At 42.3% G+C, this 60,948-nt stretch overlaps 3 protein-coding genes, 1 long non-coding RNA gene and 1 other non-coding gene across 8 annotated transcripts; 2 read left to right on the top strand and 3 right to left on the bottom strand.

The window, feature by feature from the left end:
* Positions 1-1,213: 1,213 nt before the first annotated feature.
* LOC115184372 (cytoplasmic dynein 1 light intermediate chain 1-like) lies at positions 1,214-18,753 on the bottom strand. 2 transcript variants are annotated; one of them, XM_029745334.1, is made up of 13 exons: positions 18,571-18,753; positions 16,723-16,796; positions 10,454-10,570; positions 10,041-10,271; positions 9,662-9,831; positions 9,315-9,408; positions 8,941-9,076; positions 8,737-8,848; positions 8,211-8,270; positions 7,982-8,026; positions 7,691-7,781; positions 4,338-4,448; positions 1,214-2,091 (listed from the first exon to the last, which is right to left on the bottom strand). In XM_029745334.1, exons 1-13 carry the CDS (start codon positions 18,723-18,725, stop codon positions 2,015-2,017), a joined length of 1,473 nt encoding a protein of 490 aa, XP_029601194.1. In that variant the 5' UTR covers positions 18,726-18,753; the 3' UTR covers positions 1,214-2,014. The 2 variants fall into 2 exon arrangements, with proteins under 2 accessions (XP_029601194.1, XP_029601197.1); XM_029745337.1 differs by lacking the exon at positions 18,571-18,753 and adding an exon at positions 16,972-17,178.
* A 125-nt stretch (positions 18,754-18,878) lies between these two features.
* Positions 18,879-25,963, bottom strand: LOC115184394 (HLA class II histocompatibility antigen, DRB1-12 beta chain). 3 transcript variants are annotated; one of them, XM_029745355.1, is made up of 7 exons: positions 25,641-25,929; positions 25,300-25,563; positions 24,874-25,155; positions 19,707-19,979; positions 19,299-19,580; positions 19,072-19,185; positions 18,879-18,968 (listed from the first exon to the last, which is right to left on the bottom strand). In XM_029745355.1, exons 1-7 carry the CDS (start codon positions 25,696-25,698, stop codon positions 18,913-18,915), a joined length of 1,329 nt encoding a protein of 442 aa, XP_029601215.1. In that variant the 5' UTR covers positions 25,699-25,929; the 3' UTR covers positions 18,879-18,912. The 3 variants fall into 3 exon arrangements, with proteins under 3 accessions (XP_029601215.1, XP_029601218.1, XP_029601208.1); XM_029745358.1 differs by having other exon boundaries at positions 18,913-18,965; positions 25,641-25,963; XM_029745348.1 differs by lacking the exon at positions 18,879-18,968 and having other exon boundaries at positions 18,991-19,185; positions 25,641-25,963.
* A 3,154-nt stretch (positions 25,964-29,117) lies between these two features.
* Positions 29,118-29,190, top strand: trnat-ugu (transfer RNA threonine (anticodon UGU)). The gene has a single exon. It is a non-coding gene; the product is annotated as a tRNA-Thr (tRNA).
* A 189-nt stretch (positions 29,191-29,379) lies between these two features.
* LOC115184356 (INO80 complex subunit C-like) lies at positions 29,380-32,444 on the bottom strand. Its single transcript, XM_029745333.1, has 5 exons — positions 32,093-32,444; positions 30,994-31,110; positions 30,770-30,881; positions 30,489-30,556; positions 29,380-30,369 (listed from the first exon to the last, which is right to left on the bottom strand). The coding sequence occupies exons 1-5, from the start codon at positions 32,309-32,311 to the stop codon at positions 30,238-30,240; spliced, it is 648 nt and encodes a 215-aa protein (XP_029601193.1). The 5' UTR covers positions 32,312-32,444; the 3' UTR covers positions 29,380-30,237.
* Positions 32,445-52,726: 20,282 nt separating this feature from the next.
* LOC115184344 (uncharacterized) lies at positions 52,727-54,873 on the top strand. Its single transcript, XR_003874309.1, has 2 exons — positions 52,727-53,411; positions 54,587-54,873. It is a non-coding gene; the product is annotated as an uncharacterized LOC115184344 (long non-coding RNA).
* The last annotated feature ends 6,075 nt before the right edge of the window (positions 54,874-60,948 follow it).

The following is a 60,948-nucleotide window of genomic DNA, read 5'->3' as shown; positions in this document are numbered from 1 at the left end:
CTGGACTGATTCTCAATCTTATTGAGGTCATCCTGTACATTTTCCCCTGTCAGTCCTGTGATCCCAAGATGCCTCACTGCCTGCTCCACTATGATCTGTATCGGCTTAGTCATGGATTGTCATTTTTCTGTGCAATTGAGTGCTGCTGTCACAACTGTAACAACCTTCCTCATGTCTCCTACCAGTCTTGTGTTCTCCCCCATTCTGCTCTCTACATCAGGCCCAACCTACATCCCAATCTGCTCTGGAATACCTGCTCTCTACATCAGGCCCAACCTGCATCCTAATCTGCCCTGGAATACCTGCTCTCATCAGTGCCTCAATTGTTTCTGCGTGAACTACCTTCACTGCTTCTGCATACGAGATGTTACGCTCACACTTCCACCTGTCTTTACACCACTGAACAACCCCCATACGCCACAATATGGGCCCCCACCCCACCACCCCCCACCCCCCACAGTTACAGCACTTTAACTGGACCCCGTCTCCACATACAGTATGTATGTTCTCCCCCACACCTTGCACATCTCCTTTTGTCTTTACACACCACAGCCACATGCCCAAACCTTTGGCAGTTACAGCAACGCAATGGTGTCGGAACATATGTTACACATAGTAACTCATATACCCAACCCTAACTGTCCCTGGCAATACCAATAGTAGCACTGACAAGCTATCCACCATGTTCCATCTCATGTTCCATCTCATCTGGAGGTGCTTTGCCTCAATAAGAGAGCCTACCTTCAAGTGGTCCTTTATTTCTTGCATGTTAACACTTTCTGGAACTCCTGTAATAACTCCCTTCACCCACTGCCGTCCAGTTTGATCCAGCATGCTACTATCAACCACACGTTTACATACCTGCTCATACTGTTTAACATTGAAACACACCACCACCAAACTTCCATCACAAAGAACTTTAGCAGACACAACCTCTCCTACTTCCTCACTCAATCCTAACCTCCAATCACAGCCCAGTGTTGCTCTACCACCTCCACTGGATTTCATCAAGATCTTCTCCCTATTTGAAACTGAACGACGATGATTTTCTTAGCACCCCGTTCTGCGACCTCCTTGTCTCCTTTTCGTCTTTCAGACTTCCCGGCCAGCACCAGGATACGACTCAATAATAGTGGTGGAAGTCATACAATTCCATTGGCTATTGCACCATGCAAGAGGTACCGTAGGCATAAAGAAACAGAACAAAGCAGAGTTCTGATTAGTAATACAGCTTTATTGAATGATGGCAGATTTAACAGTTGAATAGTTAATGACAACTTGACTACTTTAAGATTGTGATAGATGATTCCCCTATGCCAATAAAACACTCCTGTGGTCTGCCTATTACCTAATCCAAACCAAGCAAATGAACACACAAGTAAAAAGAAAATACCAATTCATTTCCCTGGTTTTAGAGCATCATCCTTGACTCTGGAGTTCTAACAGAACCCTTGATTATGACCATTATAAGCATTAAAACACTATTTCAATCATTCTGCCTGATTGTACAGCAGTCTTCATCCATCAGCGTTCCAGTGCATTATGACATCATGTAACAATGGAACTGGTGTCTACCAAAGACCCATCTCCACAAATGGAAAACATCAATCTCCTCCACTTTGAAAACATCCTCGCAGACAGCCAGTGTTCAGAGTGACATCAAGGATGTGCACTTGCCACAGTGGCTTCAAGACCACACGCAAGACATCCGGTTCCTCTCATTTTAATGTTGCTCTAAAAGAAAGCAACAACGAGTCAGACTTACTCCATTTCCCTCCAATATCCTGTGAGCTTATCTTCTATGTATTGATGGTTTTCAGTAAGTCCGTGTCATTTTGCTTTGGTGGTGTTTCAACGGGTTGGCATGCAAGGCTCGGTCTCACAGCAACCGCTCCAAGACCGCTCTGTTCTGTTTCCAGTCCAGCTTCTGATCCATCTGACAGTCGAGGGTCTAAAGAGGGAGAGGACCCAGCGAGTGTGTGTGCGTGTTGGGTGGCAGGGAGGGTTAGGGGGTTCAGGACTCCTCCATGTCGGCTGGGGGTGAGGTTGGGGAGGATGCCTCTGGCTCACCGTCTAGTCCCACCTTTGACGCTGGAAGAGTTTACAAAATAGGTGTAGGTGTTAAAAATACACTTTCACCCAATTACTAGTATTGGGACAAAGATCAGTCTGCAGTTGTACTCTCTTTGTGGCAGCATTTGAATATGACAAATAAAACACATTTGAAACAAACTATACATCAAATTCTGAAAACAAAGAAATGAGTTGTAACCAACTACTAAGGCCTTGAAGACCCAGATACATGTCTACAACCAGAGAGGATATGGAGGATATGAGCTCTGTGCTGTCCGTTAGTGGCAGACCTGTCTGACGGCTGGGGAGCCGATGGAGCACCCAGACACTCATTTGGGCCAGGCAGGCTCTGTGTGCTCAGGCATTCAAATAAGGCAACACGAGGGCAGGGAAACAGGCCGTTCGGTCTAATTGACCAAGTACAACATAAAATAAGGGTTTGTTCAATGGTAATATGGCAGAGTGAGCATGCTCCGTGAATATGAACGCATGCAGGAGAGTTACATGATACACCGACCTTAGCGGGGCCAGCATCCACTAACACACACACACACACACACACGACAGGCAAGGGGCTCTAAAATACAATCCATATTGAGAACTCAGTTATGATCAGTTGATCTACCATCCACATCATTAGAAAATTCTAGATTACGTCATGATTATTAAAAGAAGGTGGACTGAAAACCAGCATAAACAAAAAAGGATAATTTAGGACAGAACTATTAACTACTTTAAAAAAAAGGGGCCAATCTATACTGAACAAAAATATAAACACAACATGTAAAGAGTTGGAATGTCCACCAGAGCTGTTTCCAGAGAATTTAACCTCATTTTAGAAAATGTGTGTATGTCCAACCAGCCTCACAACCGCAGCCCACGTGTAACCACGCCAGCCCACGTGTAACCACGCCAGCCCACGTGTAACCACGCCAGCCCACGTGTAACCACGCCAGCCCACGTGTAACCACGCCAGCCCACGTGTAACCACGCCAGCCCACGTGTAACCACGCCAGCCCAGGACCTGCACATGTGAGGCTGGTTGGACGTACAGACACATTGGCCTGCGTACTCACCAGACATGTCACCCATTGAGCATGTTTGGGATGCTCTGAATCAACATGTACAACACCGTGTTCCAGTTCACACAGCCATTGAAGAGGAGTGGGACAACATTCCACAATCAACACCCTGATCAACTCTATGCGAATGAGATGTGTCACGTTGCATGAGGCAAATGGTGGTCACACCAGATACTGACTGGTTCTGATCCACACCACTACTTAAAAAAAAAAAAAGGTATCTGTGAACAACAGAAGTATATCTGTATCCCCAGTTGTGAAATCCATAGATTTGGGGATAATTAGTTTTTCAATTGCCTGATTTCCTTTTATGAACTGTAACTCTGTAAAATCTTTTAAATTGTTGCATGTTGTTTTTTATATTTTGCTCCGTGTAAGATTGGTACATCCATCCATCTCTGAACTTGTGTTGATATGTAGCCATTTGTAATGGGAATATTTCAGATGAATAAAGTTCATATTACCACAATACTTATTTATATGTTCTCCCTTCATGTAATACACATGATTTAGAGTGTTTTATTTGGGACACATTGTGTATGGGTTGCTGGTCACTAGACTTGATACTGAATGTTATGGATTGTGCTCATATCTGTTGATAGTGATTGATGCCAGACTGGAGGTACAAGGACACTGATTGTTATTGTATTCTGTGATTCTGTAGCACTAGCAGATGATGCGGTGACTTCCTACAAGACTCTCGGCGGGTGTTCACAGAACACTGGTGTTGTGAGATTAGAACATAGGGCCTGCTTAGAGAAGGCCAGTTGGAAATGTTCCATGCTGGAGGTTGTCTCCCTGTTGCAACTTGTATTAAATCGGATTGATTTCTGATTGATTTGATCAATGACTTCTGGTTCCCATGGAAATTCTCTATTACACCAACAACTCTTGAAGAATATAACTTGTAAATGCCTCATGAGCTTAGTTACTGAGGTTTAGAACCGCTGGTAAAGACAACGGAAGGAGTGAGAGAGTCTAATAAAGGAGAGATCAGGGGGACAGGACACACGTGCACAGTGCACCTAAACAACCAGTGAGATGACAGAATGGATGTTTTATATTTCAAGTCCTGTCTTTCTGTGGAAATTTGGGGAAGAATACCTGTCACTGTGCTCCTTAGAACTTTACTAGAAGGTGTATGACAAAAGAGTTCCAGATCTTCCATGTGTGGAGCAGTACCTGACTTCCGGACTGTTCTGGGCGTGTTGTTGGCCCCACCCCCTTCCCCGGTCTTCTTGCTCAACAGACTGTTGAAGAAGTTAGCCAGCACGCCCTCGCTGGTCTGCCCGCCTAATGGCACAGCGATAACAAAGAGACAAAACATCACAGTTACTCAGCGAACTTGCACAGGCAAGGTTGGCAGGTATTGTTTAAAAAACTAACAGTTAGGCTAATGGTATATTCCCTATGTACAAAATATACAGCGCATTCAGAAAGTATTCAGACCCCTTTTCCACATTTTGTTTCGTTACAGCCTTATTTTAAATGGGCTTGAATAAAACAAATCCTCATCAAGCTACACACAACATCCCATAATAACAAAGTGAAAACTGGTTTTTAGAATTTTTCACAAATGTAATCAACATTAAAAACAGAAATACCTTATTTACATAGGTATTCAGACCCTTTGCTATGAGACTCGAAATTGAGCTCGGGTGCATCTTGTTTTCATTGATCATCCTTGAGATGTTTCTACAACTTGATTGGAGTCCACCTGTGGTAAATTAAATTGATGATTGGACATGATTTGGAAAGGCAGACACCCGTCTATATAAAGCTCCCACAGTTGACATTGCATGTCAGAGAAAAAAAAAATCAAGCCATGAGGTCGAAGGAATTGTCCGTAGAGCTCCGAGACAGGATTGTGTTGAGGCACAGATCTGGGGAAGTTTACCAAAACATTTCTGCAGCATTGAAGGTCCCCAAGAACACAGTGGCATCTATCATTCTTAAACGGAAGAAGTTTGGAACCACCAAGACTCTTCCTAGAGCTGACCGCCAGGCCAAACTGAACAATCGGGTGAGAAGGGCCTTGTTCAGGGAGGTGACCAAGAACCCGATGGTGACTGACAGAGCTCTAGAGTTCCTCTGTGGAGATGGGAGAACCTTTCAGAAGAACAACCATCTCTGCAGCACTCCACCAATCAGGCCTTTATGGTAGAGTGGCCAGACGGAAGCCACTCAGTAAAAGGCACATGACAGCCCACTTGGAGTTTACCAAAAGGCACCTAAAGGACTCTCAGACCATGAGGAACAAGATTCTCTGGTCTGATGAAACTAAGATTGAATTCTTTGGCCTGAATGCCAAGCATCACATCTGGAAGAATCCTGGTACCATACCTACAGTGAAGCATGGCGGTGGCAGTATCATGCTGTGGGGTTGTTTTTCAGCAGCAGGGACGGAGAGACTAGTCAGGATCGAGGGAAAGATGAACGGAGCAAAGTACAGAGAGATCCTTGATGAAAACCTGCTCCAGAGCGCTCAGGACCTCAGACTGGGGCGAAGGTTCACCTTCCAACAGGACAACAACCCTAAGCACACAGCCAAGACAAATGCAGGAGTGGTTTGGGTACAAGTCTCTGGTTCCACTCAAGGACACTCTACATGTCCTTGAGTGGCCCAGCCAGAGCCCGGACATGAACCCTATCGAACATCTCTGAAGATACCTAAAAATAGCTGTGCAGCAACGCTCCCCATCCAACCTGACAGAACTTGAGAGGATCTGCAGAGAAGAATGGGAGAAACTCCCCAAATACAGGTGTGCCAAGCTTGAAGCGTCATACTCAAGAAGACTCGAGGCTGTAATCGCTGCCAAAGGTGCTTCAACAAAGTACTGAGAAAAGGATCTGAATACTTATGTAAATGTGATAATTCCGTTTTATTTATATATGTCATGACGTTGGCCTGTGGGTAAGGTTTATGACCCCCCATAAATACCTTTCCCCCTTCCCCTCTCTCTCTGACCCTACTGAAGGACTTGAATAGCCTGTGTTAAATATAGAGAGTCTGGGAACATCAAACAAATGGGGAAAAGGAACCATCTTTTGATAATAAAACCAGTTGGAAATATGCTTGATAACGTAATGAGTAGGTATGTCAGTTCATTGTTATCTGAGACATTATGATTGATGACAGGACGACATAAACTGCACCTCAGAAAGTATACACCCTCTAGTTATCACAGTCACATGGAATTGTTATGCAATTGAAATGTTTGGTATTGAAATTGTTTGTTAGGAGATTAAATGTAATTTTAGCTTCCAAATGAGAGAATTGGGTTTTCATAAGGAAAGGGCCCTGCCCGATCAGTGGCCAACAGTGTGAAGAGACATGGGGTTATAAACGATGAAACACCTCCTTCCCTCCTCTCCACTATATAAGTCTTTGACGAAAATACATTCAGGGGTTCCAGTACGTGAGGACTGCAGCCTCTACGTTAGAAGGACAGACACATATCAAGAACAGAACTAAGCCAACCTCGGCGTGAGCTATGGTATGAACTGGTATGAACTTTGAGCTTATTCACTACAGAAGTGATACTTCCTAGCCGTTGAGTTAGCCCTGCTAACGTGGGCTGGGAAAGGACGGACGACGGATCCAGTCTAACAACCAGACGAAGATACCACCACCATTGACATTCTTCCACACTACAGGAAGATCTGTTGGCCAACCCGGCCAGCATCTACGACCAATCTACCGAAGCGCAGCTCAGAGTAAATATTTATTGCATTTTCCTTTTCCAAATGGGCGGTAATTTAGAATGCATAAGATAATGTATTTACGATAGCATAGCTGCTGTTTCTGTGTTCCTAAATCTTCCCGCTCTTTCATTCAAGCCCAACCCCCTTTTCCTTTGTGTAACCAGCCATGATACAGGCTCCGTTCACCAGGACGTTTTCTGTACGACATCATTGTATTCTGTGTATTTGTAATTCTGTGTGATTAGTTAGGTATTTAGTAAATAAATAATTAAACCCAATTTTGTATTGCTGATTCAACTTGTTAGCCAGGGTTTGTGAAGATAACCAAGAATTTACAACTTTCATGATGAGACTGAAAATAAGATAAGGGTTAATATTGACTGCTATCGATGTAAAATATTACTAAGTATTTTAAGAGTTTATTCAGAAGATAACAGCTCTATAAACGTTCTTCTGTGGTGCCCCGACTTTCTAGTTAATTACATTTACATGATTAGCTTAATCAGGTAATATTAATTACAGAGAAATAATTTTATAAGTTAGCATGTCATATCACTTAATCCGGCATAGCCAAAGACACGACATATACATTGGCAAAAACTTCTACAAACATGTTTTTGCTGTCATTATGGGGTATTGTGTGTAGATTAATTATGATTACATGTTTTTTAATCCATTTTAGAATTAGGCTGCAATGTAACAAAATGTGTAAAAAGTCAAGGGTCTGAAGACTTTCCAAATGCACAGTAGGTGCAAACTTTATACTGGTGCCAAAGCTAATCTTTGTCATTTTAGTAGAATGAGTTATCGGGGATCTATGGTCTCAGTACCTGGTTGCATGGGCATCACATTGGCCACGTTTGCTGTTGCCGAGCGGTTTGACACCCGAGGAGAGCCAGTGGGTGCTCTGTTTGTGGTGTCCTGAGATGAAAAGGAGGAGGAATGAAGGAGGGATGATACAGGAACAGTAGAGAGAAGAAGAGAGAGGATGAGAAAGGAGGGGAGAGAAAGAGAAGAGACAGGAACAGAAGAAGGAGTAGAGGATCATTAATTGCATATATCAGAAGATTTACATGAACTCTTTAGGTCCTTTACAGTAGCATGTGTCCCCAGACACTTACCACTGGTCTGCCTGCTGCCGCTGGGGGCTGCTTAGACAACAGGGTCTGTTAATAGACAACACAGAGCATGTCAGTGAGAGTCCAGATAGAGTCTGAAGCCCTTAATACGACTAACCTAATTCATATGGCAACTGGCAGAAATAAACTTATCACAGCTGATGTCAGATTAGCATTATGCAATATTATCAAAGTAAGTTTTGGGTCATACCAGCTGTACATTCTCACTTACCTGAAGCTTTAGGAGAAACACTTGGTCATCCTCCACACCTAGTTCCTTTTCATGTACAAACTGCACAAAAAACTAAACATTATAAACAAACACATACCTATATACCTTTCTCCACAAAATGACATGCAAGTCTTCCTAATGTGTTAGTTTAGTGTCCATCCGATTAAGTACATATTTGCCTGGCCTTGGCACTGTAATCTGAGTGCAGGCAGGCTCATCCTGGTAATCTGATGTTCTTTGAGATTATGGTACTCATCCCGGGGCCCATTAAAGACCAGAGGAGAGGACTGGAGAGAGAGCAAACACCCAGAATCCCCCAGTCCACCCAGGCACAGCACCAACCCTGCATGCCAGTAGTAACCTTTGACCCTGATCAGGGCTAAGGATTTTGGATTCAGTCACAATTTCAATCAACTCCAAGATACTACCCCTAGAGTGTAGGTCAGTTAAAAGGTCTGTTCAATTACACTTGTTTCTAATACTTCATATCTGTGCCAAAAACAAGAAGATCTGGGAGTGATATTACCTTTCTAACAGGAGGCTGGACGATAACCTCCTCAAACTTGTCTTCCCTTTTCAACGACTGAAAGTTTTCATATAAAATGGAAACCTTTTTTTCATTATCCCATCCTGATGGGCTGGAAGACAATGAACCACAAAAGCACATTGTCAACAGCACATGAGAAAAGGGCTAAATGTTTCATTAGTGAGAACACTGAGTCACACTTACATGAATACTGAGTCTTTGTCCACCACCTGGGCCGGCAGGTCAAAGGGAAACCCGTATAATCTATGGACCAGGTATTTATACAATAGGTCTATGTTTTTGTTTTCCTTCATTGACGTGTATAGCAGCGCTGCGCCATCTGAGAGGCCACTACTTGTCAAGGATAGTATTATTGCTAGAATGGCCAACGATATCTTAAAAACCCCTTTACTAGCTAGCTAAGAAAAACCATGCTCACTTCACACAAGAAAGAAAAACCTGAAACTGGTGCCTGCACATTGTTGGTACATCTAAGAAAATATGAAAATATATTAGTTTGAAAGAATAACGCCAGTGGAATGCCAACTCTTAGATCAGTCGGTGAGGCAGAAGGATACACTGCAAGCAGAAGTGTCGGATGTGAGACTGGATGAAGTCAAAGTGTTCTTCCCGGTAGTCATGCTCTTTCTCTAGACTGAGAAACGTGTCACACTGCAAAGGAGGGAAGTGAAGAGAGGGAAAGAGAATACTGAGAGAGAGAAGGTAAGTCACACAAGACAAGAATGAAAAAGAAATTGAAAGCGGAGGAAATGAGAAAGTGTAAAACAAAATGACAGATTTTCCATCCTTTATACACATGTATGAATAAAGTAACCATACCAACGCCACAAAGTATCCTTTGATATGTTGAGTTAACAAGGCAACTTCATTTATTTCCCTAATGCCAGAGGTTTGCCCACCTTACCTTTGTACACACCACCATAACAGGCACGCCCAGGTTGTGTGTGAGTGTGTTCTCTCCCAAGGGGAGCACCACACACTCCTCCTCAGCCTCCCCAGCCACGGGGTTCCTCCTCTTGGGAGAGGCGCTGTGGTCGCCCCCTGGCTCTGTGTACTCCTGGAACTGTCGGACCACTAGCGGTAGGGGAGAGGGTGGAAGAGATTCCGTTTTAGAGTGCTATTTTGCCCTTTATAATTCAAACTCAGAACAATTCATCATCTCGATTAACTTTATAGTTTACATCTCATGGCTAATCAAAGTTAAAGAAATACTGTTGAAGTAGTTATTTCAGTCTTTAATGTTATAAAGTAAGAACGTCTCTCTCTCAGATTCATAGGCATACATCTCTGTTCCATGTCCCTCAGTGTCTCTGGGTTGACTCTGAGCTTGTCGATGTGTTCTCGTAGCACACTGGCCCACTTCTGCAGAGAGTCCAGCACCGTCCACGGCCTGGACATGTCCACTACCAGCAGGGCCATAGTGTCGGCCAGGTTCTCCCCACACACAGCAAACTGCTGGAGGCCTTTGTGGTACAGGTCACCGTCCAGAATCCATGCATTACACATAGCATGATCTGCACAGACACACACACACAGTTTGGGGTCAAATCACACCAAAAAGGAGAAATTGTACCAGGCTATCCTATTGATCGCTACTGACCCATCATACACTGAAGCCAGAGTTATATTATAAACTAAAACAAATCATCAAACGTGATCATCTTTGTATTCTCATTATGTCCAAAAAGACACTTACCATCGATGTCATCATCGTGAACGTTAAAGTACAGGTACTCCAGTCCTCTGCCTTTCATGTATTCTTCAACTCCCTGCAGTTTGGCTATGAGAGTGGTCTTACCTGCCCCCGTCTCACCTGTAGCATACATGAAACACATACGTGCAGGTAAACTGCATGCTAAGCAAAATCATTCAAATCTGTTATAGCCTACTGTAGCCTACATTAGGCCTGTAGGTCAGTTGCCTGCTGTGGCCACTGCTCTAGGCCTATATGCAGGGCCAATACAATACCTTCAGAAAATATTCATACCCCTTCACCTTTTTCCACATTTTGTTGTCACAAAGTGGGATTAAAATGGATGTAATTGACATTTTTTTGTAAACAATCTACACAAAATATTCTGTAATGTCAAAGTGGAAAATTCTAACATTTGTCAAATAAAATATATATAAATAAATGAAACTCTTGATTAGATGACTCAGCGGGTTGAATATATGTTAGAATCACCTTTGGCAGCGATTACAGCAGTGAGCGAATCTTTCACACCTGGATTGCATAGATTTTTTCTGTCAAGTTGATTGTTGATCATTTCTAGACAGCCATTTTCAAGTCTTGCCATAGATGTTTTTAAGTCAATACTGTAACTATGCCACTCAGGAACATTCAATGTCATCTTGGTAAGCAACTCCAGTGTATATTTGGCCTTGTGTTTTAGGTTATTGTCCTGCTGAAAGGTGACCATCTTCCAGTGTCTGCTGGAAAGGAGACTGAACCAGGTTTTCCTCCAGGATTTTGCCACTGCTTAGCTCTATTACATTTATCTTTATCATAAAGAAAACTCCCTAGTCCTTGCCAATGACAAGCATACCCATAACATGATGCAGCCACTGCTATGCTTGAAAATATGAAGAGTGGTACTCAGTGTTGTGTTGGATTTGCCCCAAACAGTGCATTATTGCAAACATAATGCATGTTTTGGAATATTGTTATTATGTACAGGCTCCCTTTTTTCACTCTGTCAATTAGGTTAGTATAATGGAGTAACTTCAATGTTGTTGATGCCATTAAACTCTAACTGTTTTAAAGTCAACATTGGCCTCATGGTGAAATCCCTGACCGGTTTCCTTCTAATGATGTGCAGTTTGCAAACAATCTGTTATTTTTGAACAACTCTTTTTACTGACTCGAGAGTCATGATATGTTTTCTGAGTGACTCGTTCATTTAAAAAGGCATAAATTGGCTCCTAGTTGTTCGTTTGACCTTCTAGTGCTGGCCGCAATTAGTCAGTCCAACAGCAGGATTAACCTGTTTGGGATAGGGGGCAGTATTTTCACGGCAGGATAAAAAAACGTACCCGATTTAATCTGGTTACTACTCCTGCCCAGAAACTAGAATATGCATATACATTTGTCGATTTGGATAGAAAACTCTAAAGTTTCTAAAACTGTTTGAATGGTGTCTGTGAGTATAACAGAACTCATATGGCAGGCCAAAACATGAGAAGATTCCATACAGGAAGTGCCCTGTCTGACAATTTGTTCTCCTTCTAGGGCATCACTATCAAAAAAACAGCATCTCTGCTGTAACGTGACATTTTCTAAGGCTTCCATTGGCTCTCAGAAGGCGCCAGAAAGCAGAATGACGTCTCTGCAGTCTCTGGGCGAAAAACAGCAGGAGTTTTTGTGAGTGGTCAGGCAGGGAACAATGACAGTGGAGTGCGCTTGCACGAGATGACTCCATGTTTTTCTTTCATTCTATGAATGAATATAACGTCGCCGGTTGGAATATTATCGTTATTTTACGAGAAAAATAGCATAAAAATGTATTTTAAACAGCGTTTGACATGCTTCGAAGTACGGTAATGGAATATTTCGAAATTTGTCACGAAATGCGCCCGCGCGTCACCCTTCGGATACTGACATGAACGCACGAACAAAACGGAGCTATTTGGATATAACTATGGATTATTTGGAACCAAAACAACATTTGTTGTTGAAGTAGAAGTCCTGGGAGTGCATTCTGACGAAGAACAACAAAGGTAATCCAATTTTTCTTATAGTAAATCTGAGTTTGGTGAGCACCAAACTTGGTGGGTGTCAAATTAGCTAGCCTGTGATGGCCGAGCTATCTACTAAGAATATTGCAAAATGTGCTTTCGCCGAAAAGCTATTTTAAAATCTGACACCGCGATTGCATAAAGGAGTTCTGTATCTATAATTCTTAAAATAATTGTTAGGTATTTTGTGAACATTAATCGTGAGTAATTTAGTAAATTCACCGGAAGTTTGCAGTGGGTATGCTAGTTCTGAACATTACATGCTAATGTAAAAATGTTTTTTATATAAATATGAACTTGATTGAACAAAACATGCATGTATTGTATAACAATGTCCTAGGAGTGTCATCTGATGAAGATCATCAAAGGTTAGTGCTGCATTTAGCTGTGGTTTTGGTTTTTGTGACATATATGCTTGCTTTGAAAATGGCTGTGTGATTTATTTTGGCAGGGTACTCTCCTGACATAATCTAATGTTTTGCTTTCGCTGTAAAGCCTTTTTGAAATCGGACAATGTGGTTAGATTAACGAGAGTCTTGTCTTCAAAATGGTGTAAAATAGTCATATGTTGAGAAATTGAAGTTATAGCATTTAAGGCATTTGTATTTCGCGCCACGCTCTACCATTGGATATTGGTGAGGCGTTCCGCTCTAACAGGTTTTAAGAGCCAATTCATGCTTGATCCAAAATGTGGTTGGAGGCGCTGTATGGATGGTTTGACACAATTGCGGAGCCTTCGGAGGCACACAGAGACCAAATTGAGCTCCATACCGCGTCGCTGTGCGCCTCCCAAATTTTTCCAACAATTGTTTACAGACAGATTATTTCACTGTATCACAATTCCAGTGGGTAAGAAGTTTACATACACTAAATTGACTGTGCCTTTAAACAGCTTGAAAAATTCCAGAAAAGTATGTCATGGCTTTAGAAGCTTCTGATAGGCTAATTGACAACATTTGAGTCAATTGGAGGTGTACCTGTGGATGTATTTCAAGGCCTACCTTCAAACTCATTGTCTCTTTGCTTGACATCATGGGAAAATCAAAAGAAATCAGCCAAGACCTCAGAAAACAAATTGTAGACCTCCACAAGTGTGGTTCATCCTTGGGAGCAATTTCCAAATGCCTGAAAGTACCACGTTCATCTGTGCAAACAATAGTATGCAAGTATAAACACCATGGGACCACGCAGCCGTCATACCGCTCAGGAAGGAGACACATTCTGTATCCTAGAGATGAACGTACTTTGGTGCGAAAAGTGCAAATCAATCCCAGAACAACAGCAAAGGATCTTGTGAAGATGCTGGAGAAAACAGGTACAAAAGTATCTATATTCATAGTAAAACGAGTCCTATATCAACATAACCTGAAAAGGCCACTCAGCAAAGAAGAAGCCACTGCTCCAAAACTGCCATAAAAAAGCGAGACTACGGTTTGCAACTGCACATGGGGACAAAGATTGTACTTTTTGGAGAAATGTCCTCTGGTCTGATGAAACAAAAATACAACTGTTTGGCCAAAATGACCATCATTATGTTTGGAGGAAAAAGGGGGAGGCTTGGAAGCCGAAGAACACCATCCCAACCATGAAGCACAGGGGTGGCAGCATCATGTTGTGGGGGTGCTTTGCTGCAGGAGAGACAGGTGCACTTCACCAAATAGATGACATCATGAGGAAGGAAAATTATGTGGACATATTGAAGCAACATTTCAAGACATCAGTCAGGAAGTTAAAGCTTGGTCGCAAATGGGTCTTCCAAATGGACAATGACCCCAAGCATACTTCCAAAGTTGTGGCAAATTGGCTTAAGGACAACAAAGTCAAGGTATTGGGGTGGCCATCACAAAGCCCTGACCTCAATCCCATAGAAAATCTGTGGGCAGAACTGAAAAAGCGTGTGCGAACAAGGAGGCCTACAAACCTGACTCAGTTATACCAGCTCTGTCAGGAGGAATGGGCCAAAATTCACCCAAGTTATTGTGGGAAGCTTGTGGAAGGCTACCCGAAACGTTTGACCCAAGTAAAAACAATTAAAAGGCAATGCTACCAAATACTAATTGAGTATGTAAACTTCTGACCCACTGGGAATGTTATGAAAGAAATAAAAGCTGAAATAAATAATTCTCTCTACTGTTATTCTGACATTTCACATTCTTAAAATAAAGTGGTGATCCTAACTGACCTAAACAGGGAATTTTTACTTGGATTAAAATGTCAGGAATTGTGAAAAACTGCGTTTAAATGTCTTTGGCTAAGGTGTATGTAAACTTCCGACTTCAACTGTAGCTCCGCATTGACATGATTGTTTGACGATAGGCGAGGGTGGGAGGTCCTGTATAAACACAAACTCACTTCCTTGACAACTTCCTTCACAACAGCTCTGTGCTGCTCGGCGAAGCTCAAGAAGTATGAACGCCCTGACTTCTGCAGAGGCCGTGTCATCGTAAATGCTGCATGGCCAATGCAGACGTCGGAATGACCAAGCAGCGCCTTTCATACACACTCCTCCGGCTCAGCAGCTCCAGAGACGTGCCCCGAGCCCCAACTGTCCGTGATATTTGCACAGGGAAATACATCATGAGCATAGAGAAGACAGACATGTCTAGAACTGATCATTGGTCGTATGGTGCATGAATGACTGCATTTAATTGATTTAATGTTAAAATGGACACAGCTTAGTAGAACCAAACCATACACAGCCTCTGCTCAGCAAACTCCAACTTGAGAACGAATCGTTTGGTCGGCTGCAGTTCGTGAACGACTGAACTCTCACGGCAGTCAAGCAATGCATTCCGCCAAGAGACGTTCACAATCTAGTCCGGTAGCAGCCACAGCTAGATGGACCTCGTTTCAAATGTATCCAGAAATAATGTCATTTGTATGCCTACCAATTAACAAAATGTACATTGTTTAAAAGCACACATTTACAAGTCTCAGTCACAAATGACAGCTCCAATAAGCCCCCTACTGTGAATGACAGTCTTCAGTTCATCGTTTGCCGCAGAGCTGTTGTTATGGATGTGAGTTTGTGTATACACAGGACTTATCGCCCTCACCTACCGTCGGCCAATCACGTCAATGCGGAGCCATCCACATTATTACAAAATCTGAGAGGAGCACGGCGATGCGGTACCGAGCTCACCCTCCAGAATTTCCGTATTTGAGTCACACCATCCATTGGGCTCCTCCGACCATATTTTGGATCAAGCATAAATTGGATCTTACTGACTCAAATGAACAAAATGAGTCAAAAGATTCATTCATTTGACTGAACAAATGAAAGATCTGAGTGAGTAAAAAGAGCCGAATTTACCATCACTGAGTTAGGAAGGACGCCTGTATCTTTGTAGTGACTGGGTGTATCATCCATCATCCAGTAATAAAGAACTTCACCATGTTTCAAGGGGATATTCAATGTCTGCTTTCGGAATAGGAAAACCTCCATGGTCTTTGTGTTTGAATCTGTGTTTGAAATTCGCTGCTCGACTGAGGGATAATTGTAGGTGTGGGTTGGAGATTCAAAAATCATGTTAAACACTTTGCACACAGAGTGACTACATGCAACTTATTATGTGACTTGTTAAGCAAATTTTTACACCAAAACTTATTGACTCAAGACATTTCAGCTTTTCATTTTTGATACATTTCAAAAAACATAATTCCACTGTTACATTATGGGGTATTGTGTTTAGGCCAGTGACCAACACATTTCAATTTAATCCATTTTAAATTCAGGCTGTAACAACAAAATGTGGAAAAAGTCAAGGGGTGTGAATACTTTCTGAAGGCCCTGTATACCACTACTCGACCAGATAAATATATGTAATCTCATTTGCTTGTTGAGGGATTTCTCTTACAGATTAAACTAGCAGGTGTTGAATATAAATCACTCTTTCAATGTGATCTGATTAGATCTGACCTTCTGCAGAAATTGCCATTTTCAGTCGTCTATGAAACACTGTCCATATTTTGTTGGACAATTATAGGCCGCGCTGTTATAAATGCATTCATTCAACAATAGACTGCCATAATTCGGTTAATAATCAATTGGTTCTCAAACCTCGCAACAATGGTCCAATAATGTCTGTTATTGACATTGTAATGGAATACAGAACGCGTGGTGAGGCACTCCTTGTCTAGCATCCAGCACACTCTGGAGGAGCGGAGAGAGAAGGTGGTCCATCCCGTGCCAATATTACACAATGAAAGCTGAAAATTAAATAGGCTTACCCATAATAAGAACATTTTTCCCAGACGGCAATTTTGACCGTGAACGCGTCGATACCTCACTCAAAATAGAGGACCTGCAAGAGAGACAATGACATCAGACAAATACCAAGCACCCGTGTCCCTGCCATTCAGATGCGCTACTCCCTAGAACCAGATCTTTCAAACCCTAAAACCATTCAAAGTGGCTCTGACAGGCGAGCCAAGTCTTTCTTAAGCCATATTATTGTACAGTTCAGGATCAATATTCACCATAAATTATGGCCATCCTCGTCGCTGGTTTGATTTTCTATAGAATTTAGTGTATTTGCAGTTGACGTAATTCTCACTGTCGAAGCCATCTTCTATCAACCTTGAATGGATTAAGTGCCCGGATGTTTGAATTGGCGTAATAAAGGGCGCGTTCCAGATCCCCTCATTTATAAGCGCTGCGGTCATGGCAAGTTCAAATTTGAAACAAGGAAGCCACGCAGAATCACTGATCTAAAAATAATCAACTTGCAGCAAACCTGTGCAGCACCATGCACAGAGTGAAAGAGACATTTTAAACACGGGTATGTGCAAAATGATAAATGATTAAATGATGCAGTCATACAATCTGTGTCTGCTCAGAATGGGAAAAGTTGCATTGATATATTTTTGGAAATATACATCTTACTTTCAAGTTGTCTTCCAACTTGTATGTCATCTTTTTTGCAGATGAGCATACTCACAACGTCTGGACTGTAGAAAGGATCAGGAACCACATGATAATAAGATACATCAATCTTATGGGAGCAAACTGTGACTGCAAAAAAAGATGACCTGGAACGCAAACCAATCCTCTGGCACGGAGTGTCTGCTGGTGCTAGACCTCTGTGTCCTAGCCTCCTTTCCTGTGACCTAGCCTAACCTCTTTTCCTATGTCCTAGCCTAGCCTCCTTTCCGGTGTCCTAGCCTAGCCTCCTTTCCTGTGTCTTAGCCTCCTTTCCTTGATTTGCACTGATCTGAAAGCAAAGGATGAGCGAAAACAATATGGAGGATGTTTACTTTCAAATGGCTTTCATTACATTGTAATTTTTTTTGCACAAGTGTCCATGAAGGAAGAGAAAGCATGAGAGGAAGTAATTTGACTTATAGCCTTATATAGCCTTTCACTAATATAGACATTTATAAACTGGGTAGTTTGGATTCTGGATGCTGATTGGCTGAAAGCCGTGGAATATCAGACAGTATGATTGCTTTCCACTGCTTAGACGTTGCATGCAACAACCAATGGTTGCATGCCACGTCATCGACTGTCGACTGTGTCCATCGACTTGTGTCATCGACTGACAGATTGCTATAACATATGTGGTTAGCTGAAAGGTAAAATACCTATCTAGGTGTTGTAAGATCTGGCAGCATCTAAGCAGTGGAACGTGACCTGATCTACGGGTATGATGCAACATTTCTTATTTACAGTAATATTTATGTTGGTAACTGGTTTATAATAACAATAAGGCACCTTGGAGGTTTGTGGTATATGGCCAATATGTCACTGCTAAGGGCTGTATCCAGGCACTCAGCGTTGTGTCGTACAAAAGAACAGCCCTTTGGCATGGTATATTGGCTGTATACCACACCTCCTTGGACCTTATTGGTTAAATATAGCCTACCCCTTGCGAATCTACCAACAAATGCCCAAACAAATGAAAACTGCAAAATAAGACTATTTTAATAAAAGACAAAGCCAAGTTAACAATAACATCAGTTGCTAATTGAAACAAGAATTAGAATCGAAACCTAAGGACGAACATTTCCATAAACCAATCTTGTTTGTCACATCTGAAAATACCTTACAAAATCATATATCTAACGTCTCAGACGCACAGGATGTGGACATAGATTTGATCACGTTGGCCACTTGGTGGTAAACTCTTGATCTGAATGTCGTGATTGTGATCCCTATAGAATGGCCTTGGGAGTTTCTGGCTGCAACCTCTCCTCTCCTCCAATGCAAAAGGCCTGGGAGACAGAGAAGACATTATGCTTGGAATGATTAAGTGGTAGTCTGGGTACCAGTCTTTTTAGCTGACATTCCACTACTTGACCTCCTTGGCATATGTCACGGAAAAGGCTACGAGGAGTGGAATGTTAGCTAAAAAGACTGGTACCCAGACTAATTAAGTGGGTTCAGATCACAACCTTCAGAAGGCAGACTGGTGTGAACTACTAGATGGTGCCATAACTTTCTGGCAGCGCCATGGTCGGCACCAACACCTGTCCTTCTGAGAGAGAATGAAACAGATAAAGTTACATTTCAAATTTGGACTTGAAAAGTATTTGGTTGTTTTGACATAGAATATGCTGCTGCTGGGGGTGTCTCCTCACCAGTAGATTTCTTCCTGTAGTAGATCAGTCCAGCTGCTATAAAGACCACCCCCAGCAGCAGCCCACAGGCCCCGATCACCATCTTATTCCTCTCAGGCCCAGGCAGGGAGGGGTCTGTAATTACACAAACAATTAAGACATACATCTTATAATAAATAGACTTATAAAGCCTCCCTCCCAAACACTCGTATCTCATTCAGACATTCCAAGTCCACACACCCACTTACCCCAGTCATGCAGTTTGGGCTCAGTGAGGCTGAAGTGCTCCACCATACAGGGGATTCTCTCTCCAGGTGTGGGAGTGTACTCCAGGTGTGAGTGGATCTGGTAGGTCCAGTCCCCATTGACCAGCTCCTCTGTGGAAGTCACATTTGAGGTCACTTCCTGTCCGTCCCTCAGCCACGTCACTCTGATGGGTTTGGGGTAGAAGTCGTAGGCACTGCACACGAGCATGGCCGGGTGTCTGGTACTGAACGGCTCCACTGGCCTCAGCCTGATGTAGGGCTCAACTGGAGAGGGAAGAACATACTGGGTTCTTCAGGGCTTGCCTCGTGCTCTTTTCATGATGTTCATCTATCTCATCTAGTATGTACTCCTCCTTATCACTACCATTGAGTATGTACTCATACACTTACCTGCCTTATCTAGTAAGTACCCATACACCACAGGAACGTTGCTGCTGCAGTATTTCTTCATTTCTTCTCTCCTGTCGGCCAGAAAAGCACGGCCTTTGCAGGCCGTTTCAGTGAAGTTCTTCATCCACTGTGTGTAGACCGTACATTTCTCTGTTGTGCTGTTGTATTGTCCCATTAACTTCTTGTTGCCGTAGACCTGCAGCAGATACTCAATATCTCGGGGATCCTCGGAGCTGAACCAACACCTCATCTCAAAGTGTCCAAAATAGCCATCTGTCAAATAAACAGTTACAAACAAGATGATATCTGGAGGTCTCATTTCTCTTCTTTCATAATATCATCTGATCAACAGACCAGAGAAAACAAATAAATTCTGTGGATTCACGCTTTACGCATCTTTGACTATAGAAATATTATAATTCTTTATTAAAATACAAACATGTTTAGTGCACAATTTCATCAGTGCACGATTACAAGAACGCAGAGGATGACACACTTTGGCCACTAAATACTTAAATCAAGGGTGAAATTGTAGTGTAGATATTGGAGGGGGTGACGGGGGGGTCATCCCCTGCAATGTCTTTGGACATTTTAAAATGCATTTCCTGCGATTCTACACAGCTTGACATGACTTATTATGCCTCTCTTGAGGGTTATTTTGAGGGATATATAGAGGGGTATTTTGAAAACACAGTATAAGTGGAAAGTTGAAGGCCCCTCCCCCAAAATAAAAAATAAATATAATTTTTAGGGAAAACAATTTTGGGGGGGGGAAACAGCTAAGAGAAAAATGTGCAGGTTTATACTGCTATTCTACACATTTTGTCATGAATCAGAGACGATTTTGAAGTTTGAAAGGTAATTTCTTGCAATTCTACAAATTTTGACATGGGGCAGAGAAAAATATATGCTCTTTTATAGCTCATCTCATGCTATTCTTCAGATTTTTCCCTTCAGTTTTAAAGCAGGTTTCCTGCTACTCTACACATTTTGACACGATGCTGAGAGAAAATGTTGCCATTTTAAAGTAACTGTCCAGTGAAAATCTCACTTTTAAAAGTGAATATTCTGTTAACTCATACTGTTAACTCGTATTTGTGGCCAAAGCATAAATTGGAGGGGAAAAAAACAAAAACCACCTCAAACAGACGGTTCAAAAATGCTTGCCATTTCCTCATAGACGATGTCATCCTCCTGGGGTACTGTATGGAAAACGATTTCACAATTATTGTAATTAATTGTATATCATATTTCATAGAAATCTGGAAACACTGGACAGTTATTTTAAAAGTAAAATTTGGGCATAAACCCCAGCAAAAACAACAGCTTTAAACTGTATAACTGATCAACCCACCATCATACCAGGTCATTTTTAATGCTTAAAAACCCCAAAAATGGATGAATAAGATATTTGGCTACAGAAGTGCCATTTCTTACCAATCTCTACAGCTTCCGCCCAAAAACAAATCCTGTGAAATTATATCAATACATACTGGAGTTACTGGCTAGCTACAAGTGGCTAGCTTAGCTAACGGACTAGCTAAGTCGGTCACGGCACACATGACCACAATGACAGCGATAAACCAGCGAAGGCACACCCCATTTCTGTTGGACCATTTTCCGTGCCCAAAGTTGACCTTTAAAGCCAGTTTCCTGCAATTCTGCACATTTTGCCATTGTTTATGACGTGTTCATCTTTTTTTATTTTAAAGAAATGACATGTCCCCCCCCATCCCCCATGGCAATTTTGTCTATTACTTCAACAGTGGTGTAAAGTACTTAAGTAAAAATAATTAAAAGTACTACTTAAGTAGTTTGGGGGGGGTACCTGTACTTTACTATTATTTTTTTTGACAACTTTTACTTTCACTTCAATACATTCCTAAAGAAAATAATGTACTTTTCACCCCATACATTTTCCCTGACACCCAAAATGATTTGTTACATTTTGAATGCTTAGCAGGACAGGAAAATGGTCCAATTCACGCACTTGTCAAGAGAACACATGGTCATCTACTGCCTCTGATCTGGCAGACTCACTAAACACAAATGCGTAATTTGTAAATGATGTCTGAGTGTTGGAGTGCACCCCTGGATATCTGTACATTTTTAAAAAAGGAAAATGATGCCGTCTGCTTTGCATAATATAAGGAATTTGAAACAATTTATACTTTTACTTTGATATTTAAGCATATTTTAGAAATTACATTTACTTTGATACTTAAGTATATTTAGAACCAAATAGTTTGACTTTTACTGAAGTAGTATTTTACTAGGTGACTTTTACTTGAGTAACTTTCTATTAAAAAGGCATCTATATTTTTACTCATGTATCACAATTGGGTACTTTTTCCACCACTGGACTTCAATCACTTCAGTCTCTCTGTACAGAGACCATAAACAACAGGATTAATGTTGATTATCTCACCACTACAAGTGTATATAATGGCAGTCATTCTGCAAAGCTCAAGATGATAACAGACTTTGAACATCTTGATCAATTCAAAGTCATTCTGTGGTTCCTGTCAAACCTGATCACATCTATAGGACAGGAGCAGATTTTTATTCACATACTCCAGACAGAGAGGAGAAGAGAAGCAGTAGGTGGATGGACGAGATATTCAGCACAGACATGTTTACTTCTCAGAGCGAGAACAGAGTTAGATACCTCCTGTCTCTATGTGGTTAATGTTGGCCTGTGTCTATAATGGAACAGAATGAGGAATCAGATTGGATGGACCAATGTCAGTCTAGTAGCGAAACAGCTCAAGTCTTTCAGGAAGTAATTTGTTATATCGCGATACTCTCTCTCTAAGCATATCACAAAGCACTGTAATTCATGACTGATGTGTAACTACATTACCAGCTAAAATATTGTATTCAGATTAGATTCTTTAGAAAAACTAGATTACTTCTTGAATTACTTTTGAATTCAGAAAGGATGTTTGTGAAAAAATACATTGACACTTTGTTTTCTCAATGACATTCAATTCAGCGTTGAACAATTGCACAAGTTTAAGTTTGTCCGCCTGAGCGAGTCTGACCACAAGTCAGAGACCACTATGACACACCAAATGTGTTGGATGGATCCTTTGTCTTTTTCCTAACGTCTCTTTAAAGGGAAAGTAATGCAAAAGTAACTGAACGTAATCCGTTAGTTTGGGTAATTCAAAAGTTGCGCTACGGATTACAAATTGACACTTGACTAGTAACGGATTACATTTAGAAAGTAACCTACCCAACCCTGTTTATGATTATTGATTTAACACCAGGCAAAGTCCCACACCAATTATTGCATACAATAAAACTCTAATTCCAGTCACTGTGTAAATATTAACCAACCTACTACTTTAGTCTTGTTTGGGTTTCTATGGTATTGGTCCCACAATAGCTCAGACATGCTCTCCCATTCTCACTCACAGTTTCAGTACATTGTATAAATACTTCCTGTTTACCACACAACTGATAGTTAGTAAATGGTGAAATGACATTCAAGTTTGTGATCATGTAAGTATTGATGACGGAGGGGGAATTACCCACTTGCAGTGCTCAATGTAAGATGGGAACAATTAATGAATGCGATCCATTCATGTGTCTATTGTTGAACGTCTCAGGTTGGGTGCATATTTATGATACCTTTGTTCCAAAAAATATTTAATATTTTATTGACAGGAAAACATTTGAACAGTTAGAGTAGTTAATATTATTTGCACTGGTGTACCACACACCCCCTGCACCCCTCCAAAAGAAAAGGTGGTCAGGCCCCCCCTACCCAGATAACATATGAACATGTCATAAGCCATGGCAAAAATGTTTAAAATGACAGGAAATTAGCTGCTAAACTTCAAGATTTTCTCTCAGCCTCATGGCAAAAGGTGTAAAATAGCATGAGATTAGTTATAAAACTGCATATTTCTCTTTGCACCATGGCAAAATGTGTAAAATTGTACAAAGTTAGCAGTTTCCCCCCCTCAAACAAAAATATGAAACTGCGGTTCGCCACTAATTCTTTGTCCCATTGTTTACCTAAAACTGCAAGAGGATTTTTTACATTTATGTCACAATTCAGTTGAACTGTTGTCCTTTGACGTACAGGAATGTTCCTATAGCCACTCCCAACAGTCCCAGAGTCAGGCCCACTCCACAGAATACAGCAGGACCAGCACTGGACCCACTCACCTCACGTACCTCATACTCTGGAGGACAAGAGGAGAGCGGTGCCATCAAAACATTGAAGAAATACATCTTTCAACTATTATATATTGCAGTGGTAATAGTTCTATTATATATTGCAGTGGTAATAGTTCTATTATATATTGCAGTGGTAATAGTTCTATTATATATTGCAGTGGTAATAGTTCTATTATATATTGCAGTGGTAATAGTTCTATTATATATTGCAGTGGTAATAGTTCTATTATATATTGCAGTGGTAATAGTTCTATTATATATTGCAGTGGTAATAGTTCTATTATATATTGCAGTGGTAATAGTTCTATTATATATTGCAGTGGTAATAGTTCTATTATATATTGCAGTGGTAATAGTTCTATTATATATTGCAGTGGTAATAGTTCTATTATATATTGCAGTGGTAATAGTTCTATTATATATTGCAGTGGTAATAGTTCTATTATATATTGCAGTGGTAATAGTTCTATTATATATTGCAGTGGTAATAGTTCTATTATATATTGCAGTGGTAATAGTTCTATTATATATTGCAGTGGTAATAGTTCTATTATATATTGCAGTGGTAATAGTTCTATTATATATTGCAGTGGTAATAGTTCTATTATATATTGCAGTGGTAATAGTTCTATTATATATTGCAGTGGTAATAGTTCTATTATATATTGCAGTGGTAATAGTTCTATTATATATTGCAGTGGTAATAGTTCTATTATATATTGCAGTGGTAATAGTTCTATTATATATTGCAGTGGTAATAGTTCTATTATATATTGCAGTGGTAATAGTTCTATTATATATTGCAGTGGTAATAGTTCTATTATATATTGCAGTGGTAATAGTTCTATTATATATTGCAGTGGTAATAGTTCATGAGGAAACATTACCCTGAGTTTCAGATTTTCTTATATCTGAGAGGTTTCTAAAGACCCAAGATCATTTAATAAATACCCCATTTAGAGAAACAGTTGCTCACCCCAGAACCTGGTTTTGGGGTCCTCCAAGGCTGTGTGCTCCACAGTGCAGCCATAGACGTCCCCCTCCTGTGGAGTGAAACTCAGGCTGGAGAACTGGTGGAACGTTCCATCTTCATTAGGATAGTACCGACTGAGAGACGTTCCCTCAGTCACCTCCAGGCCATTCTTGGTCCAGTTGACTTTGACAGGCGGGGGGTAGAAATGATTGGCAAAGCAGATAAGGGTGTTCTCCACCCCCAGCTCCTCCTCAGCCCTGGGGTAGATGGTGCTCTCAGGGGCATCTGGGGGGGAAATACAACCACTAGCTTTAAAAAAAAAAATCACTCACTGTAATACATAGGCATTTTTGTTACTTATTTTTTAACCAAAAATGTCACTTTTCATCTTCGTTTTAATTATTGTCAAAAAGTTGATTTGCTCTTTACCTTTTACCTCAGGTGGACTCTTTTCTTCAAATATCCAAAGAGCCAAGGCATCCCGACACAATCGTCTGCCTTTAACGGCATTCTTGTAGAAGTTACGAACAGTGGAGCTTGAGAATGGCCCCAGGAACTCAGGCAATGTCCAAACTTCCTGTCCACTCTGGAATTCAGCATATACCACTTCCTCCCCATCCAGCTGAAGCTCTGCCTCCGCCTCCACCTTTGTCTTCTCAAGACAGCCCAGCACATAGACGGTCTCATGAGGAACTAGAAACCCAAACAGATAACATAACTTCAGTTGAGTGATAAATACACCAAATCATTAAAATCAATAAAATACTTACTTTCTGCCGAAGTGCAGACGACCGCAGTGAGAACGACAATAGCCACAGAGAGGTTCATCTCTCAGTTCGTGAGCGTGTGGGAGAACTCTGCCGAGAACAAGGCACTGACAACTCCAGTGCTGGTCCTTCCTCTCGTTTACTTTAGTCTCATCTACAGATACTACTGCTAAACATGCATTACCTACACTAGAACCAATCAGAACATTTCTTTCACTCTTACTGTATCCAGGAGGAAGCAGTTTACAGACCAGAGGCCTCATTTATAAAACTGTAAGGAGGATTCACGTCAAGAGGTGGCGTAGGGACGAAACACAGAAAGTGCTTATGCACAAAAATATTCTGATTTAAAACAGTGCGTGCGCACGTCCCACGCCAGTTTCCCGTTATAAATCACAATAAACTCGAAATTTGGCGCACGTGAGCGAGCGTCTTGTCCCACCCTTTTAACGCACATAGTTGCCTATAAATAGTCAGTGAAACGCCTCTGATATTCCTCCATAACGACAAATCCCGACAGAAAGGAGAAAAGTAACATTTCACCCAGTGTGAAGTGGAAGTTATTGTAGGGGAGGTTAAAGCAAGACAAAAATATGGTTTGGTGGACACATTGTGGGCATTGCAAATGCCAAAAAGGCGTTAGCGGCAGCATGTGGCGGACGCTGTGAATGCTGCTGGCTCAGAAATGAAAAAGTGGTCCGTCAAAAGTGGAGGCCAAAAGGCGCATACCCTTACACAAAGTGTTTGTGCCACGGGCGGCGGAAAGGGGACACCGGAGCTCAACCCCCTTGATGAGCGACTTTCCGGTATTATATAGGCCCAACTCCTGAGTAGTGACGGAGGGGGACACGGACATGCAAGACGCACCGGATGATCCAGGTATGTAATTAGTATTCACTCGTTTGAAAAGAGTAAACCAGATGCATTCAAGTTGTTTAAACATTTACACATTCTATTGTTTTTAGTCGCTGCGTGTTCCAGCGGGGTCTGTGGTGCTGCTGAGCAGGAGCTGAGTGTTCCAGCGGAGTCGGTGGTGCTGCTGAGCAGGAGCTGAGTGTTCCAGCGGGGTCGGTGGTGCTGCTGAGCAGGAGCTGAGTGTTCCAGCGGGGTCGGTGGTGCTGCTGAGCAGGAGCTGAGTGTTCCAGCGGGGTCGGTGGTGCTGCTGAGCAGGAGCTGAGTGTTCCAGCGGGGTCGGTGGTGCTGCTGAGCAGGAGCTGAGTGTTCCAGCAGGGTCGGTGGTGCTGCTGAGCAGGAGCTGAGTGTTCCAGCAGGGTCGGTGGTGCTGCTGAGCAGGAGCTGAGTGTTCCAGCAGGGTCGGTGGTGCTGCTGAGCAGGAGCTGAGTGTTCCAGCAGGGTCGGTGGTGCTGCTGAGCAGGAGCTGAGTGTTCCAGTGGGTCGGTGGTGCTGCTGAGCAGGAGCTGAGTGTTCCAGCGGGGTGGTGCTGCTGCTGAGCAGGAGCTGAGTGTTCCAGCGGGGTGGTGCTGCTGCTGAGCAGGAGCTGAGTGTTCCAGCGGGGTCGGTGGTGCTGCTGAGCAGGAGCTGAGTGTTCCAACGGGGTCGGTGGTGCTGCTGAGCAGGAGCTGAGTGTTCCAGCGGGGTCGGTGGTGCTGCTGAGCAGGAGCTGAGTGCGCCCAGCCCCGGCGTCTCCACAGCGCCTTGTGCATCACAGCCCTCCAGCGGCCGTGTCCTCAGATGCAGTCCTGCCAACGCAAAGAGACACCATCGACGCTATTAACGAGGTTGCCAAGGAGTTGAAGTGCAGGCACGGCTTTGTTTCTGCGGGTGCTTCTCTGTAAAGCTGGGCCCACTACAGCACAGAGATCCAAGAGAACAGCTCTCGGCAATCCTAACCGGCTCATAAGCCACTCCTCATCATTGGCCAGTAAATCTTGCTGGTCTCTGAAAAGTCGCGCTCTCTGAATTCTTCCATTCGCCACATCTTCCAACAGTGACAAAGCAGCCTTTGTGCGTCATTACGCATTGTAATTGCATGAGTTTGAATACCTACCCATTTGATTGTCAAAGCTACCCAATTGCGTAACACCTTCAGGCATGGTAATTACCCTGATTGACAATGACAGGGTCATTATCACATTGACAGTTCCGCGCAACGAACATGTGATAATATATGAAACGGTGCACTTGTATCTGCCCTGCTATTGCATCGTAAACGTCGTAAATCAGTTAAAACATAATTTGTCCTCCTGTTCACCTTAGTATTTATTAGAATACATTTCATAACATGCATTCATTGTTTAATAATTACAGATCCAATTAAATATGATTCCCGATTAAACTGGACAACATGAGGGGTTATTTTGCAAAAACATATCTCCGTTTGTATTTATCCTAAATCGTGTTTTTTGTGTGTGTGTGTGAACTCCAGGGAACTCTTCATATCATACGTGAGAGGTAATATTTCGATTTATTTTACACAATGGTATCAATTTCAAAGCGTTTCTCGAGTTTCATCCTTCTGCCATCGGAGTCGCAGTTTCTCATTTCTCCAGTTTATGTGCGTACATATGGGCCAGTGTCCATGGAGGACCGCAACATTCTCCCGTAAATTTAAAAAAAAAATGAATCCCAAAGTTTGCTTAGAAAGTGACGTACTCCTTCTTTTGTGCCTAGCAACGTTTATAAATGAGGCCCCAGGAGAGTAGAGGACTCCTCTGGTGAACTAAGCACTATATTTAAGCAATAAGACACAAGGGGGTGTGGTATACGGCCAATATACCACGGCTAAGAGCTGTTCTTAAGCACGACACAAAGCGGAGTGCCTGGATACAGCCCTTAGCCTGGTATATTGGCCATATACCACAACCACCAAGGTGCCTTATTGCTATTATAAACTGGTTACCAACGTAGCTCGAGCAGTAAAAAATACATGTTTTATCATACCAGTGGTATATGGTCTGATATACCACGGCTGTCAGTCAATCAGCATTCAGGACTTGAACCAGTTTATAATCCTGTTTTAACCACTTTATACCACCAGGAGGCACTGTCACATCTACTGTATTTTTCTATTTAGAACTTAGAAGGCAGGATAAATCCAGTCTTCTTCTATTGGCTTTTTGATAAACCCTTTGAAATCTTGTTTTTTTTCCTGGCCCAGTCAAGAATTTCATCCTCAAAGCTGTCTGTGAATGGTCAAACTAGACTGAACGATAACAGATCTGCAGAGATCCAGTACAAGCATAATCTTGTCTCTCTGGGTAGCTCGGTGTAATCTTCTTTCTGCCCAACTGTCATTAATAAGCCTAAACCTTGTCTTGGGTCTTAATATATCTCAATGTGGTACTCGCTTGATATCATTTCAAATGGCTGTTCTGAAGGCTTTGTGGGATGATACCGGCAGCTATCGTTACTTGTGTTTATACAAGGAGTCTGACATATTACTGAGGTGTGGCATCTGTATTGTAGCCAGTAGGGATGTGGTAATTAAATAGCCTAGTCTCTGAGTTGCTATACAAGTAAGGCTCCATAGCTCAGTGGTTAGAGCACTGGTCTTGTAAACCAGGGGTCGCGAGTTCAATTCTCGCTGGGGCCTGACATATTTTGGCCACGCTGATTTGTGACCCTGAGGCCGGTAGCACCTGTTGTCACACAGCAGCAGCCATTGGACTGTTGCTCTCTACAGTTAGCCAGCAACTCAAACTAACCCTGCCCCGGAAAACACGTTAGGAAGTCTCTACCTCATCTCTCCATCTTGCTCCCAAGACAAAAAAGAACTGCATCCTAAAGAGAAAGTCATCTTTTAAAGCTGTCAAATCTCCTTACAGCAGGTGGTAGTACAGAGTGATTACAGAATGTGGCACAACTGTAGCCTGTTCAGTAAGGATGATAAGTATTTTGTTTTTTAAATAAATTAAAAACAGGTAACAATATGTTGAGTGTTGCGGTGTTATCTTACAGAGGGCAGATAAAACAAGTAGCAACACTATCATCATACAGCAACATGACAAACAGAAATATGATTTCAGACAGATCAAGGAGCAATCATAGGAAGGTCAAGTTATTCACTTGTTTGTTTCTCCTGTAGACAGCCAACTCATAAGATCTGTGTAGACAGTAGCCAACTCATAAGATCTGTGTAGACAGTAGCCAACTCATAAGATCTGTGTAGACAGTAGCCAACTCATAAGATCTGTGTAGACAGTAGCCAACTCATAAGATCTGTGTAGACAGTAGCCAACTCATAAGATCTGTGTAGACAGTAGCCAACTCATAAGATCTGTGTAGACAGTAGCCAACTCATAAGATCTGTGTAGACAGTAGCCAACTCATAAGATCTGTGTAGACAGTAGCCAAATCAAAAGGTCTGTGTAGACATCCCCATCATGACGTCAGCCAGATTGGGAATGATACAGTCTCTCGACACTAGAGGCGCTTGTTGTCGAAAGGGGGCCCAAGGTGTCCTTGGGTCCCCCTCTCTGTAACGGTCCCTGTTGGTCCCTCTCCCCGAGAGTCTCAGACACCTCCTAGACAGTGGAAACTGATCAAAGGTCAGTGTTGCATTGTTCCCCCTAATGGTCAATGTCCCTCCCAGGCCAGGACAGACACTGGCTGAACTCCCATCTCCCAGCAGGCCTTGCGGTCAGGGTACAATGCAGGTGGCCTTGCGTAGCGCCAGGTAACCGGTGACTGCGTCAGTGGGGAGCAGGCGCAGGAAGGAGAACTCCTCAGATGACGTGAACCTCAGCTTGGTCTGGGGGTCAGTGTAGTTCGCCTGACACATAGCATAATGCAGAGTGAGTGTGTGTGTGTAGTTCACCTGACACATACAAAATGACAACAGCTCATAGGGTATCCATAAACATGTGTGAAGACTGTGTGTGAGTTACTCACAGGGAGTCCAGAGATGTCTGAGTATTTCTTGGCTGGTTTCAGGGAGGGAGGGGCATCGATGCTGTAGTCTGAACACAGCAGGCTCAAAGGTCAAACTCAGGCAATCAGAGAAAGCTCAAAAATAATCAGGTCAGGTGTAATACTGCACAGAGAAGCAGCTTATTGTTACTCAGCCTTCTGTTAAAATCCCCAAAATGTGTATTCATTTTCACTGTAAACATCTTTCAAAGCAGAAACATTGACCCAAAACATCTTTCACACACGAAGTCAAACCCACTCACAATTGGGGTCATTGATCTTCCAGGGTAGAGTCCGTTCCACTGCCAGGATCTGTTTCAGGTTTTTCCAGGTCCGGTTCTTTTTTCCTGCTGCAGCTCCCCCTATCCCTGAATGCTGTAGAGTAAAAAGGGGGGAGAGAGGAGTGAGGCGAAGACAAGTGAGGGAAAGACAGAAAACGCTCTATCAACCAGTTATCATTTCACAAGTGTCACCCCAGTCTGCTCACCACAAATATTGGGTCTTTGAAGGGCAGGGGTTTGGCTGCTGGTTCCGTTGTGGCTGGACCTACAGCGTCAGACACACCCACTGCCTTCCCCTCAGACACCGCCTCCACTGCAGTCACCTACAGGGTCAGTTTAGCAGAATACAACGTTTTGGAACATTTAGATAGAAATATGCTATGTTTATACAACATGCCTCTCTGACATGTAAAATAAGTGATCACGTAGGCTCTATTCATGGCATTTCTATCTGCAACGTTGTTTGGCAACTGAACTTGGTCCAGGGGACAGCTCAGCTGTTTACATAACTAGCTAGATCAACCAGTTTGGACAAAGTGCAGCCAGCATTACAACCATTATGTAATCTCCCTACTTTTCAAGTTTTTTGAGTGATCTTTGGTGTTTAGAAAAACAAAAGAGATTAGAGTTGACTGCAGATCATAGTTTTCACTGGGACTGATCTGGAGATGATGAATACAAGGTTAAAAAGTGGTGAAGTGAGGCTTTAACCAGGCACCTTAGTCATGGACTGTTCTCTCTGCTACCTCAAGTCTAGGTCCAAAAGGCTTCTTAACAGCTTCTACCCCCAATCCATGAGACTCCTGAACAGCTAATCAAAGGGCTACCCAGACCCCTCTTTTACACTGCTGCTACTCTCTGTTTATTACCTATACATAGTCACTTTAACTCTACCTACATGTACATATTACCTCAACTAACAGGTGCCCCCACACATTGACTCTGTACCGGTACCCCCTGTATATTGTTCCTTGTTATTTATTTATTATTTTGATAGTTATTTTACTGCTGCTGTTTAATTATTTGTTACTTTTATTTTCTATGTTTTTACTTAACTTCTTAAAGCATTGTTGGTTAAGGGCTTGTAAGCAATACTTTCATTGTAAGGTCTACACCTGTTGTATTCGGCGCATGTGACAAATACAATTTGATTGAACTGTATTTTTTTGTAATGGGAGGACCCCTTACCAGGACCAGCAAAATGATTGGTACTGTATCATCGAAATCAGATCAACATATTAATTGGTCTGTCTATTCCTCTGCGTATGTAGTAGCTTGCTAGCTAGCTAGCTTCGAGGAAACTACCTGTGCTTGTGTCGGGTTTGCGACGGGCTGAAATTTCTTCTTCTTGCTGTTGTTCCCACTGGCCAGTACAGCAGGAGAGGTGGCGGTGTTAGCAGGTCTCTTCTTACCGCGGAGCCCGGCCAGGCTAGAAGCCAACACCAACGTCTGAGTTTTACCTGCTGGCGAAGCCGTTACCCTGACGGCCCCTTCTACACCCGGGCTATGGTTCGGAGAAGCCATTTTTCTGTAAATGATTTACGCAAAAAAAGCTGTTAAAATGTTCATAAACACATGTTCTATTGTCATTGAAAATATTTTTCGCGTAATCGTACCGCGGATAATCACTTCCGGGTCAAAACTAATTCTAAAGGCCTTCTTCTTTAAGGTTTTATGGCAGACTACAACCTACTAGTGATTTTTGCCGCCATCTACTGTTTGGCTGTTTGTCAGTCTACTATTCTGCATTGTGAATTCATCACGCTGTGAAGAATTTCCCTACCAACTAACTTAACACCCATTAAAACCTCACCACCACCACCACAGGACCCCATCTGATCTTACACCAGGCCAACAGCCTTGGAGGACAGGACACTATCACTAACAGTTTGTAACTCTTCTGCAGTACAATCACGTCAGTGGATGCTGCTGAGGGGAGAACGTCCAGAACATAGCAAATGGAATAGCATCAAACACCTGGAAACCATGTGTCCTCCCCAATTAAGGTGCCACCAACCTCCTGTGAATCAAGTACACCAAAATACTTATCTGCAGCTGCCACCACAACATCTATCCTCTGTGATTTACATTCCATTCCTGCGGTACAGGAATGGAACGTACAGTTGAAGCTCATTTACTGTAGTCTTCTTCTACACAATTGTTTAACTCTAAAATGCTATTTGGAGAACAGTTAAAACAAACAAAATGTCCCCCAGACATTATCAACACAATATTAGGTTTATGACTCAGTCTCATCATACATAGCCTACATTGACTTAGCCTACTTGTGCAACATGAAATAGATGCATAAAACACGCTAAGGCCGACTTCAAATACCAACATCAATGTGAAAGTAACCGGAGCATAAAACAGCTGACTGCGAACGCAAACTATGCCAAATAAATCCTACACATGCATTGAAATAAAAATGCATACGTTAAAGGAATTACTTAGGCCTACAATCGAATTAGGCCTCCATTCAGCACCGCTGAATGGACAGCGCCTTGGTCAGGTCGACATAGTGGAGCTCCGTGGGGCGTGGCTGAATGGACAGCGCCTTGGTCAGGTCGACATAGTGGAGCTCCGTGGGGCGTGGCTGAATGGACAGCGCCTTGGTCAGGTCGACATAGTGGAGCTCCGTGGGGCGTGGCTGAATGGACAGCGCCTTGGTCAGGTCGACATAGTGGAGCTCCGTGGGGCGTGGCTGAATGGACAGCGCCTTGGTCGGGTCGACATAGTGGAGCTCCGTGGGGCGTGGCTGAATGGACAGCGCCTTGGTCAGGTCGACATAGTGGAGCTCCGTGGGGCATGGCTGAATGTACAGCGCCTTGGTCAGGTCCACATAGTGGAGCTCCGTGGGGCGTGGCTGAATGGACAGCGCCTTGGTCGGGTCGACATAGTGGAGCTCCGTGGGGCGTGGCTGAAGTGACAGCGCCTTGGTCAGGTCGACATAGTGGAGCTCCGTGGGGCATGGCTGAATGTACAGCGCCTTGGTCAGGTCCACATAGTGGAGCTCCGTGGGGCGTGGCTGAATGGACAGCGCCTTGGTCAGGTCGACATAGTGGAGCTCCGTGGGGCGTGGCTGAATGGACAGCGCCTTGGTCAGGTCGACATAGTGGAGCTCCGTGGGGCGTGGCTGAATGGACAGCGCCTTGGTCAGGTCGACATAGTGGAGCTCCGTGGGGTGGGAATGAATAGACAGCGTCTCTGTCCAGTAGCCAACTACAATTAGGCTATTCACTTTAGACATTTTCTGGGAACAGTTGAGTAGCCTACAACGCTTATATGAAAATCATAATTGCCACATAGATCTTTAGAAGTTGTAGGATCAATTGTAAATTGTAACTCATATGAAAAAGGTTGCAGACCCCCTGCTATAGGCTATATGAAGGCATGCTTGTGGAACTGAGCATACAGTGTACAGTGACAGCTCCCACCAAATGTGTTGCTCTGCATTCAGAGATGTTCCTTATAATGTGTAAGCCCAGCTAATGTTTGTATTTGCCTGTCTGCATTATTCACCAGGGAAGGGAAACATTCTGCGAATATTGAAGCTTTGCATCAACAAGGTGTTTCTGAGAATATTAAAATGTGTCAACCAACGAACAAGGCGGCTTGGATTATATTGAAACATTTTGTATCAACAAGACTACTCCGAGAATACTAATATTGCAACATCATAGGCAACACGGAGGTGGCCCGCAAACATTTCCCCCTGGGCCAGCTTGTCTCTGTCTTATATTATTGTGTGGCCTACGCAGCATCTGGGTGTTCATTATATCCAACAAAAACAACCCCACATCTACACTATAGCTAAATAACTTAGCAATATTTCAGTAAGTTTTGCCAGCAAGATTGATCTGTTAGAATATTCAGGAAGATGGTCAAGCAAGACTGATAGAGGGATAGGTGAACATACATTATACCAGGGCAGGTAGTCTACAGGTAGAGATGCAGGCAGAGGATGACGATGTAGGTCTACAGCAAGAGGTTTAAAAAGTTAGCCCAGCTAGGTAATCAATAATGATTCATTATTTCCATTATCATTCTGTCACTACATTACAATGCACATTTGTTACAGCCTACAATCACTTGTTATTGTCTTTGAAGCCAAAAACAAGACATGTATTTGTGGGAAATGCTCTAAATAGCAAGTTGTTCAGTTGTTTATTTTCATACCAATAGGCTTGCGTGAAACCAAAATTGCACTAGCCTACTGGGTGAATAAATTAAAATAACAATTAGCCGTACAGCTATCACAACTGATATTTTTTAAATAGCAACAAAACAGCTTTTGGTTTCGAATGGTCACCAAAAACGAGGGCTCCCCACCTCCCAATTCCCAATTAAATGAACCTCTGGCTATCAGATTACAACAAGGCTTACAAGGCCTAGTTCAAATGCCAACGTCAAATTCAAAGCAATTGGCGCACTGCCTAAACAGCTGACAGGCATAGCCAATGGCACTGTCTCTGCTTTCTAAAAGTGACAGAAAATGTGCACAGGCTGGCAGCTGCTCTATTTTTGTATTTATTAATAGTTATTTTATTGTGATTTTTCAGGGGGTGCTGCAGCACCCCTACTTCCCGCGGCTATGCTCTGACTACTCTGATCCTGGCAACTTCAACCTGCCTCTCTCACCTGACATTTCCAATCGCCAGCACCATGGGTTCCCCAAAGTTTACACACACACCACTTTTTTCACCGTTTCTACACATTCCTTTGTGTCATGTCCTCCTTCACACATCTAGGAATCTCCCTCCTACACACTGCTGCAACATGAGCTTAACATCTGAAAAACACTTAGTGGGTTCTGCACAAAAGGTCTCAGAGGATAACTGACACATCCTAACTTTTTCAGGTAAAGACTCTGCATCAAAACTGAGCAGGACAGACAAAGTCATCTGTCTTTCACCATGCTCTCCACCGGCTTAAGTCGCACCAAACGGCGGGCGTCATACACCGGGAATCTTCCATTTCAGTTGCTCCTTCTAAACACTTAATGATACCCCAGTTATCACTCCTTTCATTGGCTCCAACCTTTCGGATGTGGTGGTGTCATAATACCCATAAAACCTAGCGGTCAAACACGGAAATTGTTCCAATTGTTATGTTTCACTATATTGGATCACTCCAATATATTGGTATCCGGTATCACTCCGTATTTATATTTGACTCCACCGTCAAAGTAGACATCATGCAAGACTACAAATCCCTGCAACCTCCTGCACGTCATCTCTAGGACATCACCTTTGCTAACAGGTACATTTAAAGAAATGTAGCCAATTTACTCATTACTACATTTAGCTAACATTAGATAGTTAATCCAGAGATTCTTACCTTTGCCTCGATTCGGCAGTCTCGTCCAGATCTTGATGGTATTTGTAGTTCTTTATGATGGCCACATTATCAGCAAATTAACATTTCATTTGTTGGGGGTAAATACAGGAGAATATACTGAGAAAAGCTTGTCCGAGAGAGATTTGCATGGTTATTAAAACGTCATGCCAGGGTAAGCATACACAAAACACAGTTCTTATTTTGTGTTTCTAAAATCTTCTATGGGAAAAATGAATGGTGGAAAAAATGATTAGAACCATTTCCCTGTTTTGTTGGTTTTATGGGTATTGTGACTCATAATGTGGTACTCTATTAGCATCTCCCTAACACAGGGGTAAAGTACTCCATTTATATTTCCGCAAACCTTCCAAGAGGTCAAGTATTCTTCCTTTTTTTGTGTGAACTACTGGCAGACTAGAGGCTGTGTTGCGTATTGCTGCATTTTGCAGGTTGGAGTGCACATTTTGATCCACAAAAAATGGAGGAAAGGGAACTGTTAAATTTCACCACCATCTAACCCTGCACCTATACACTTGCTGCATTCAAAACAACTGTGAATTGGGAACTCTGAAATCTCCGACTTCAGACTTCGTTCAAGACAACTGGGAAGTTGGGGAAAAAACAATCTCAGTCTGGGAAAAATAGTTTTGAATGGTCCAAATCAGAATTCCAAGTCGGAAACTCAGGCATCTTTCTAGAGCTCCGACTTTCCGGCCTGAAGATCACTGACGTCATGATTTGACCTTCGAGTTCCCAGTTACCTTAAAAGCACCAACTATCCCCCCAACAAAGAACAACCCACCACCCCATCCCACTACTTTCACACTAAACGATTCTACATCAGGCCTGGGAGGATGGAACCCCTTCTTTCAAGACTCCATGTAGATCTTCTGCACTAAAATCTATCACACCCAAATATGTATCCCTGCTGCAACTACCACATCTGTCTTCTGTGATTTCCGCACCATCAGCGTAGAGCAGTTGATCACAATGGCTATAAATGCAAGAAATCCAACCTTACTAAAACTCATCCTCTCTGGATCTCTCTCTTCAGGCCTACTCACTGGGGGGCTCCCAGTCAAATCACTCACCCTTGGGCTCTTCCCCCCAACTCAAACTCTGGAAATCTCAACCCTTCTCTCTCTCACAGGGCACTTTGGATCCCCAGATGCATGGGAACATACAGTCCTTTGCAAAAGTATTCATCCCCCTTGGCGTTTTTCCTATTTTGATGCATTACAACCTGTAATTTAAATAGATTTTTATTTGGATTTCATGTAATGGACATACACAAAATAGTTCAAATGGGTGAAGTGAAATTAAAAAAATAACTTGTTTAAAAAATTCAAAGAAATGGAAAAGTGGTGCGTGCATATGTATTCACCCCCTTTACTATGAAGTCCCTAAATAAGATCTGGTGCAACCAATTACCCTCAGAAGTCACATAATTAGTTAAATAAAGTCCACCTGTGTGCAATTTAAGTGTCACATGATCTGTCACATGATCTCAGTATATATACACCTGTTCTGAAGGCCCCAGAGTCTGCAACACCACTAAGCAAGGGTAACCACCAAGCAAGCAGTACCATGAAGACCAAGGAGCTCTCCAAACAGGTCAGGGACAAAGTTGTGGAGAAGTACAGATCAGGGATGGGTTATAAAGAAATATGTGAAACTTTGAACATTCCACTGAGCACCATTAAATCCATTATTAAAAAATGGAAAGAATATGGCACCACAACAAACCTGCCAAGAGAGGGCCGCCCACCAAAACTCACGGACCAGGCAAGGAGGGCATTAATCAGAGAGGCAACAAAGAGACCAAAGATAACCCTGAAGGAGCAGCAAAGCTCCACAGCGGAGATTGGAGTATCTGTTCATAGGACCACTTTAAGCTTTACACCCCCACAGAGCTGGGCTTTACGGAAGAGTGGCCAGAAAAAAGGCATTGCTTAAAGAAAAAAATAAGCAAACACGTTTGGTGTTCACCAAAAGGCATGTGGGAGACTCCCCAAACATATGGAAGAAGGTACTCTGGTCAGATGAGACAAAAATTTAGCTTTTTGGAGATCAAGGAAAACACTATGTCTGGCGCAAACCCAACACCTCTCATCACCCCGAGAATACCATCCCCACAGTGAAGCATGGTGGTGGCAGCATCATGCTGTGGGGATGTTTTTCATTGGCAGGGACTGGGAAACTGGTCAGAATTGAAGGAATGATGGATGGCGCTAAATACAGGGAAATTGTTGAGGGAAACCTGTTTCAGTCTTCCAGAGATTTGAGACTGGGATGGAGGTTCACCTTCCAGCAGGAAAATGACCCTAAGCAAAAGCAATACTCAAATGATTTAAGGGGAAACATTTAAATGTATTGGAATGGCCTGGTCAAAGCCCAGACCTCAATCCAATTGAGAATCTGTGGTATGACTTAAAGATTTCTGTACAACAGCGGAACCAATCCAACTTGAAGGAGCTGGGCAAAATTCCCAGTGGCTAGATGTGCCAAGCTAATAGATACATACCCCAAGAGACTTGCAGCTGTAATTGCTGCAAAAGGTGGCTATACAAAGTATTGACTTTTGGGGGGGGGGGGGGTGAATAGTTATGCACACTCAAGTTTTCAGTTTTTTTTTGTCTTATTTCTTATTTCTTTCACAATAAAATATATTTTGCATCTTCGAAGTGGTAGGCATGTTGTGTAAATCAAATGATACAAACCCCCCCAAAAATCCATTTTAATTCCAGGTTGTAAGGCAACAAGATAGGAAAAATGCCAAGGGGGTGAATACTTTCGCAAGCCACTGTAGGACCTCACAGAATAACAACTATAACCTAACCTGATCAGGCAGAAACTCTATGTCAACGCTCAACAAGACAGACTGGGTATTCTCAGTCTCGCCATTGCCACCGGGTTTACATTTCACCAAACACCAGGAATATTATTTTTCATTTGATCCACCTTTACACTCAACGCTACCCCACTGATCACTCCTTTGAGCAGCGCCCTGCTCTGGAGAGCAAAGCACGACACCCTGACACGCGCAGCGCCAGCTGCCTGTGGGCGGAGGATGCACAAAAAATCTAAACAATTCCACTTCTCTAAACTTTCACAATGTAACCGCTCCCAATTTGTCTTTTACCCAGCCTGAAACAACGTACGGGTCGGGGACAAAGCAGGAATCCACTTTTAAAAAAAAATCTCACTCCTACCAGTCCAAAATCCTCTCTGATAGGTCTCCCATGGCAAACGCTGTCGCTGCAGGTACTTCACCTCGGTCTGGATCAACTTCAGAGCACTCACTACTGCCAACAGACTCAAGGTTCTCAAGAGAGCAAGTAGATTTATAGGTCATTTTACTTGGTTTGTATTCAGGAGACGAAAGTAGGCACTCGGGAGAGGAAGGTTTGTACTCCGGAGACGTTGGCTGGTATTTTGAGCAGAACATCCCAAATAACACAAATACACTTGATTGCTATAACTAAATTCAAACAGCTTATTGAGAAATGATCATGCAGATATACTAATGAGGAAAACAACATATCTCAATGGGCAAAAGTGCTACTATTAAATAACTGTGTAATAAGACATTTGTCAGATTTGAACTATTTAATTTATTTCGGTCTTTCAAAAGTTTCTTCAAGTGCAGTTGCAAAAACCATCAAGCGATATGATGAAACTGGCTCTCGTGAGGACCGGCACAGGAAAGGAAGACCCAGAGTTACCTCTGTTGCAGAGGATAAGTTCATTAGAGTTACCAGCCTCAGAAATTTCAGCCCAAATAAATGCTTCACAGAGTTCAAGTAACAGACACATCTCAACATCAACTGTTCAGAGGAGACTGCGTGAATCAGGCCTTCAGGGTCAAATTGCTGCAAAGAAACCACTACTAAAGGACACCAATCATAATAAGAGACTTGCTTGGGCCAAGAAACATGAGCAATGGACATTAGACCGGTGGAAATCTGTTGTTTGGTCTGGAGTCCAAATTTGAGGTTTTTGGTTCCAAACACCGTGTCTTTGTGAGACGCAGTGTAGGTGAATGGATGATCTCCACATGTGTAGTTCCCACCGTGAAGCATGGAGGAGGAGGTGTGATGGTGTGGGGGTGCTTTGCTGGTTAATAACTGTCTGTGATTTATTTAGAATGCTAGGCACACAACAGCATTCTGCAGCGATACGCCATCCCATCTGGTTTGAGCTTAGTGGGACTATCATTTGTTTTTCAACAGGACAATGACCCTACATACCTCCAGGCTGGGTAAGGGCTATTTGACCAAGGAGAGTGATGGAGGGCTGCATCAGATGACCTGGACTCCACAGCCACCCACCCTCAACCCAATTGAGATGGTTTGGGATGAGTTGGACCGCAGAGTGAAGGAAAACCAGCCAACAAGTGCTCAGCATATTTGGGAACTCCTTCAAGACTGATGGAAAAGTATTCCAGGTGAAGCTGGTTGAAAGAATGCCAAGAGCGTGCAAAGCTGCCATATACTTTGAATATATATAAAATATATTTTGATTTGTTTAACGCTTTTTTGATTACTACATGATTCCATATGTGTTATTTCAACAGATGAATCATAAAATTCAAAAGGCACTCGCACATCTGAGCAATCTTATTGCAGGTGCATGGCAACAGTTGAAACAGGATTAAACAGGATGAAGGAAAAAGGAAATCGCACACTGCTCTTGATAGTATCACTGATATTTAATAAGCTTACGCATCGGCCTAACGGCCTTCGTCAGAGATGAATCATGAAAAGGCCAGTGTTGAATATTGTGTTTTATCAATGTGAGTGGCAGAGGTGGAGTCTGGCAAATTAGGTGAGAGGTGGAGAGACAACCAGCACACTGTGCTGGCAGCTGTCTAAGAGTAAATAGCTCTGGTGGGAAATGTTTCCTACTGAAAATGAAATGCATTATTCCACCTGGCAGAGGGAGTGTGTGTCTGAAGGCAAACAATGTTGACGTGTTTGGTTATTTTTAATTATAGAGAAAGAGGGGGAGCTATAATGCACTCCTCCAATAAAGCCCTAGTCTCTTTTTCACACACACATATACACTCCTCGATTGGAGTTTAACACTAAAGCTGTGTGGTTTTGCATTACAAAGATGAACTGTGTTAGTCCATGTCTAGTCAGGCGTATGCTGTGCTGGTGATGTTCCATAGAACCCTCAGTGTTCTCTGGGAGTGTTCTCCCTCCTCTCCTGCCTGATGCAAAAACCATCAGCTCCTGAGAGGGGAGTAGGAATTACATTTGGGCTAAGCATTGGGCACCTGTATCCCATGAGTCAAAAACCTTGGTCCAGTCCACTTTTCAGGGCATATACAGTACAAGTGTAATTTGAAATGCCGTGGAGAAGCCTATTGTAGAAATAGATGGATATTCACAGAAAACCACCATGTTATTCTGTTTGTTCCATTGTTGTTCCTTTAATGACAGTTTATTAGAGAAAATGCCATTCCTTTGCCACTTGTCAGCCGGTTATTGCCATGCAAAAGACTGCCGGTCTCACAGTAATTGACTGTTAATTAATTTAAACACATTTAGCATCTCCTGATCTCCCCATATACAAGCTGCTGATGTCTGCTTTTGGAACATCTACATTTTAAAAAGTATAATAAATCAATTGAATATACAACATCACAATAAATCCATTCTTTATTTTAGGCAGGTCTAAAGAAACAGAAGGACAGAATATGAGTTGACCTATCTGGCTATGCGCCATGCCATAGGCTGTAAGCTTGTTCATTTAGCAGTCAAGACATGCTTATAACCGATGTGAAATGGCTAGTTAGTTAGCGGTGGTGCGCGCTAATAGCGTTTCAATCGGTGACGTCACTAGCTCTGCGACCTTAAGTAGTTGTTCAACTTGCACTGCAAGGACCGCGGCTTTTGTGGCGCGATGGGTAATGATGCTTCGTGGGGTGTCAGTTGTTAATGTGCGCAGAGGGTCCCTGGTTCGAGCCCAGGTTGGGGCGAGGAGAGGGACGGAAATTATACTGTTACATAAGTCCCATGCCATTAATTTATATTATATGATTTTAAAGTAAAAACATTATAATTGAACTTAGCTGAATAAAATATAAATACTTTTTTCCCCATTCAGTGCACCTATGAAGTGGCTATGTTGACTATGTATCATTTGAAACAGGTCCTATATGCTAGTTATTTGGCAACTTTAGTTGTGAATGATACAAACCTTAGAATGTCTTACAAATCAAAAGGTGGTGCTCTGTTCTTTGCATCAGGCAGCACTAGCTGTTCTCTCCAGCTCTCATCAAGTGATAATTATTTCAACCATCAGACTATTTTTTATTTAATTTTGTCTTTACTAATATGTAAAATTAGTTTAGATTTAGAATGGCCCATTATCAAATGGGCAGGAACAGGGGCAAGAGGAAAAATACATATCATCTGTATGCACTCCAATAGCAAATGGAGGCTACAGGTTCATCCCATGTTGGGTAGGCTACACCCGTTATTTTGCCACGCAACAGGTGATATTGCGCACAAACTCTGTATGTCATGGGCTCTCCAACCCTGTTCCTGTAGCTACCCAGTGCTTCATTTGGGAAACCAAGTTAAATCTGTTCGGGAACATGATAGTAACATGTTTTCCCAACGAAACATATTTCATTAAACTGTTGACAGCCCCTCTCTGCGGGCTGGAGAAAGGAATGAAGGAGAGAGGGCAGGAGATGGAAACGCGTTGGTGAGATATTCTGTAGCTGAAGGTCATGTGTCAGCCTATTGATTATATAAAACATATTTAAAAAATGTCCTATTACTAGGCTATTCAAAATCAAATAGAAATTCACTATAATGTAGTCTAACTCTGAATGTGTTTAATATAGACTAGACAAATTATGTACCATAGATATCTTAAATCATTTTTTTTTCTGCCTTCTGTAATATGCGGCTAGGCTATGTATTGTATAACGGCACAATCCTTTCTTAAATTCAGGTTTTTATTTTATATAGGCCTATGCATAATTCTCTAATATTCAAATAGGTGTTTGAATGAATCATCACCTTAGAAAGCGCTGTCCATTTCGTTGTGTTAGTCTTTCAAACAACATCCACAACGATCATGTTTTCCACTGAGTTTCAACCTGTTGTTGAACTTGTTTCTTCAAATTGAGTTTTAAAAGCACATAGTGTTTTGGTGTGATTTTCCATTGCATTTGCATTGATGTCAGAGTGGTTGGAGGGACAGTAGAGCCCTGAGTACCAGACCATTAGGACCTGATGATCGTTAGCGAGTTGGGTTCTACTAACACATGTCCAGAGTGCATAAGAGGAGATCACGCACACAGAACACACACACACACACACACACACACACACACACACACACACACACACACACACACACACACACACACACACACACACACACACACACCACACACACACACACACACACACACACACACACACACACACACACACACACACTACTAATGGTCCTATTAGTAACTCAGGGAGACTAAGGCCTGTCCCCATTCTACCCTGGTATATAGTTTCTATCCACCTCTGTGACATGATATATGTCTTAGTGTTCGTGACCATCTGAAAACATTCGGTGAGGTTATTATCTAATCTTCTTTGCCACTGCCTTCAGACAGCAGAGGAGTTCCTCAGGCAATACTAATGTCAATAATCCCCTTTCTACTGTACCTAACAGGTACCTGGAGTTAATGTGCCAACACGGTAAAGAACAGAGTCAGGGCTGTGGTTACTACTGTGTAATGACGGTGTTACTAAGGACTGTGGTACTGTACATGCTTACGCTGTGGTAGTTCAAACAGACTTATGCCTTTCACAAACATCTGTTACAGAGACTTGCCTGCAGGGGAGCCATCAGCTCACAGCAGCTCCCCAGAGAAAGACCTGTCAGCATCCAGACGTCAACACAGGATGTAGATAATATAATAATACATAATATATACATATTATAACATATACATGCCATTTATATAGGCCAGATGTGCAGTAGGGTTTGTGTGTGTGAATGTGTGTGCACAACGGTGTTGCCTGTTGTGTATCTGTGAAGGAAGGAATCTGTTGAGACAGAGGAAGCCTCTGACATCTCATCCATATTACATCACCAGCAGGATGCTGCTACATGCTACACATAAATAAGGCATTGCTGGAGACTCTGGTGTAAACAGGCGTCGATGTTTTATAAACAAGGTTAAACTGTGAGCTGTATTTGTGGTGCACTGGACCCCCCAGCTTCCCTGTCTTTAACGGACACATCAACTGTCAGATAACTGACTTCAAGAGACTTTACATCAGAGCCATCTTGTTTCTATTCAGTGAGACCAATAAGCACTATGAGACTATGAGACTCACCCAGGTGAGGTGAAATAGACGTTGTACATACATTTATGGGTGTGATGATGTGAATTTTTGTAATCAACAAATGTTGTATCAAGATGTAATATTTAGTCAAAGGATAGATTGATAGAAGAATTTGTATGTTTAAGATAATGACTAAAGTATTCCACCCTGAAACTGTATAACTGTGTGAAATGTGTTAGAATCATAAGAATATAGTCTGATGATGTGTGTAGCTTGGTTAGAATTATAACTAGGGCATTGTATTCTTTTGTAGCTATGCAAGCAGGGTGCAACTGTGAGACGAGATAACTATGTATGGGGGTAGTGGGAAAAATACTGCCTGCCTAAGCAGGGCCTATGATAAGAAACGTGTGTGTGTGTGTGTGTGTGTGTGTGTGTGTGTGTGTGTGTGTGTGTGTGTGTGTGTGTATAAAAGACTTGCTCTGCACTAGGGGGGCAGAGCGCTCTCTGAATAAAGGACTGATCTATTGCAGAATCTGAGACTTTCTACTTCTTTATTAACTGAAGCCTTACAACCTTCGGGAAGTAGACAAAGCTTTGAATAGTAGATGAATTCAACCATTAAGATAGAAAATTCTCGTGACAGAGACCAATAAGCAATTTGAGACCAATAAGCACTATGAGACCAATAAGCACTATGAGACCAATAAGCACTACGAGACCAATAAGCACTATGAGACCAATAAGCACTATGAGACCAATAAGCACTATGAGACCAATAAGCAATATGAGACCAATAGGCACTATGAGACCAATAAACAATATTAGACCAATAAGCAATATGAGACCAATAAGCAATATGAGACCAATAGGCACTATGAGACCAATAAACAATATGAGACCAGTAAGCAATATGAGACCAATAAGCACTATGAGACCAATAAGCACTATGAGACCAATAAGCACTATGAGACCAATAAGCAATATGAGGCCAATAAGCACTATGAGACCAATAAGCACTATGAGACCAATAAACAATATGAGGCCAATAAGCACTATGAGACCAATAAGCAATATGAGACCAATAAGCACTATGAGACCAATAAGCACTATGAGACCAATAAGCAATATGAGACCAATAAGCAATATGAGGCCAATAAGCAATATGAGACCAATAAGCACTATGAGACCAATAAGCACTATGAGACCAATAAACAATATGAGGCCAATAAGCACTATGAGACCAATAAGCAATATGAGACCAATAAGCACTATGAGACCAATAAGCACTATGAGACCAATAAGCAATATGAGGCCAATAAGCAATATGAGACCAATAAGCACTATGAGACCAATAAGCTCTATGAGACCAATAAGCACTATGAGACCAATAAGCACTATGAGACCAATAAGCAATATGAGGCCAATAAGCACTATGAGACCAATAGGCACTATGAGACCAATAAGCACTATGAGACCAATAAGCACTATGAGACCAATAAGCACTATGAGACCAATAAGCAATATGAGACCAATAAGCAATATGAGACCAATAAGCAATATGAGACCAATAAGCAATATGAGGCCAATAAGCAATATTTAGACCAATAAGCAATATGAGACCAATAAGCAATATGAGACCAATAAGCAATATGAGACCAATAAGCACTATGAGACCAATAAGCACTATGAGACCAATAAGCACTATGAGACCAATAAGCAATATGAGACCAATAAGCACTATGAGACCAATAAGCACTATGAGACCAATAAGCAATATGAGACCAATAAGCACTATGAGACCAATAAACAATATGAGACCAATAAGCACTATGAGACCAATAAGCAATATGAGACCAATAAGCACTATGAGACCAATAAACAATATGAGACCAATAAGCACTATGAGACCAATAAGCAATATGAGACCAATAAGCACTATGAGACCAATAAGCACTATGAGACCAATAAGCACAATGAGACCAATAAGCACTATGAGACCAATAAGCAATATGAGACCAATAAGCACTATGAGACCAATAAGCAATATGAGACCAATAACCACTATGAGACCAATAAGCACTATGAGACCAATAAGCAATATGAGACCAATAAGCAATATGAGACCAATAAGCAATATGAGACCAATAAGCAATATGAGACCAATAAGCAATATGAGGCCAATAAGCAATATGAGGCCAATAAGCAATATGAGACCAATAAGCAATATGAGACCAATAAGCAATATGAGACCAATAAGCAATATGAGGCCAGTAAGCAATATGAGGCCAATAAGCACTATGAGGCCAATAAGCACTATGAGACCAATAAGCAATATGAGACCAATAAGCAATATGAGACCAATAAGCAATATGAGACCAATAAGCAATATGAGGCCAATAAGCAATATGAGGCCAATAAGCACTATGAGGCCAATAAGCACTATGAGACCAATAAGCACTATGAGACCAATAAGCACTATGAGACCAATAAGCACTATGAGACCAATAAGCAATATGAGACCAATAAGCACTATGAGACCAATAAGCACTATGAGACCAATAAGCACTATGAGACCAATAAGCACTATGAGACCAATAAGCAATATGAGGCCAATAAGCCTTTGAGGAAAACCAGTTAGATGACTGTAAATTGCTCTGGATAATAGTGTCTGGATTATAATAAGAAATAAGGTAGTGTGAGGAGACTGTCTGTACTATTATATGCACAAATGTCTGTACTAAACCCTTACTTGAGTTCTCAGTGTTCATAATCAATCCAATTTGTAACACACTAGTGGTCTCACTATGAACCTAAAATAGTAGAAGAGCATCATTTTATTTTGTATTAGTGAGAGATAGCTCCCGTCCAGGAGTTTATGGTGTGCACTGAGAGTAAGTCAGAGCTATGTTGAAGGAAGACAATTTGCATTCATTCTGCCTGGACTCCATTCAGTTACACCAGAGCAGGCCTGTTATGAGAATGGGGCTTTGTGTCTGTGCAAGAGTACTCAGGCAACAACATATACAGAGCCTTAGGGAAGTATTCAGACCCGTTAACTTTATCCACATTTTGTTACGTCACAGCCTTATTCTAAAATTGATAAAATCTTATTTTTCCTCATCAATCTACACATAATACCCCATAATGCCAAAGCAAAAATAGGTTTTTAGACATGTTTTGCAAATGTATTACAAATATAAAACTGAAATATCACATTTACGTAAGTACTCAGACCCTATACTCAAAACTTTGTTGAAGCACCTTTGGCAGTGATTACAGCCTCGAGTCTTCATGGGTATGACGCTACATGCTTGGCACACCTGTATTTGGGGAGTTTCTCCCATTCTTCTCTGCAGATCCTCTCAAGTTCTGTCAGGTTGGATGGGGAGCGTTGCTGCACAGCTATGTTAAGGTCTCTCCAGAGATGTTTGATCGGGTTCAAGTCCGGGCACTGGCTTGGTCACTCAAGGACATTCAGAGACTTGTCCCAAAGCCACTCCTGCGTTGTCTTGGCTGTGTGCTTAGGGTTGTTGTCCTGTTGGAAGGTGAACCATCGCCCCAGTCGGAGGTCCTGAGCGCTCTGGAGCAGGTTTTCATCAAGGATCTCTCTGTACTTTGCTCAGTTCATCTTTGCCTTGATCCTGACTAGTCTCCCAGTCCTTTCTGCTGAAAATCATCCCCATAGCATGATGCTGCCACCACCATGCTTCACCTTATGGATGGTGCCAGGTTTCTTCCAGATGTGACACTTGGCAATCAGGCTAAAGAGTTCCATCTTGGTTTCATCAGACCAGAGAATATTATTTCTCATGGTTTGAGTCTTTAGGTGCCTTTTTGCAAACTCCAAGCGGGTTTTCATGTGATTTTTACTGAGGAGTGGCTTCCATCTAGCCACTCTACCATAAATGCCTGGTTGTCCTTCTGGAAGTTCCTCCCATCTCCACAGAGGAACTCTGGAGCTCTGTCAGAGTGACCATCGGGTTCTTGGTCACCTCCCTGACCAAGGCCCTGAGCTGCCAACTCTAGGAAGTGTCTTGGTGGTTCCAAACTTCTTCATTTAAATAATTATTTATTTATTTATTTATTTATTCAACTTTATTTAACCAGGTAGGCCAGTTGTGAACACGTTCTCACTTACAACTGCGACCTGGCCAAGATAAAGCAAAGCAGTGTGACACAAACAACACAGAGTTACACATGGGATAAACAAACGTACAGTCAATAACACAATAGAAAAGTCTATATACAGTGTGTGCAAATGTAGTAAGATTAGGGAGGTAAGGCAATAAATAGGCCATAGTGGTGAAATAATTACAATTTAGCAATTAAACACTGGAGTGATAGATCTGCAGAAGATGAATGTGCAAGTAGAGATACTGGGGTGCAAAGGAGCAAATAAATAAATAACAATATGGGGATGAGGTAGTTGGGTGGGCTATTTACAGATGGGATGTGTATTGGTGCAATGATCGGTAAGCTGCTCTGACAGCTGATGCTTAAAGTTAGTGAGGGAGATATAAGACTCCAGCTTCTGTGATTTTTGCAATTCGTTCCAGTCATTGGCAGCAGAGAACTGGAAAGGCAGTTGGCTTTGGGGATGACCAGTGAAATATACCTGCTGGAGAACATGCTACGGGTGGGTGCGGCTATGGTGACCAGTGAGCTGAGATAAGGCGGGGCTTTACCTAGCAAAGACTTATAGATGACCTGGAGCCAGTGAGTTTAGCGACGAATATGAAGCGAGGGCCAGCCAACAAGAGCATACAGGTCGCAGTGGTTGGTTGTATATGGGGCTTTGGTGACAAAACAGATGGCGCTGTGATAGACTCCATCCAATTTGCTGAGTAGAGTGTTGGAGGCTATTTTGTAAATTACATCACCGAAGTGAAGGATCGGTAGGATAGTCAATTTTACGAGGGTATGTTTGGCAGCATGAGTGAAGGATGCTTTGTTGCAAAATAGGAAGCCGATTCTAGATTTAATTTTGGATTGGAGATGCTTAATGTGAGTCTGGAAGGAGAGTTTACAGTCTAACCAGACACCTAGATATTTGTAGTTGTCCACTGTAACGGCTGTCGTTGAAATGAGACCAAGGTGCAGCGGAGGACGTGTTCATCTTGTAAGGTTTTTTAAAGACCGATAGAACACTATACAAAAAGAAACCAAAAAGAACGACCAGCAACAGTTCTGTTAGGATACAAACTCTAAACAGAAAACATTCACCCACAAACCCCAAAGGAAAAACAGGCTGCCTATGTATGACTCTCAATCAGCAACAACGATCTACACCTGTTCCTGATTGAGAGCCATACACGGCCGAAACAAAGAAAACCACCAACATAGAAAAAGAAACCTAGAACGCCCACCCATGTCACACCCTGGCCTAACCAAAAATAGAGAACAAAAAACCCTCTCTATGGCCAGGGCGTTACATCCACATATTCTAAGTCAGAACCGGCATTTCAGAGCAGTTGGAGACCACGGAAGGAGTGTATGGCATTGAAGCTCATCTGGAGGTTTGTTAACATAGTGTCCAAAGAAGGGCCAGAAGTATACAGAATGGTGTCATCTGCGTAGAGGTGGATCAGAGAATCACCAGCAGCAAGAGCGACATCATTGATGTATACAGAGAAAAGAGATGGAGAACACTGTGTTCTAGGGTTCTAGGGGCACTGTGTTCTAGAGGAAGTGTGTTCTAGGGAAACTTCAATGCTGCAGAAATGTTTTGGTACCCTTCCCCAGATCTGTGCCTTGACACAATCCTCTGAGCTCTACGGACAATTCCTTCGACTTCATAGCTTGTTTTTTGCTGTGACAAGCACTGTCAACTGTGAGACCTTATAGAGACGGCTGTGTGCCTTAGAAAATCATGTACTACCACAGGTGGACTCCAATCAAGTTGTAGAAACATCTCAAGCATGATCAATGGAAACAGCATGCATCTGAGCTCAATTTTGAGTCTCACAGCAAAGGGTCTGAATACTTACAGTATGTAAATAAGGTATTTAAGGAACTGTTTTCGCTTTGTCATTTTGGGGTATTGTGTGTAGATATCTGAGGATTTTTATTTATTTAATCCATTTTAGAATAAGGCTGTAACGTAACAAAATGCAGAAAAGGCCAAGGGGTCTGAATACTTTTCGAAGACACGGCAGGCCAACAGTGAGTGTTGTGTCAGATATTATACATGTTTCCCTCATTAAATTACACTCTGGGCCTGACTATCAGCAAATTCCATTCACCACGACTGTGAATGGGTCGCGCTTCTTATTAACTGGAGAAAATGAAGTCATTGATTCTGATTGCTTTCTCTCTCTCTCTCTCTCTCTCCCTCTCTCTCTCTGTCTCTCGCTCTCTGTCTGTCTGTCTGTCTGTCTGTCTGTCTGTCTGTCTGTCTGTCTCTCTTTCTCTGTCTCTCTCCCTCTCTTTCTCTCTGACTCTCTCTCTCTGACACCCTCTCTGACTCTCTCTCTCTCTGACTCTCTCTCTGACTCTCTCGCTCTCTCACTGTCTGGTGGAGGTAATGCTTGAGCGTTCCCTGGCGCCTCCTCTCTTATTGGTATAGTAAATTATGAGGAAAGATACAGTGCCGTCTGGGAACACACTTAAACCATCCCAGATGAACTGATGAAGCAGGTAGTAAACAATCCACACTGACATCTTATTGATAGAATGTTGTATAGAGGAAATGCAAAGTCCATAAGTGACATTTCTGTGCTGTAAAAGCCAAGCCAATTTCCGACCACTCGTTTCTTATTCCATGCAAGCTATAGCTATAGGCCTACCTATATCCCCCTCCCCAAACTCATATTCTATGGCAATTAATCTCATCCATTTAAATAGGCAGTATAGGGTATAGTGATTGGTAGGTAATCTGTGCACTATAGAAAAATATCACATTATATACAGTGCAATCGGAAAGTATTCAAACCCCTTGACTTTTTCCACATTTTGTTACTTTACAGCCTCATTCTAAAATGGATTAAATTAATATTTTTCCCCATCAATCTACACACAATACCCCACAATGAAAAAGTGAAAACAGGTCATGAGAAATTTTTGCAAATGTATAATTTTTTAAAACAGAAATACCTTATTTACATAAGTATTCAGACCCTTTGTTATGAGACTCGAAATTGAGATCAGGTACATCCTCTTTCCATTGATCATCCTTGAGATGTTTCTACAACTTAGGTTGTAGTCCACCTGTGGTAAATTCAATTGATTGGACATGATTTGGAAAGGCACACACCCGACTCTATAAGGTCCCACAGTTGACAGTGCATGTGACAGCAAAAACAAAGCTATGAGGTCGAAGGAATTGTCCGTAGAGCTCAGACGATTGTGTCGAGGCACAGATCTGGAGAAGGGTACCAAAACATTTCTGCAGCATTGAAGTTCCCCTAGAACACAGTTCCCCTAGAACACAGTGGTCTCCATCATTCTTAAAAGGAAGAAGTTTGGAACCACCAAGACACTTCCTAGAGTTGGCTGCCCGGACCTTGGTCAGGGAGGGGACCAAGAACCCGATGGTCACTCTAACAGAGCTCCAGAGTTCCTCTGTGGAGATGGGAGAACTTTTCAGAAGGACAACCATCTCTACAGAATTCCACCAACTGTCTGAATACTTATGTAAATGTGATATTTAAGTTTTTTATTTTTAACCAAATTTGCAAAAATTTCTAGAAACCTGTTTTTGCTTTGTCATTATGGGGTATTGTGTGAAGATTGATGAGGAAAAAAGCGATTTAATCAATTTTAGAATAAGGATTAATGTAATAAAATGTGGGAAAAGTCAACGGGTCTGAATACTTTCCCGAATGCACTGTACATTGTATGTCCAACCAGGTGTTATTAAAATGTAATGCACATGCTATTCTTATTTACACCCAATGCCACCAACGAAAACCTATGAAACACAACACAACATTGAGAATTTTGCAATTTTCTTAGATAGAATGGGCCTATAGCCAGTAAATGAACTAACTACAACTAGGCCCCTGCCATGCAGGACTGTAGTGGAAATAGGAGATTGAACAATCTCCATAAATGGGTCGTGTAGATGGCGCTACAGGACTTGAATTAGCCTATTCTTGAGAGGGGCAGGGCATTATTACATTGAGTTTGATGAATAGCAACAAAATAGGCCAATTTGTTCATCTGACCCAAGTAGGCTATTACAGCTAAAAAGTCACATATGCTTTTCTTAATAAGTCATCCTTATTAAATGCGTAAACCATTTCAAAGCCACCAGTATATTACGAATGACGTTACTGCAGTGTTGTAATTTTCTTCCGGGTTGGGCTGGAGAGGGAGGATGCTTTCATATCGGGATCACAGTCATTGGGTGCGATGCTGCCTCTGGGTGCTCTGCAACCGACAGCCGCCCGACCGACTGCAGCAGGGGCTTTCTGAACCCGAGCCGAGTGCTGCCTACACACACAAGTTACCAGCTCTCATACTCCGCTATCACGTACTGACCTAACAGCATTCGATGTTTTCAATGGACGCCGTTTCGCACGACATGTTTTAAGTCGCAGTTTTCAAACGTGGAAATGACCCCTTCTTGTCGGATTAATTTTTGAGGTACAACTGTGATCTCTTCATCACACATCGACTGAAGCAGAGTCAGCCACTCCATTTGCTTGCGCATGCGAACATCTCGTCGTTGGCAGTTAGCTTGGTAACGTTAGTCGATCTGTGTAGCTTTCTGGATGTTTAGTTTCCATAATACTGGCTTTAGTTTTCAGTTGCCCTTGGCATCGAGCTAGCTTTAGATTGTGTATCGTTTTAAACACCATTAGCTAGCTAAAGCTGGCTAGCTACGTGTTATAACAAGCAAGGGAGATTTTGTTCGTCAAAGCACATCTGACTGGTTCGTTGGGATACGGAATGCGACTCGCTAAATAACCAAACCTGGGCTACACAGGAGAAACCACATACATTTCTCCGTTTTCATTCAAAAGGTACGTATTTAAATGTTAGCAAATAATACCCGACATGTATTGCTGTAAAAGTGGTGTTGAATTGTGTTGTTTATGCTAAACTAGTCGGTAATTTAGCTAGCTAATCCATAACCAGCTAGCTGGCAAGCAAGCACTGCCGTTGTTGATGATTGACACAGAGTCTGGCCAGGTAACGGTAACTAACGGTCACATGGTCCGCTGGAGGAAGGCGGCTGGAGGAAGGCGGCTGGAGATGTTGTTGGACATCTGTAGACCACGACAGGAAATATATACCTGTCAATGAAAAGCGGCTGTGTAATTTCAATATTCATGCTGTCATCAATTATTCTACTGAAATATGTCTGTTACTGTAGCAAGTAAAACATCTAATCTTTGCTTAAACTGTCCCCAAAATGTTTATTTTCTGTGATCATTTGGCTGCAATGGACTAACTACTCACATATGCCCTTGTTATGATGATATATTGCTCTCAATAATGACGTATCACAAAACAGCATTGACCTGAAAGTAAGCCAAGGCCTAGTCACTAACACTTCATATAGCCAATCGGTAGTTGCTCCCGGTGATTGTTTTAATGTCAGTAGGCCTACTTAAAATAGCCTTGTAATGGAATGGTTTGGGTAGCTATTACACGAATGCAATAAGTAACAGCCCCTATTCCAACCAACTCTATTATAACGCAATCATCAAAAGTACTAGTGTAACAAATGAACATCTTTACAATAGTAATTACAGAGTTACTACACATGTTTAATAGCAACTAAATATGACTGTATGACTTCTTACCACCAGCTGTGAACTCTGAGTCAGTTGGAGTCAGTCCAGAACTAGGCCTATAGCCATGCATGCCTCTCCCAGCTCCAGCTCGTGCTCTACAATAGGCCTGAAGTTGATTACATTTCACGTAACCTAATCCGGAAGGGACCTTTTATAGAGGCGCGTTAATGTATGTGGAGCCTGGGCCAGAGCAGGTCTATGTGTGAGTGTGTGTGTGTTTCTGTGTAAAAGACAGTGTTTGTCTTTGTATGCGAGCAGAGCGAGCCACTGAGCGTGCACCCGCAGTGCTGTAATTATACATCTGATAGATAAGGAAATGGATTCACAATCAATCCTGTAACTCTCTGGCTGCAGATGAAGATGTAGGGGAATGAAATGAGTCTGTCATGTTTCTCCAGGGGCAGGAAGAGATGGTCATCCATTATTTATCCTCTGTGCCTGTGGATGAGGCCCAGGCTCTGTGGCTCTGGCTTGCACAATAGGAGAACATGTGCAGAACAGAGCAGCACTGCTGCTCGCTGGAGGGAACTATCTAGCCTTATCTGTTAGCATGGGCCCCCTGCTACCCAGAGCACAATGTGGCCAGAGGACATGGATGGCTGTGCACACTGAAACACAACACTGTGTTATTGCTTACAGCAGCAGAGAGCTGAGCTTGGAGTGAAGACTGCAGCTGAACCGCAAAGAGGGAGAGAGAATACAGTTGTCCTTTAGCAACAGTTGAAATGTAATGACAGTTGCACAAGCTCTCTCTCCCTCCCTTACACACACACACACACACACACACACACACACACACACACACACACACACACACACACACACACACACACACACACACACACACACACCCTTTCTCAAACCATGTGTGACTTCAGGCATTTGATGTTCAAAGCCCCTCTAAATCCTCGGTCTGGCGATGTTGTGCCATGTTTTGAATCCCCCCTCAGTGAGACTGAAAGTATTGTGTCATGTTTAGTACCTTTCTACAGTGGAAATGCTGTGGGTTAGCCAATAGCCAAGCCCTGTTTTAAGGCATTACTGTCCAGCATTCACAGGAAATGAATCATGTTCCTCAATTCAAGGCCGTGGAGTCTGCATGATGTGTTTCCTGTCCTGCTGCGTGTTCAGGTCCAGACCACAGCAGATGTGCTCCCCTATTTGGTGTGTGTGTGTGTCTGTGTGTGTTTCTGAGTCTGTCTGTGTGTTTCTCTAAGAGAGTGGATTTAGTGAGTGTGTGTAGTTTGAAGTTGCTCTGGTGGAACAATAGCTCTATTCTGCAGTGTCTCTCTGGAGGAAGGCAGCGTTGGTTCTCCCTGAGCTGTGCCAGTGAGGCAGGCTCAGACTCAAACTGGGTGATTGGGGTTGGGTAGGATTGGGTTTCCCCAGCCACCTGGAGCTCCCAGCACAAGAATGCCATTGTTCCCTCTGGTCCGTGGCCGGAACACAGAACCCTGCAGACTGGGGATGAGGAGTCACCCTATATCACTTGATATCTAAACCCTGTATCATTATAACTGACCCACAGAGATCTATATCACTGCAGCCTGTAGATTTTAGTCATTTAGCATACGCTCTTATCCGGAGCGACTTAGAGGAGCAATTAGGGTTAAGTGACTTGCTCAAGGGCATCTCGGCAGATTTTTCACCTAGTCGGCTCGGGGATTCGAACCAGCGACTTTTCAGTTAATGTCCCGACGCTCTTAACCGCTAGGTTACCTACCATAATCTCAAATCAATAACTCAGACTGACCTTCATCACTGGCCCATGTAGCCTAGGCCTAACAACACTAGGAGTGGGATTAAGTTGGATCTAGACGCTGATCCAAGGTCGTGTTGTCTTTTCACATAATGGGTAAAGTTAGGATTTGGGGAAGGCAAACTGATCCTAGATCTGTGCCTAAAGACAACTTCTATCCAGAACTGGATGAATTGGATGCTTATCTATTTTATAGTTGGAAGGAAGAAGCATGTACTGTTTCCTGTTGATCCCCAGTATTGATCGATGCAACTGACATGACAATGAGATTATCTCAGATGGTCACACCACAACGCTACTGATGTTAGCTAATAAGAGGATTAGAAAATAAAGGAAAGCCGCACACTCTAAGAGCTCAGATGCAAAAACTTTTTGGAGGCAGGCCATTCGATTTCGTCTCTGCGTTATATTGGCATCGAACATGTCACCCTCCCGAGGAGAGGGGGTGACCTTGATAATTTATTGTTAAAACGAGAGGCTGCCTGGATCTTTAATTTAAAGACACTTGCTCCCTTAGGTCTCAACATAGACTTTGATCTGAAGCCATTCTTGTGATTATTGTGATTTTGCCATTGTAATTGTTTGTTAGATACTTTTTAGACTACAAATGCTATGATCATATGTTATCCATTTGTTTGTCTTTTTGTATGTTCCTTGTATACCATTTTTTTAATATTTCAGTTAACCAATGATATTAGGCCATACTTGGCCATGATTACAAACACCTGTGTGTCTCTTGACACTATATAAATGACTCATCTCTCAGTGTTTGTGATGATACCCTGATGAAGACAGCTTAGCTGTCGAAACGTTGGTTATTAAAATTTTTGCATCTGAGCTCTTAGAGTGTGCGGCTTTCCTTTATTTTCTAGTGTTCTGCTCCGTAAGCCAGCACCTCGCCTTTATAGGTGTGCGTTTCTTTTTTCTAGATAGCTAATAAGAGGATGTCATAAAAACAACAACAGCATCACTCAGACACACATAGGTGACTATACCTCTGATGGCTATAAGGAAAGCTGCTGCCAGAGAAAAAATACTCTCTCACCTTCTTTCTCTATCCTTAACTCTTCTATCTCTCTCTCTCTCTTCATTCTTTTTTAAACATGTCGCGAGCTAAAATTTATTTTCTAGCTTTCAAATAGGCATGTAGTTCTCCGCTCCTAACCCAACTCTTCCCCAGGTCCTTAGTGTACAAGAGGAAGTCGTTCACTATGTTTTCTGTCAACCTGGTCAAATAATGGTTCATAAACAACCAAAATATGTTTTATATTTTCCAAAATTATGTTTTCTCAGTTGTATTTTTCCTGGTTTTAGATTGTTGTGGTTTTTGACTCTAAAAATTACCATCGTTCTGTCACGTCCTGGCCAGTATAAGGGTTAATTGGTATTGTAGTTTGGTCAGGACGTGGCAGAGGGTATTTGTTTTATGTGGTTCGGGGTGGTGGTTTTTCTAAAAAGGGCATTTGATTTATGTATTGCGGGGTTTTTGGGCACTGTTCCTTGTTTATGTAATTCTATGTTTAGTCTAGGTAATCTGTTTCTATGTTGAGTTAATTGGGGTGGACTTCCAATTGAAGGCAGCTGTTTGGTGTTGCCTTTGATTGGAAGTCCTATATTAGTTGGGTGTGTTTGTCTGTGTAATTGTGGGAGATTGTTTCTTGTTTTGCTGAGTGAGCCTTTCAAGACTGTTTCGTTGTTCGTAAGTTCGTTTCGTTTTGGTGTTCACGTAGTTTGTAAATAAATACACAAGATGAGCATCAACATTCATGCTGCGTTTTGGTCCTCCTTAACCCACGACAACCATTTTTATTTTAGAGTGTAAATCCCCTTTAATTGGCATCTGGCCATTTAATTGCGCATCTATCGGCTGAGGAATGTGCTGTCTAATGTGCCAGTCTAGCCATGGTTCTGTAAGCTACTGCTGCTGCTCTTTTCATGGTTTGAAGTTTGAAAATAACAAATAATAGATAGAAATGATATACTTCTGCCAGGTAAGCCTACTTTGCAGGTAACATATCTAGAAAGTGTTGGGGAAAGTATTTCCGTCAACCCACAAGATGGTTATCACATCCACTGGCTACACAGAGTGATAGACAAACGCCTGCACCACACAGACAGACGGGCAATATTGCTGGAAATAAATAGGCAGATATTGTGTTAGGTTTGGCTTTTTAAGCCAATCGTGTCTAACCAGGGGTGGGATAATGTCAGTGTTGTGTTGATTAGATAGTAGCTGACTGCTTGCTGTGTCTAATACTTGGGAGATTTGTTAATGACAGTTTGCGGTGGAACATGTGAAAATTGCATGTACTTTCAGAATTGTTTGGCAAGCTACTCATAGGTAGGCTCTCGATTGACCTGTTGGAGACTCCTGGTTTACAGAGACTCATGGTTTACAGAGACTCATGGTTTACAGAGACTCATGGTTTACAGAGACTCATGGTGAAATCTGGCTGATGCTGATCAGAACACACACACACACAGCCCTGTTTTACAAGATATTCATATTGAAACAAGTTTTGACACAAGGAGGGTTTTTCTTGACCTTGAGGCTAGTCAGGCAAACATCAGCAAATAGCTTAACGATTCTCTATTTGATCAGTCAGTTTTTAGCTAATGTACTTTAAAAACACTCATCAAACTGGTTTTTGGATTTCAACATTGACTGACCTTCGGAACAGGAAGATGTGATGTCATTAATGAAATATACTCTGATTTTATTTTTCATGTTGAAAAGGTTCTGAATTTTAAAAGGGCCTTATTTCTGAAGATTGTGTCTAGCATCTTTCAGAGACGTCTGTAGCATCTATGCTACCACAGGCTCTCCATAATCCTGGTGCAGTGTTGATCAGATACATTCACTCTACCAGTCTGCTTTATCATGTTCTTCTCTCTGATCTGATGGTCTGATAGAAACTGATATACTGCACACTCCTTACCTCTGAGGTTTTTTCCGGATGTTTGTCATAGTTAGATCAGAAAGCAGAGAGGCACTGATTGTAAACTCAGAGTGACCATGGAGAGAGAAGGAGCGAGATACAGAGAGAGGAGTGAGACAGAGGTGTGGCGTGAGAGAGAGAGAGAGAGAGAGAGCACCATGTTACTGTTTTTGCCTCTCAGGCTTTGTGTGTGTGTGTGTGTGTGTGTGTGTGTGTGTCCTCTGGCTGCTCATAGGGCCATATCAGGGATAGAATTGCACACAGCAGTGGGTCAGCCTTTGCCACTGGGGAGCCTTGCCAGCTCTACACACACACACACACACACACACACACACACACACACACACACACACACACACACACACACACACACACACACACACACACAGGCAGGAATCACCTATCGCGCACACCATGGTCAACACATACGTTCTGGCTGGGTAGTGTGTCTCTGCTGTGTGAAGTTGATAATTGGCCAAGGCTAACTAACACTATGTGGGAGGGTGTGATGCCACCAGGGAATCACTGTGAGATGGCTGTGTGTGTCTTACCATTTAAGACAGGAGAACCATAAACGTCAGGTTTTACAAACCTTTTTTTACAGCCCTGATTGGTCATCTGTAGCTCAGTAGGTAGAGCATGGTGCTTGCAATGCCAGGATAGTGAATTCCATGTATGCACACTTGACTTTAAATTGCTTCAGATTGAAGCATCTGGTAAATATAATTTTTTAATTTTGTTTGTGTGTGTGTCAGTGTCCGCCCGCCTCGGCCCCACCCCGGGGCACCAAGATGATGTATTGAACCAAGAGCTCGCCCCGCCTATACAATAGTCTTCTATAGTCAAGAGTTCACATGATGTTAGTCATGTTTTCTATTCTAGTAAAGCCTCTCAGTTACTTCTCTCGTATATGTTGTAATAGAACTCAGGAACCACTCAGAGCTCTAAAGGGAGTGTAGAAATCAGGAACCACTCAGAGCTCTAAAGGGAGTGTAGAAGTCAGGAACCACTCAGAGCTCTAAAGGGAGTGTAGAAGTCAGGAACCACTCAGAGCTCTAAAGGGAGTGTAGAAGTCAGGAACCACTCAGAGCTCTAAAGGGAGTGTAGAAGTCAGGAACCACTCAGAGCTCTAAAGGGAGTGTAGAAGTCAGGAACCACTCAGAGCTCTAAAGGGAGTGTAGAAGTCAGAAACCACTCAGAGCTCTAAAGGGAGTGTAGAAGTCAGGAACCACTCAGAGCTCTAAAGGGAGTGTAGAAGTCAGGAACCACTCAGAGCTCTAAAGGGAGTGTAGAAGTCAGGAACCACTCAGAGCTCTAAAGGGAGTGTAGAAGTCAGGAACCACTCAGAGCTCAAAAGGGAGTGTAGAAGTCAGGAACCACTCAGAGCTCTAAAGGGAGTGTAAAGCCTCGTGATGTTTATGGTGCTCCTCTCTTAAATGGTGGAATAGAATGTTTATGACTCAGACTCAGGACATAATGGTAGACTAGTGGTTCATGTTTAGGGTGAGGTCAGACAGAGGTTGACAGTGTGTTCTATGTACCAGTCAGATGGACAGTGTTTCTAGTCTATTGCTTCTCTCTGGGTTTCCCAGAGCTTCAAGAAAAGCTGTTCCCCCTTTTATCCAAAATGACTGATTCAGTTGTTCATCCAGTTTTTCTGCAGTTTGTTTTTCAGCTGTTTGTGTTGTTCTGCAGATTAGTATTCAGATGACGTTGTGCCAGATATCTTCTGGTCCTCTCTGCCTCCTAATAGACAGAGAGGCAGAGCCTCCAGTGTCCTCAACAGTGATAGACAGAGTGAAAAGGAGAAGTCTGGGCCTAGTTTCACCCCCCTCCCCTCCTGACAATGTGTGCTGTGGTCGTGTGCATGTGTACGTGTGTATGTGTGGTTGTGTACGTGTGTCAGGGTTTCTGTTAACTGGCTTTTGTCCGGTAAAAAAAATAGAAAAGTTGATTAAATAAAGTTGCCCTGGACAATTTTCCGGGAGAAGAATTTTAAAAAAAAAACATTGCGAAATAATGCTTTTTAACCGATTCATTGATGGAAATAGTGTATTTACTC

The sequence above is a fragment of the Salmo trutta genome, chromosome 3 (assembly GCF_901001165.1).
Source record: "Salmo trutta chromosome 3, fSalTru1.1, whole genome shotgun sequence".
NCBI lineage: Eukaryota > Metazoa > Chordata > Actinopteri > Salmoniformes > Salmonidae > Salmo > Salmo trutta.
This window is presented reverse-complemented; position numbering and strand designations above follow the sequence as displayed.

What these genes read in the sequence shown, in the direction of transcription:
- LOC115184394 (XM_029745348.1), bottom strand. Translation starts at nt 25,698, where the DNA reads ATGAACCTCTCTGTGGCTATTGTCGTTCTCACTGCGGTCGTCTGCACT. An exon ending in CCCCAAAACCAGGTTCTGGG is followed by an intron (nt 19,980 to 24,873) that starts GTGAGCAACTGT and finishes TTTATTTGACAG; the next exon opens with ATGGCTATTTTGGACACTTT. An exon ending in GTACTTACTAGATAAGGCAG is followed by an intron (nt 19,581 to 19,706) that starts GTAAGTGTATGA and finishes TTCCCTCTCCAG; the next exon opens with TTGAGCCCTACATCAGGCTG.
- LOC115184372 (XM_029745334.1), bottom strand. Translation starts at nt 18,725, where the DNA reads ATGTCTTCTCTGTCTCCCAGGCCTTTTGCATTGGAGGAGAGGAGAGGT. An exon ending in CAAATCTATGTCCACATCCT is followed by an intron (nt 16,797 to 18,570) that starts GTGCGTCTGAGA and finishes TCTCTCTTGCAG; the next exon opens with GTCCTCTATTTTGAGTGAGG. An exon ending in TGTTTCTCCTAAAGCTTCAG is followed by an intron (nt 8,027 to 8,210) that starts GTAAGTGAGAAT and finishes GTCTATTAACAG; the next exon opens with ACCCTGTTGTCTAAGCAGCC.
- LOC115184356 (XM_029745333.1), bottom strand. Translation starts at nt 32,311, where the DNA reads ATGGCTTCTCCGAACCATAGCCCGGGTGTAGAAGGGGCCGTCAGGGTA. An exon ending in TCAAAGACCCAATATTTGTG is followed by an intron (nt 30,882 to 30,993) that starts GTGAGCAGACTG and finishes TTTACTCTACAG; the next exon opens with CATTCAGGGATAGGGGGAGC. An exon ending in GAAGATCAATGACCCCAATT is followed by an intron (nt 30,557 to 30,769) that starts GTGAGTGGGTTT and finishes TGCTGTGTTCAG; the next exon opens with ACTACAGCATCGATGCCCCT.